Here is a 72,089-nt window from a genome sequence, read left to right as displayed (position 1 = left end):
ACTTTTATACGATGTATTATCAAGTGTCATGTGTTGTATGTAGTTAATTGTATGTGCCTTTTATGCAATTGGCAGCAGAGTGCATTTGTTGGCACCAGCATCACTACAAATAACATGAGAAATTCATGGTGCTGCGATGCACTGGAATACTATGATGGTCATGGTGTCACAAGGTGAAAGGAATTTTTCAGTCCCATTACAATCTTATGGGATGACCATCATCTATGTGGTCCATTGTTGACCAAAACATTATTATCCGATGCATGGCTATGCAAAATAAAGCTTCCTATACAACATCTAACTCAGCATTCCAATCATTTAGTCAATCATTTGACTTACTAGCCAAAATTAGTGAAGATTTGTATATTTGTTATTTACCCTCAAATTATCTAAACTTTGTATATTATTAAAGCAGCTTTTTTTGATTCCCCCAATTTTGGAAAATGTTCTATATTGATTTCATATATACTTACTTCATCCTAGCCTTTATAATAAAGATTTGATGTGTATTGAGTCATTTGAGCTAAGAACAACCATTACAGGTAGATATCATTTTATCTATATTTTCCAGAAGAAAAATTTGAAGCATGAAGAAGTTAAATGATATTGTCAAGGTTGTACAACTCACACCTGGTCAAGGTGCTTGGACTCTGGATGGAGGAAAACTGGAACTGCAGACCCTTCCCAGGCTAAGCATGAGTGAGAGGGTGTGCAAACTTCAGGGAAAGGAGGTAGTTGCTGGGAGGCATCCCCTTTCATATCTAGCTTAAGTCTGATCCTCACTCTCTCCTTTGATATACTGAGCCTGGGTCAGTTTTAGGATGTGTTTAAGCTTTCATATCTACTCCAGTATAAAATCTCTGAGTCCCATTTTACTTTCAGTTTCCTATACATTTTGGATATGCTATCTGATGTCTGAATGTTGTCACACATCAAAATACAACTTAATTGCTAAACTTTACAGTGTCACAAATGTCCAACTCAATAAACAAAGCCAAATTTATGACAAATACAACTCCTACATTTCAAAGTGGACGTAATCCCTGAAATATAGGTGCTTCAGGAAGGTCTTGGCAGCTTTCAAATATTCCTCAGCAACATTATCCTGTATCAACTTTCAAGGAAATGACACTGGACTGCTACCAAAGCTTTGTTATGTGTTACCTAGAAATATGACTCTCAGTGGCAAATTCTTGTAACTTTCTCTAAATGGATTATTCCCACCAGTAGAAGCATTATGTGTTAGAGGTGACTACTGATTGAGTTGGCAGGAGATAATTCTTTAGCAGAAAAAACAATTCGAGACATTATTTTAAAATGTAAGCCTGACTTTGTCCTGGGGAAAGTGACAGTACATGAAATTAAAATGTCTTAAAAAACAGAATTGTAAAAGGAATACAATGTCTGTTACACATTTCCTTTTATAGGTAAAACTAATATTTTCAAATAATGCTTCGAATTAAGCAGGTGTGATTTCTAGAATAGCATTTGTGATCAACAATGCCCTCATCATCAAACACACCTTTGGTGTAACTCCCTTTGAAAGGGGAAGAAGGCATTGCTATGAATGCATATAGGGGAAAGTGTGAATTTATCCTGTGGAGGCAGCAGGGTAATGAGAAGAAAGACAGGGCCCTCCAAGACAGGCACGAAGGTGGGTGTGCTACAGGGGTAAGACTGAGAGGTGCAACAGAACAGTAGAGAACAAAAAGTAATAAAAGGAAAAGTCAAGTTGCATCAGAGGTCTGGGGTGATGGGAGTTAGGTGATCAAATATTTTCTGGAAAATTCTGTAAGTGAGGATTAGAGAAACTTTTATTGATGGGTACTTGAGTTTTTCTACCATTGTCTTTTCATATTAAGCAAGCATGAATTTTTCCTTCTTTGGTTTCCAGACAATGATAATCTTCACATCATGAAAAACTTACATGGTGGCTTTTCTGTTTTTGAGGCAGGGTCTTGCTAAGTAGAGGATGCTAGCCTCAAACTTTTGATCTTCCTGCTTCAACTTTCTGAGTAGCTGACTAACCTCAGTTACTTAATTACTATAAACTTCTACTATACCAGAAACTTTTGCTACGGTTAAGATGTTGCTGCACAATTTTATTATTTTTAAAGAGAAAATGATTTCTTGGTTTCTCTCTGTGTCAGTGCTCAGGTTTTTTCTTGAGGACACCACCCTGACTGACCTTATGGGTCACTGGCATCCTGAAGAGAGTTCTTTTTTAGTCCTAGGGGTAAATCTTGATTAGCCTAAGCCAGTTATGATGATGAATTCCACCAATTATTGGTTTAAGCATGTGCTTATCATGCACTTTGGGCCAATGAGACATGAAGTCATCTTGTCAGCTCTTAATTTATTGTTTCAGCTCTGAACGCACCCGTCCATATATGTTCTATGATCAATCAGACTTTCTTCAGCCTTTTTCCCTTGATAGTGAGTATGATGTTATGCTTTCCCAGTAGAGGGCGCTGGGAAAACATTGCTAGAGGAGGTGGCTCCCTGCAAATGCAGCCTGAGCTGAGGATCTGCCTTGAGGTTGTGGGGATCTAGGGTAGTGGAATGAAACTTGTCTGAGTCACAGGCCCAGAACATGATATCTCTGCGACCTCGTAGCACAGCTTCAGCCTGGTGATAACCTGGCTGGTCTGGATGTGGCTGCCTGTAACCCATGGGTGGGTCGGGGAGGAAATTCACACAGAGTGTAGCTTCCTGTGCACACCCCTCCCCGTAGCCCATACTCTCAAGGCCTTTGCCTTGGGCTGGCTCAGGGTAGGGATGGTGGTGGTGGTGGGGTGGATGGAAGGCAGAGAATAAGTTTTTTTTTTTTTTTTTGCATGTGTGTTTGTGTGTGTGTGTGTGTGTGCACAAACTCCTGGTCAGTACAGGTCTGGTTAAACCTACCAAGTTTTGAGTCATCTAGGGGATGAGCCACATCTTTTCCAACAATGCTTGGGTTCCTAAGTTGGTCAGCATTTTACAGTTACTTTCATTTCTATGACCTGATTGTGAAGCCAGAATTAAGGACAGGTAGTTAGTGTAGAAATAGGGGATCGGGTCAAATTGAGGAAATGAAGCCATGAAGCCATCTGCCTCTGGAAGTTGGAGACTGCCCCTGGAAGACTGGAATGTCAAGGATCTCGGAGCTCATTGATTTCCAAATTTACCTGCTTTTATCAAAGACTGCAAGCAAGGAGCTGCTAATTAATGCCCCCTGGGCCCTTGCCTGGCTGAATCACCTTGGCCCTCCCCCTGCCCATCCCTCTCACTTTATGCAAAACTGGACCTAGTCACTGTAGGCAGGCAGGAGAAATAAGTGGGGAGAAAACTGGAGAACAAAAGAGACTTTAACCTATAAAATATGTAGGGTGCGTTCCTTCTTGGGACTTTAGACCATCAGCCATGGCCCCTTCTTCTTCCCGGGAGAAGTCTGTATTATTACCTTTAAATAAAACCTGCTTAATATGCTTACCTTGGCGTGCTTCTCTAGTGTTCAAACTTCAACATTAGAGGGAGCAGAACTCGTCACAGGTCAACGGTAGAACAAAAGAGAGAATGCTGACCTTTTTTGCCTTTGGATGTTAATATGTGGATCCCCAACAATGTCAGCAGTCAGTTTTGGCCAGTGGGAAGAGACATGGGTCCAACCTTGGTTTTGATGATATCTTAGGTGTACCATTCCTGGTATGGTCCTGCTGCAGTCTTCTCATGTGGAGTGGGGTTGGGGTGGAGGAATAATTTTATATGCAAACTATTTCTTCATAGGATATCACTTACAGTATAAATGTACACTATTCCCTTGTTTAAAGTCATCTTTATTCAAGAGCTGCTGCTTTTTTTTTTTATAAGTATTTGCATTGTCTTTTGGCAAGAGACTAAGTGATGATATCAATTGTTACTCTTTTGAGTCATCATGATGTGTTACCCATCTTACTTAATAAACTCACTGTTATAACCTGTAAGATCCTTTCTTTTACTTCACTGCTGCACATATTCAAATTCCTCATATCGTAAAATTACATAGGTATTTGTTTTATTTTTTTTTTTCAATTTAGTTTTCTGACTATATTGAATTTCCATTAGTTTTTATGGCAAAAATGTCATTGACATAAAAGTATTTTGGGTTATGTTTTTGGAGGACAAAATATTGGTCATTCCTCAGAAACCTAAAATGGTCCTTTCTTAGAAAGCAGACAATTCAGCCAAGTTCCAATTTCTCTACTTTTATGTAACTGGGTAAAATACTTCAATGTAAGACTGCAGTTATAGTTGACACTATACTCACACAAGAAAATGAAAGAGCATATTTGGCTCTCCGAAGCCCATTGTCTCATTCTGCCTGTGTCCTATAACAAGTACTTATAATTTTCATGCTGACTAAAAGGAAATCTTTCCAGAATGGGGTGGGACCTGGGAAGGATCTGCCACATGGCTCTTTGCAGGTGTGGTCTGCTCATCACACTGTCCTCGAGTGGCCACTTGGCTCCTTGTTTGCACCGTGTGGTTACTGTAGTTTCCTTTGCTTATTGTGACTTCCCTAAGGCTTCCTCCAGCAACATTTCCACCTTTCTAAATGACACCAGCCCTTCCTTTTTGGAGCCAGGGATTGTAACTCTTTCTGTGGAAAAGTGAATGTCTTAAAATAATTCTCCCCTTCCCACTCACCCAGTCCACTTCCTCAACCTCCCTCCCCTGCCTAGGGTAGCACAACTGATTATAGATCTATTGTCTTGTATTGCTGGGATCTTATCCACGAGCTGGCTGTTTTTTTCTTCTCTTCTTCAGAGTGGCTCACTCTGCCCTTCTATAAAACATTACTTCTATTCTGGGTTTTCAGGGAAAAGGTGTCCTGAATCCTTTCCCTGATATACCTGGTGCCCTGTATGAATATAGTTCCAACTTGCACACATCTTCTAGTGAATAACGATGTGCATACTTTCCCTGGAGCTACTGAAGCTGTCTGACTATTACAAAAGTTCATCACTACCTTTCTCACAGGAAAGGAAGACTCAGACTCTTCTCATATGGAAAATTAACTGGTGTTAGTGTCAGGAGAAATAGGATGCAGAACTTAGTTAAGGTTTGAAGGGCAGAAAAAAGGAGAAAAATAGGGCATTCTCTTATTGCCCATCCCCTACGATGCCTGAGATCATCTGTTACCCTAAGAAAATGGAGGTAGGACTGTGGATATCTACTGAAATGTGGGAGGAAGAAGTCCCTCAACATGGGGTGGCGAATCCCAGAAACTGAAACCTTTCAACAAGTCACCCAAGGCAAATAATGCCCTCTACATTTACAATTCCCCTGCAGCGCAAAATTCATTACTAATGACCTTCTGATCAGAAAATGTCTTCATATTTGATTTTTAACAATCAGAAAATAAAGGTCAGTGAGAAGCTATTCATTATGTGGTTGGGAATCTGAAAATGAAAAATCAGTGTAGTTTTCTTTTATGAATGTATGGAAGGACCTGTCTTCATTCTTGCAGAGTTCTGGCTTCTGTTCTTCTCCTTGCTGTCTTCTTAGGGAAATGGAGGACTCTGAAAAGCAATACTGGAGATTGGTCTCTTAGGTGGCATTCTACTTGTCCTGCCTCTTCCATTTAGAATGAAATGGGGATGAATTAAATGAGGAAACTGCTGTTGCCGGGGATCTGAACACATCACCAGTGATCTTCTCACACCTCAGCAGGGTCAGTCTGGATCTCTCTTTAGGAATTAGACCTCTAATTTTCAACCAACTAAGGTTAAGATAGGACAAGAGACTTCCTTCCTTCCCCTTTCTTTTTTACTCGGCCCAATATAACATTATCCTTGCTGGGCTTCTGGCCCTAAATAAAGTACTTATTAATGCATGCTTGACTTGTCAATGGTTGTCAGAAGTCTTAAAATTCTGCATAGCATTCCTATACTATTTTTATGTCTAAAAGATGATGGACATATGTAAAAATTAGCTGCAGGATATTTATTACAAAACTAAAAATATCAATGTATATGTACATATATGTTCAGACATATTTATCTATATGGAGTATATCTACATTAGCATGTAGTTAGCCTTTTTACTAATAACTAGTGCTTAATCATGTTGATTTTTGAAGCTTAATAACCTAAGAAAATATTTATTTTTTGAGCATCAAATCAAGTTAAAAAAAGTGAGAACAGTATGCTATACCTATACATCTTATATCATTTATGTCTAGGTACCATGTCTATAACCACATCTGAACTGCTCTATCATTTATTGCTTCACATCCCTACCATCTATCTCTTCTTCCTTCTAGCATTTCCTCTACTGTTAGTCTATCCTCCTCTCCTTTTCTACCTGCTAAAATCTTAAGTATGATGCTCTCTGGGGGTTAAGGTTATGGTTTATATTTTCTTCTTTCTGCTGGTCTGTATTTTGTAATTTTTCAGTTTGGCTTACTGCATGACTCCTATATGACTTCCTGTAATGACTCATAATTAGAACTTCAGAAGCCCCAGAAATATTTTGGCTATAAAGATTACAATAAAATAGGCCATTCTGCTTGAATTATTAGTGGTTTCATACGATTTGACTGGTTCTCAGTTTACCTAGACTCTGAGAGCTGGAAAACCTTAAAGGTTATCCAAACCAGTCCTTCATCTTACGGGGAGTAAACTGAAACCCAGAGAGGCTGACATTCAATCACCCCAATCACAAAGTTGGGGTTGAATCCAAGATTCTCACTATACAATGACTTTTATAATTCAAATATGAACTCATTTGAAATTCCATTGTTTTATTTCAGTGGCTGTTGAAAAACATACACACCTATTACATGGAAGTTTGATAATGACAATAGGGTTGGCCTTTCTAAATCAGGATAAAGTGAAAGAAAAAATAATTTCAGTTTGAATGTGCCTGTTTAAGTCATCCTTTTCATTGCTGTGACCAAAAGACCTGGCAAAAATAATCAGAGGAGGAAAAGTTTATTTGTGGACTCATGGTTTTAGAGGTCTTAGGTCATAGAAGGTCACTCCATTCATCAGGGCTCAAGATGAGGTACAACATCATGGTGGAGAGTGTGGCAGAAAGAAGTTGGTCAGAACATGGCCATCAAGAAGCAGAGAGAGAGAGAGCTGTGTTCAATAAGGATAAAATACATACCCCAAAGACATGCCCTCAGGGACCCAACTCCTCCAGTCACACCTTACCATCCAGTTAATCCCTACCAGGGGATGATCCACTGATTAGGCTAAGGCCTTCATAACCCAATCATTTCTCCTCTAAACCTTTTTGCATTGTCTCACACATGAGCTTTTAGGTGACACCGCTGTGCTCAAAATAGTTTCAATTTATGAGTTTAATGTTATTTCATTCTGAAAGGGGAACTCATCAAAAAAGGCCCATTATTAAAAGAATCTTCCTGAAGTTACCAGGCAAACAAAAGCCAAGCTGCAAAGTTTAACTCCTTAAGAACTGAATGTCAGCATCCCAGGAGATTCCTCAGTTATGGTTCTATTTTAGATCAATATTTGTTGTAAAAATCAAATACAAGATTAAAATAATTCTTATGCTTATTATATGGGTGTGTGGGTAAAAGTAATTGTTGCCATGGTTGAAATACAGTAGCGGCTTTATCTCATTCAGCTACATTTTATTTTTTTTGTCTTTGAAAAGGCAACCTGTCTGCAGCCTATCTCCTACCAGCCAACCCACACAAATTGACAATCAAGACCAGACCATGCTCTATGAAATTGCACCAGAAAAATTTGCAAAGACTCCTCCTTGAGCTCCTGGTTCCCTGCTTCCTTGTTATTTGATCTGGTTCAGTCTGGCATGTTGTTTGTATTTACCCAGTGTTATAGGACATCTGCTGTCCTCCAGAACTCACCATGATCTGTGGCAGTTTGCAGCTGACTGCATCCTATTTATATTAATTGAATGCACTGTATTCTGCCGAGTACCCTCATTTGTTTCAGTTCCTAAGGACCCAAGATTTCTCTACGTGCCCTTACTATATTGTTCTTCTCATTTGGCTCCAATTAGTTTCAGCTAACGAAAATACATTACAACAAACCTCTGGTTAGCCATTGCTGTTTCTAATGACATAATTTGTGAGTTTTTAGCCCTTGAAAGTAAAGACATTAGGAATTAAGTTATAGTATCTTCTGTGGGACTGAGAAATATTAATTGCAGGCATCTGGGATCACTTCCTTAAGGAAGATTTGTGATTTCTATTTAACTAATAAATGTTGACATAATTGAAGGGCTATAAACTCCATATGTTGGACTTCATGAGGAATTTCTGATTATATCCTTGTTCAGTTAAGAAAACGTTGTGGCATTAACACTAGATTGTGGTTTATTTGCACTTAATATTTTATAATTTTAATAAATGGTCAAAACACCCATCCAAGAGAATTTATTAAAACATGTAAATTTATTCCAAAACTATATAGATGGACCATTAGCAAGTAATTATGCATTTCTAACTTAAATTTTCTTCGCAATATACTGATTTTTGCATTTTAGTGTCCTGTTTTAACTCTAGAATATGGGAGCAGACTCTTAATCGTTTCTATTTTAAAGATAATTGTCTGTAATGATGTTTTGAAAAATGATGATTACTTTAAATAATCTTTTTGGATATAATATGGACACTTGAAACAAAATTAAGAATGGACCATAATAGATTCTATAACAAATTAAATTACCTTCCTCCTTAATTAGAAGTCTACAACTGAGTTCAGCAGTTTACCTGACTTTTAGTTAGGTGTTTGCATATTGCACAACTGTCCTTCATGGTATGAAATCTGGATCTTGATCTGTTTTGAAATATAATCAATTATCATAGCTTAAGTCTGAGGAAATTTCACTGTTAAATTATGACCCCAAGCAAAAACTCTTTCTACTTATCAGTCCTTTGAAAATTCTTAGTTTTAAAATGCTGTTCCATTGCATTTTGTATTTTTCTCCCTCTTATCCCAAACTTGAAAAGACAAGGCTGATCACAGTCAAATACCGTAAAAACTGTGCTCCCATGGTTTTTATGTAAAGTTAATAAAATAAATAAGAGGCAGCTGTGCATTTCAGGAAATCACTCCATTGAGGGGTTCTGGGAATACTCTACCCACAAGTGTGAAGCTGGAGTCACCAGAAACCCTCAATGGAATTGCAGCTCAATAAATCAAAATTTGCTTCTTTTTACCTTTACAGTATAACTGCGTTCTACGTGGTGCCTGTGCCTAACAACATTCCCGCTGCTATCTTTTTCATTATCATGGAACTCTTTGCTTCCTGTTCCAGCAGATTGGAACACTTTAGGAGAACTTTCACTGTATGCTTGGTTGCTGTGGGTCTTAAACACTTCAGGAACTAGTGATCAAGGCATGGAAATAAATCCCTTTCACTTGCCATCACCAAATGAGAAAGAAAGAAAGAGTAAATAAATATGAAGAATTGTAAGGCATTTTGATAGCATGTCATGTCATGGAGGTTTATGGTAAATACATCCATGCCAAATTGCAATGTCATTCATGATCATAGAACCATGAACTGGCAGGGGGACCACCTAGAAGCCCCTGCAGAATACTGAGTCTTTTAGTTGACTGATGGACTCTGAGTTGCTATTTCTGACAATTGTAATGCAATTGTCATTTTGCTCTAATTTAGTTGCTGGTGACAAAACTGATGGGTATTTTTTTTCCCATGATCTCTTATTCTCATTTATCTTCTTCACCCTCATTTTCTTTTAAAGAAAGAGCAAAATCTGTTTCCTTAATTGAGAAAACACAAAACTGATTATTATAGTGAAGCAGACTAAACACCAAAGAACATGCATTAATCTAGAAATTGGGTTCAAATCCTTGTCTCTGTCATTTGTTAGCTCTCTAACCATATCAAATTACTTAACTTTCATATGTCTGAACTTCCTCCCTAAAAAATTAGCTGTAGTATTGGTATCTTCTATAGTTTGGATTTTAAATGTCCTCCCAAGTCCCAGTGTTAAAGACTTGGTCCCCAGGGTGGTGCTATTGGTAGGTGCTGAAATCCTTAGGAGGTGGAATCTAGTGGAAAGAAGTTAGGTCATTGTGGTTGTGCCCTGGAAGGGGATTGCAGGACACTGATCTCTTTCTTTTTCTCTTTTGCTCCCTAACTGGTGATGTTAAAAAACGGTTTGCTTCTCCATGAACTCTTGCCATGATGTACTGCTTCACCACAGGTCCAAAACAGTGGGGCCAATCTATCATGGACTGAAACCTCTAAAACCGTTAGCCAACTTCTTTTATAAGTTAATTATCTCAAGTGTTTGTTCTACTGATGGAAAGCTGATTACTACAGTATCCATATCCTAGGATTGCAGTGAGATTTATCAGTAAGATATGTTATATCTTATATGATAAATTACCCCAAACTCACTTTCTTACAACAAAAAACATCTATTATTTTTCATAACTCTAATGATTGACTTGGAGGTATTTCTGATCTAGAGAGGCTTGCCTGGGCTGGAATGGATTATTTAGGATAGTTTCAATTACATGTCTGGAGGTTAGCAGGCTAGTGATCTAGGGAGGCCACACTCATATCTGCTAAGTATCACCTCTGGTAATGGCAATGTGCCTTTCACTGTCTAACAGACTAGCCCTGGTTTCTTCATATAGTGATCTCAAGGAAGCTATAGAGAGCAAGTTCATTTCCTAGACTCGTTTGAGCCATGTTGCTACGTTCCTCAATAATAGCAAATTCCATTGTTAAGCTCAGATTGAAGGGGTGGAGAGATAAATTCCACCTCTGATAGAGGGAATGGAAATCACATTGCAAGGAGCATTCAAAAATGGGTTAGAATTAACGCCTTTTGTAATTGCTATATGAGGGTGAGATGAGTAAGTGCTACTGAGTGGAAAGTCGTTAGAATCAGTAACTGGCCAATGACAAGAATTCAAACATGTTATCTGTTACTATGGTCTTCACCATATATATATATATATATATATATATATATATATATTTTTTTTTTAGCAGTGCTGGGTATTGAACCCAGGGCCTTGTGCTTGCAAGGCAAACACTCTACCCACTGAGCTATATTCCCAGCCCCCTTCACCATATTCTTAATTGGTACCACGCTCACACTTTTCCTTTGCTGTTAGAGGAGTGTTATGGTTGGTATCTGGTATGTCCCCCAAACTGCAAGTGTTAGAAGCATGATCCCCAATACAGCAAGGTTCAAAGGTGGGACTTTTATTAGGGCAATGACTAGGGCTGATGTCATCCAATGGATTAATCCACTTGCTTGATTTATCCATTGATAGCTGAATAGACGACTGGGAGATGGGGCCTAACTGGGGGATGTAGGTCAATGGGAGTGTGCTTTGGAAGAGTTCATCTAGTCCCTGGCCCCTTCCTAGCTCCATCTCTGCTTCCTGCTTGCCAAGTGGTGAGCAGCTTTTCTCTGCCATGCCCTCCTCTGTGATGTTCTTCCTCACCTTGGGCCCAGAGCAATAGAGTTGACTGACAATGGATTGGGATATCTGAAACCATGAGCCAAAGTAAACTTTTTCTCCTCTAAGGTGTTCTTTTTTGGGGGGGTGGTTTGGGTACCACGGATTGAACTCAGGGGCACTCAACCACTGAACCACATCTTTAGCCCTTTCTAAATTTTATTTAGAGACAGGTTTGCTGAGTTGCTTAGTGCCTTGCCATTGCTGAGATTAGCTTTGAACTTGCGAGTCTCCTATCTCAGCCTCCTGAGCAGCTAGGATTATAGGCAAGCACCATTGTGCCCAGCTTCTATACTGTTCTTGTCGAATATTTTGATCACAGAAGCACAAAGCTGACTAATACATGCAGCATTTGTCCAGTTACCTTTTTTATATGTAAAAGAGAAATTGCATCAATTTAGATGCTATTAAAATTCTAATCTTTAAATGGTTGAGGACACAACAAGAACCTCTTGGGTAGAAGCCTTTATGAAAGTAAGTAACATGGTCATTACAAAAAAAATAAAGAGAAAAAAACCATTTTTCTCCAGTCATCCTCCATACTCTTGCCAGAAAAATACACATTTTTTTTTTAAGTCTGGACTTCTGCCTTTTAAATTTCTAGCTTTCCAAGCCCCATTTTCCATAATACTCTCAGCCACTGCAGGACAGTCCCTCAAAACAAGAATTTCCTAGTACCCAATGTCAAGAGTGTTGTTGCCGTGACATACTGCTTTAGAGTATATCTAATATTATTCTGGCTCAATTTTGGGGTTTCCATTCCTTTATAGGTTTGTGCCTAAATAATGAAGCACAATTCTTTATTACTATGTTTTAGAATGACTCTTATTTTATTAAATATAACACTGACAATTTTTTTTCCTTGAAAGTAAAAAACCTTAAAATTTACTTTAAAACTTAAATGGTTCTGAAGAGATTTTATTCTAAATGCAGAAACTGAACAATTGATTTTAAAATGGCTTTTAAATAAACTAAGCTAACTTCCCTTAACTAGAATCTTTAACAGATAGTAATTGGATCTCAGTTAAAAGCAGTATTCGCAACCTGGACCTTCAGAATATGAAATGGAGCCCTTGAGGTTGATAGAGTAGATGAACTTGTCCTGGTTTGGATTTCATTATGCTTAATAACTATGATAAATGCCAGTCATGGATTTTTGCAAATTCAATCCTGGGAAAGTTTCCATAAAGACGTGACTCAGGTAAAACAAATGTGTTTTAAGTATCTAATCCATAATGAACAATTTGTCCTATCCCTGAGGAATGAAATAGTAATTTCAAACACGTGTTTGGGTACCTGGACAGTAGAGACAATATGAAGATTGCCATAGTAGATCATTTAAGAAAGCAGTATTCATTTGTTGTCTCATCAGCAAGATGCTACTCCGATAATAGAAATGACTCAGAGAAGAGCAGCATCCATTCCCTATCAAAGGTGCTTTTTTCTCCTATCACCACAGATAGACATCCTCCACCAAACTGAGAGCTTAGAGTGCCCTGTACCCATCTCCATCTCACAGAGCCCTGGGGATAGGGTGGGGGGCAACCACAGGAGTCTACCAGATTCACTAGAGAAGCTGGTTCCTTCAGTTAATTCTTTCTTCCTACCTCTTGTCCAGAAATTGGGAATCTTCTCTGTGTTCCCCTGAACTGTTTATGGGGAGATCCCAGTGGCTTTGACATTCAAACCATGTAATTGTTTGGCTTCTTTGTTGAAAATTAGTGTAAGAAAAACAGCACAGCTGGACACAGTAATTGCAGAAAGATTTAAAAAGTCCTAATCAATGTCAGGGGACATAAGACCCATTTTCCTTGTTAGTGTCTACCTGATTTAGAAGCAAAATATTGCTCTTGTATTCAAAGTTAAAATAACAACAACTGAAAACCTCAGATTCTTTCTTTTGGATACATAGGGCTTCTTTCTCTGGGTATAGGACAAGGAGGGACTCTCATGACTGAATTTGGGTGAATTTGGGTGGTGAGTGCAAGACCCCCAACCTTGACAAGGGGGTTCTGTGTACCAGCTCTGGCAGAGTTTAATGGTACCATTACTGGTTCCTTCGTGTGGTTGACTCTGGGTTGAGAAGATAAAATAATTTTATTTCCTTAAATGAAATAGCAGGAAGGTCTTCAGGAGCATATGTTTTGAGTAACCATAGGAGAAAGATGCTATGAATATAAATGGATTAACTACTTCAATTCATACAATAAGATTAAAACCTAGAGCAAGGGACTAATGCATAAGGGTTTGAATCTCAGACAGAAGGAGAAGTGAATTGAGGCTTGTATCACATTTGGCCTCAGTATGTTTGTCTTTAGGAACTTAAAGGCCCGACAGGATTCTCCATTCATATTTGTCAGGTTGGGAGACCTGACTTTAAGTTCTCTCAGCTTTTCTTGCTCATGTTGAACACTTTATCCTCCTTCCCTCTCTCACTTGCTATAATTTTTTCTTCATTTTTATTGGTATATTTTAATTATACATAATGGTGTTATTTGTTGTTAAATATTTGAATATGCACATGATATAAAAATAAAATTGTTCAATATCGATCAATATGCTATTGCTTAACATAATGCTCTCAAAGTCCACCTATCTTTCTGCAAAAGCATGGTTTCATTCTTCTTTATGGCTGAATAAAACTCCATTGTGTACATATACCACATTTTCTTTATTCATTCCTTCATCGGTGGACTCGTCGGTTGTTGCTAAAATTTGACTATTGTGCATTGTACTGCTATAAAGATGGGCACGTATGTGTAGCTATAGTAAAATGACTTTAATTCTTTAGAATAAATTCTGAGGAGTTGGGGAACTGGGTCATATGGTTTTTCCATTTTTAGTCTTTTCAGAAACCTCCATGCTGATTTCCACAGTATACTAATTTACAATACTACCAACAGTGTAAAAGTGTTCCTTTTTCTCCACATCCTCTCCTGCATTTATTATTGTTTGTATTCTTGACCATTACTATTCTAGCTGGAGTGAGATGAAATCTCAGTGTGGTTTTGATTTGTGTTTTCCTAATTGCTAAAGATATTGAACATTTTTCATATACTTGTTGGTCTTTTGTATTTCTTCTTTTGAGAAATGTTTGTTTAACTCATTTGCCCATTTATTAATTAGATTATTTGTTTTTTGTTTATTTATTTATTTTTTTGTTTTGCTTTTTGGTGTAAGTTTTTTGAGTTTTTGTTTGTTTTGGTACCTAGGATTGAACCCAGGGGTGCTTGACCACTGAACCACATCCCCAGTCTTTTTGATTTTATATTTTGAGATAGGGTCTTGCTAAGTTGTTTAGGACCTTGTTAAGTTGCTGAGGCTGGTTTTGTACTTGCCATTCTCCTACCTCAGCCTCCAGAGTCACTGAGAGGTGTGTGTGTGCCACCAAACTCAGCTGAGTTTTTCCAAATATATTCTGGATATTACTTCTCTGTTAAAAGAGTAGCTAGAAAATATTTTCTCCCAGTCTGTCTATTCTCTCTTCACATTCTTGTTTTCTTTTCTGTGCAGAAGTTTTTTTTTTTTCTTTTTTTTTAATTGTATTGATTAATTCTTGATATTATTTCCTGAGCTTTAGGAGTTCTATTTAAGAAGTCATTGTCTGGGCTTACGTGTTGGAGGATTGATCCTACATTTTCTTCTAGGAGTTGCTAAGTTCCTGGTCTAGCTTCTAGGTTTTGATTCGTTTTGAGTTGGCTTTTATGAAGTGTGAGAGAAATTACCTGCTATAACTTTGGTGGACCAGTTGGTGAGGAAAGGAATGGGCTTCTCCCTTCTAGGGAGAGTGCTGGCTTGAGGTGAAATCTGTGGTTTTGCCTGGAACCTGCCACTCAAGTCTACAGTTAGGAAGGTGGGGAAAGTCAGAGCTAAGACCTTTTTAACTGGGTTTCTTTGAGATGCTCCACCTTCACTGTACCCTAGGGAGTATTTTCTGTTTTCAAGGGGACAGTTCATTTTAGAAGGCAGGGCAGAATAGGATCTTTTCCTGGAAAGTGAACTGGCCTGGTATGTGGACTAGTTCAGGCCATAGTTGTAGTTCAAGTGATTCCAGTCACTCTCCACCCTTTAATGGACCTCACAGAAGCCCAGTTGCACTCTGTGTTAATCTACTTCTCAGCAAAATGATAGACATAAATTCAGTGGCAACTCCACTTGTGTAGGTTAGGTAAGAAGAAGTTTCCTTGTATTTTTCTTTAAAAAAATTTTTTTCTAGTTAGTTATACATGATAATAGAATGCATTTTGACACAGCATAGACATATGGAGTTTAACTTCTCATTTTTCTGGTTGTACATGATGTAGAATCACACTGGTTATATAGTCATATGTACACATAGGGTAATCATGTAAAATTCATTCTACTATCCTTCCTGCTCCCATAACCCTCTTTACTCCCCACTGACTAATCAAAGTACCTCTGTTCTCCCTTAGGGCCCCCCCTTATTTATTTATTTATTTTTTTATTGTAAACAAATGGGATACATGTTGTTTCTCTGTTTGTACTGTTTGTACTTGGCGTAAATTTACATAGGGTAATGTTGTTTGATTCATTCTGTTATTTTTTCCCTTCCCCCCCACCCCTCCCACCCCTCTTTTCCCTCTATACAGTCCTTCCTTCCTCCATTCTTGCCCCCCTCCCTAACCTTAACTCTAACCCTAACACTAACCCCTCCCACCCCCCATTATGTGTCATCATCCACTTATCTCACCCCTTATTTTGAATTAGCATCTGCATATCAGAGAAAACATTTGACCTTCGGTTCTTTGGGTTTGGCTTATTTCACTTAGCATGATATTCTCCAACTCCACCCATTTGCCAGCAAATGCCATAATTTTATTCTTCTGAGTAAATATTCCGTTTATGGAATAATGGCTGAGTAGAATTCCATTGTGTGTATATACCGCATTTTCTTTATCCATTCATCTGTTGAAAGTCCAATAGTTTGGTCCAACAGTTTAGCTATTCCTGAATTAAGCTGCTATAAACATTGATGTGTCTGCCTTACTGTAATATGCTGAGTTTAAGTCCTTTGGGTATAAACTGAAGAGTCTGGGTCAAATGGTGGTTCCCTTCCGAGTTTTCTAAGGAATCTCCATACTGCTTTCCAGAGTGGTTACACTGAATTGCAGTCCCGCCAGCAACATGTATGTGTGCCTTTTTCCCCATTCTGGCCAACAATTATTGTTGCTTATAGTCTTGATAATTGCCATTCTGGACTGGAGTTAGATGAAATCTTAAAGTAGTATTGATTTGCATTTCTCTAATTGCTAAGAGAAGTTGAACATTTTTTCATATATTTGTTGATTGATTGTATTGGAAGAAGTTTTCTTTTTCCAAAATAAAAGAAATAATACCAAAATTGCCCATAAGTATTTTTAAAGAATTTTAATTTATTTAAAGAGAGGGACACATTTTCTAGTGACCATGAGATTTTTAAAATTTCCTAAACATTTATTTTTTTCTTCCCCTCATAAATAAGTGTTACATACCCCTTCCCATAACACTCCCCTCCCTTTATTCCTCTCCCTTTAATCCCTTTGAAGATTTTATGACTGAATAGTATCCAATTCCACATTTTCTCTTTATTTTTAAATTAGATGCTTATTTTTGATTAATGAGTAGTAACTGCACGTTAATGGGGTTCAGTGTGATACTTCAACACAGTAAATGGCATGCACTGATTAAATTAGGGTAACTACCATTTTCCTGTCCTTATCATTTTTTTTATATATGAAACTTCAATCTCCTCTCTTCTGGATCTTCATAAAACATGTGATAGGTAATTCAGAACTATAGTCATATCAGTAGGCTGCAGAACATTAGAATTTATTCTTTCTATCTAACTGTGCTTTAGTACCTTTTTTTCTAAACTTCCTTTAGCTATTCTCCTTCCCCAACTTCCCAAACTCTAGTAATCATTCTTCTAATTCATGACAGCTTATTTTACCTTCTACACATGAAAGAGCATGTGGCCTTTTTTTGTGTGTTTGTGTGTGTGTGTGTGTGTATGTTTGGCTCATTTTACATAACATATTTCATTCTTTTAATTGCAAACCATAGGATTTCATTCCTCTCTATGACTGAGAAATATTCCATTGTGTATATACAATACCTAATGTATATACAATGCCTATTGTATATACACAATATGTAAAATTTTCTTTATCCATAAATTTGTTGATGGACACTTCTATATCTTGGCTATTGTAAATAATGTTGGAATAAACATGCAAGTGTGAATGTCTCTTCTGCATATTGACTTTATTTCCTTTGGATAAATGACCAGTAGTGATATTCCAGGATTGTATAGCGGGTGCATTTTGAATTTTTTTCAGAAAATTCCCTACTGTTTTCTGTAACAGTTGTACTAATTTACAGTCTGGACCTTGAACATGATATCCCAAATCAAAGAATCCAATAAAAGATGAGTAGATATGATAGCATTCCATTATATGAAATGGTGAAATTGTCAAATCTATGGAGGTAGAAAATAGATTAGTGTTTGCTTAGTGTTGTGGGAGATGGGTAGAGAATACCTGTTAATGGATATGCTTCTTTTGGGAGAATGGAATTTTTCTAAAATCAGATCATGTTGATGGTTGTACAATTCTGTGAATATAGTTTGCTATGTTTTTGATAAGTGTTCCCCAAAGATCCCTGTGTTAAGGCCTTAGTCCCCAAAGTGATGAGACTGGGAGGTGCTGGAACCTTTGGGAGGCAGGGCCTCCTAAACTATTTGACAATATAAACATTTTCTCTTTTTCTTTCTGGTTTGGAACTGGAATGTTCCCCCAAATCTCATGTGGTAGGCAGTGTAGCAATGTTCACAAGTGAAGCTTTTAAAAAATTACTTGATCATAAGGACTCTAACCTCATCTTTTGATGGTTTAATAATCTGAATGGACATTGCTGGTTTCTTTCTCTCCCTCTGCTTCTCAACTGCCATGAGCTTAGCAACTTTCCTCTTCCACACCCTTTCACCATGATTTTTCTTCTTTGGACTAGCTGACCATGGACTAAAACTCTCTGAAAATACAAGATAGACAACATAAATCTTTCTTCTTCTAAGTTGTTCTTCTCAGTTATTTTGGTCACAGTGCAGCAAAACTAACACACCTGTATAAGTAAATCATCTCAGGTATTTCATTAGAGGGTGGAAAGTTGACTGATACATACTTAAAAAACAACTGCATAGGAAACACACACACATGCACATGTGCGTGCGCGCGCACACACACACAAGCACACATAATCCCACCAAATCAAATGCATTTTCAGATTGTGCCATGAAGTTTGCTGATTCACAATTCTAATTGGGTATGGAAAAAAAGACAAAACAGATGGTCTCGCTATTAAACACCTTCAGATTTGGTGGAGAGATAAGAAGACAAACAGAGAACTCTAAAAGCAGAAAGCTCTGGCTGTAAGATTACTGAAAAGTATTATAAAGATGGTGGTCCTTGAAAATTTATTCTGTTTTAATAAGAAAAAAGAGTAAAATAGTCATACACACATAAATTGTCCTCAAAAAGACCAGTTACAGGGTGTTGACATGATTTAGAGATGTATCCTAAAATGTGATTTCTTTTCTTGCTAAATGCTCACTGGCAGAATAAGATCAATATTTTCTCAAAGTCAAAACCAAATTTAAATATCACTAAAACAGGGAACTTGTGAAATAAAATAATATTTAAAAATTTATACAAAAATTTAATATTATGATTATTCAAATTTTATATGAAAATTTAAAATTATGACTATTAAAATTGGGGGGAATCAAATTTTGAAGGAGTGACATTGTGGATTCAGAATAATAGTTTCTCTAACCTCACACCCTCTGGATGGCCATTGTTACTGTGGCCACATGACTAAATGCATGTGGACTTTCATCTGGCATAACTAGTAATATTAGTACTTTTTTTGTGTCCAATAGAATTTATATCGGGAAAATGGTTTTAGTTGTATGTTGTATAAAGTAAACTTTAAAAAACCTTTATCTTCAAAACATGTATAATAATCATTTAAGTTAGTTTTTGCTTAATTTTTAACCCCATAGACTCAAATATTTTCAGAGTATTCTTATGGAGTTATTATTGAGAAGTTGATTAGTGAGAACAAAGTAAAGAATTGAGAACTAGTTTTTTTTTAACACTTTCTTTTTTATTTGTACTTACATTCTTAAATACGTTTATTTTGAAAATGATTTATTATGGAAGTTGTTACATAGGATTTTTAATTTTTCCTCTTAGTGAAATGTCATCGTGGCAAAATTGACATTCCCATTTTATTTATTTATTTATTTAATTGTAAACAAATGGAATACATGTTATTTCTCTGTTTGTACATGGAGTAAAGGCGTACCATTTGTGTAATCATAAATTTACATAGGGTAATGTTGTTTGATTCATTCTGTTATTTTTCCCTTCCCCCCACTCCTCCCACCCCTCTTTTCCCTCTATACAGTCCTTCCTTCCTCCATTCTTGCCCCCCTCCCTAACCCTAACTCTAACCCTAACATTAACCCCTCCCACCCCCCATTATGTGTCATCATCCACTTATTAGTGATATCATTCTTCCTTTGGTTTTTTGAGATTGGCTTATCTCACTTAGCATGATATTCTCTAATTTCATCCATTTGCCTGCAAATGCCATAATTTTATCATTCTTTATGACTGAGTAATATTCCATTGTGTATATATATATATATATATATATATATATATATATATATATACCACAGTTTCTTTATCCATTCATCAACTGAAGGGCATGTAGTTTGGTTCCACAATCTGGCTATTGTGAACTGAGCAGCTATGAACATTGATGTGGCTGCATCTCTGTAGTATGCTGATTTTAAGTTCTTTGGGTATAGGCCAAGGAGTGGGATAGCTGGGTCAAACAGTGGTTCCATTCCAAGTTTTCTAAGAAATCTCCACACTGCTTTCCAGAGTGGCTGCACTAATTTGCAGCCCCACCAGCAATGTGTGAGTGTACCTTTTTCCCCACATCCTCGCCAACACCTGTTGTTACTTGTATTCTTGATAATCGCCATTCTAATTGGGGTGAGATGGAATCTTAGGGTGTTTTTGATTTGCATTTCTCTTATTACTAAAGATGTTGAACATTTTTCCATATGCTTGTTGATTGCTTGTAGATCTTCTTCTGTGAAGTGTCTGTTCATTTCCTTAGCCCATTTGTCGATTGAGTTATTTGTATTCTTGGTGTAGAGTTTTTCGAGTTCTTTATAGATTCTGGAAATTAGTGCTCTATCTGAAGTATGATTGGCAAAGATTTTCTCCCACTCTGTAGGCTCTTTCTTCCCATTGCTGATAGTTTCCTTTGCTGAGAGAAAGCTTTTTAGTTTGAATCTATCTCAGTTTGGGATAGTTTGAGTTCTTCTTTTCCAATTCGTATTCCTTTAATTTCTTTGGTCTGTCTAATTGATCTGGCTAGAGTTTCAAGGACGATATTGAATAGAAGTGGTGAAAGGGGGCATCCCTGCCTTGTTCCAGTTTTTAGGGGGAATGCTTTCAGTTTTTCACCATTTAGAATGATATTAGCCATGGGCTTAGCATAGATGGCCTTTACAATGTTAAGGAATGTTCCCACTATCCCTATTTTTCCTAGTGTTTTGAGCATGAAGGGGTGCTGTATTTTATCAAATACTTTTTCTGCATCTATTGAAATAGTCATGTGCTTCTTGACTTTAAGTCTATTAATATGGTGAATTACATTTATTGATTTCCTGATGTTGAACCAACCTTGCATCCCTGGGATAAAACCCACTTGATCATGGTGCACTATTTTTTCAATATGTTTTTGTATGCGATTTGCTAAAATTTTGTTGAGAATTTTTACGTCGATTTTCATTAAGGATATTGGTCTGGAATTTTTTTCTTTGATGTGTCTCTGTCTGGTTTAGGTATGAGGGTAATATTGGCTTCATAGAATGAGTTTGGGAGGGTTCCCTCCTCTTCTATTTCATGGAATACTTTGAGAAGTATTGGAATGAGCTCTTCTTTAAAGGTTTTGTAGAACTCGAATGAGAACCCATCAGGTCCTGGACTTTTCTTTGTTGGTAGGCTTTTGATGACTTCTTCTATTTCATTACTTGAAATTGGTCTATTTAAATTGTGTATGTCCTCCTTGTTCAGTTTAGGCAATTCATATGTCTCTAGAAACCTGTTGATGTCTTCAAAATTTTCTATTTTGTTGGAGTATAGATTTTCAAAATAGCTTCTAATTATGTTTTGTATTCCAATCGTGTCTGTTGTGATATTTCCTTGTTCATTCCGAATTTTAGTGATTTGAGTTTTCTCTTTGTTAGTGTGGCTAAGGGTTTATCAATTTTGTTTATTTTTTTGAAGAACCAACTATTTATTTTGTCAATTTTTTGTATTGATTCTTTTGTTTCAATTTCATTCATTTTAGCTCTGTGTTTAACTATTTCCTGTCTTCTACTACTTTTGTTTTTGGTCTGTTCTTCTTTTTCTAGGGCTTTGAGCTGTAGTGTTAGGTCGTTGATTTGTTGAGTTTTACTTCTTTTATTGAATGCGCTCCATGAAATAAATTTTCCTCTAAGTACTGCTTTCATAGTGTCCCAGAGATTTTGATATGATGTTTCTTTGTTCTCATTTACCTCTAAGAATTTTTTAATTTCCTTCCTAATATCTTCTGTTATCCATTCATCATATAATAGCATATTGTTTAATCTCCAGGTGTTGGAGTAGTTTCTGTTTTTTACTCTTTCATTTATTTCTAATTTCAATCCATTATGATCTGATAGAATACAAAGTAGTGTCTCTATCTTCTTGTATTTGCTAACATTAGCTTTGTGGCATAATATATGATCTATTTTAGAGAAGGATCCATGTGCTGCTGAGAAGAAAGTGTATTTGCTCTTGGTTGGATTGTATATTCTATAAATGTCTGTTAAGTCTAAATTATTGATTGTGTTAATGAGATCTATGGTTTCTTTGTTCAATTTTTGTTTGGAAGATCTGTCCAGTGGTGAGAGAGGCATGTTAAAATCACCTAGTATTATTGTGTTATAGTCTATTTTGTTTCTGAAATTGAGAAGGATTTGTTTGACATACATGAATGAGCCACTGTTTGGGGCATAGATATTTATGACTGTTATGTCTTGCTGATTTATGCTTCCCTTAAGCAATATGAAATGTCCTTCTTTATCCCTTCTGACTAACTTTGGCTTGAAGTCCACATTATCTGAAATGAGGATGGATACTCCAGCTTTTTTGCTGAGTCCATGTGCATGATATGTTTTTCCCCATCCTTTCACCTTTAGTCAATGGGTATCTCTTTCTATGAGGTGAGTCAATTGCAGGCAACATATTGTTGGATCTTTCTTTTTAATCCAATCTGCCAGTCTAAGTCTTTTGATTGATGAATTCAGGCCGTTAACATTCAGGGTTATTATTGAGATATGATTTGTATTCCTGGTCATTTGGTTCATTTTTTAAATTTTATTTATTTATTTATTTATTTATTTTTTTGACAAACCTTGGTTCCTCCTTTATTTGACAGTTCCTTTAGGATAGTTCCTCCCTTTGCTGATTTGCTTCTTTGTTTTTCATCTCTTCCTCATGGAATATTTTGCTGAGAATGTTCTGTAATGCTTTCTTTTTGTAAATTCTTTTAGCTTTTGTTTATCATGGAAGGATTTTATTTCATCATCAAATTTGAAGGTAAGTTTTGCTGGGTATAAGATTCTTGGTTGGCATCCATTTTCTTTCAGGGCTTGAAAAATGTTGTTCCAGGCCCTTCTAGCTTTTAGGGTCTGGATTGAAAAATCTGCTGATATCCGTATTGGTTTTCCCCTGAATGTAATTTGGTTCTTTTCTCTCACAGCCTTTAAAATTCTGTCTTTATTTTGTATGTTAGGTATTTTCATTATAATGTGCCTTGGTGTGGGTCTGTTGTAATTTTGTGTATTTGGAGTCCTATAAGCCTCTTGAACTTGATTTTCCATTTCATTCTTCAGATTTGGGAAATTTTCTGATATTATTTCATTGAATAGATTGTTCATCCTTTGGTTTATTTCTCTAAGCCTTCCTCAATCCCAAAAATTCTCAAATTTGGCCTTTTCATGATATCCCATAGTTCTTGCAGATTCTGTTCATGATTTCTTACCATCTTCTCTGTTTGGTCAACTTTATTTTCAAGGTTAAATATTTTGTCTTCAATATCTGAGGTTCTGTCTTCCAGGTGTTCTATCCTATTGGTTATGCTTTCTATGGAGTTCTTAATTTGGTTTATTGTTTCCTTCATTTCAAAGATTCCTGTTTGGCTTTTTTTCAATATCTCTAACTCTTTATTGAAATGATCTTTTGCTTCCTGTATTTGCTCTTTTAACTGTCGATTGGTGTGATCATTCAATGCCTGCATTTGCCCTTTCATCTCGTCATTCAATGCCTGCATTTGCTCTTTTATCTCATCGTTTGCTTCCCTGATCATTTTAATTATGTACATTCTGAACTCCCTTTCTGTCATTTCTTCTGCCATGCTGCCGTTGGATTTTATTGATGTAACATCTAGATTTGTTTGGGGCATTTTCTTCCCTTGTTTTCTCATATTGTTCAGGTATCAGTGAACCGCTGAGATATTGCAGATTTCCTGTATTGACTTATAATGTCCCTGAAGATTTCCAGTATATCCCCTCTTATCCTTCAGTAGCCTGAAGTCTTGGAGGAAGTTGATAATGTGGTGCTCTGCAAGGAAACTGTCTCTCTAGTGGTGGAGGCCTTCAGGTGGGGTATATTCCCTGCTAGTGGGCAGAGGTGCCTCCACTTGTTGACCAATGGTCATCCAAAGGGTTCTAGGCTGTGGGCTGAGGCAAGGCCTGTTTGGGCCTGTGTCTCTGGTTTTACCATCCTTGTGGGAAAACCTCACCTGGTGGGAAAGACTCACCCAGTGGGGAGATCTCGCAGGTCAGTTCCCCTCCTAGAGGTTCCCCTCAATCCACAACTACCGCCTGGGCTGGGCAGCCTTCCTCTGCAACATTCCCAGGGGCCTAGACCTACCTCCTGAGCCTGGGAGCCTTGCCCTTCACAGATGAGTCTCCTTAGGCTGCCCCTCCTCAGAGAAGCTGCCCTCCGTCCTGCAACCTTCACTCTGCTCTCAGCTTGTCTCTGTGTGGCTCATCCACCAAGAAGCTGCCTAGGTCCTGGGACCCTGCTCTGCACCTAATCGCCTGGCTATGCGGCCCCTCCTCTGAGCAGCCACCTGGAGGCCCATACAGTCGCTCTGAGTCCCAGCGACCCGCCGCATGCCTCTTCCTCTGGGCAGCCGTCTGGTGTTCCGTGCGGTCGCTCTGAGTCCCAGTGACCCGCCGCGCACCTCCTTCTCCTCCAGGAAGCCGCCCGGAGTTCCAGTGCGGTCGCTACGAGTCCAAGCAACTCACTACACACCTCCTCCTCCTGGCAGTCGCCCGTAACCCTGTTGCAGTCACTGCAAGTTCAAGCGACCTGCTGTGCTCCTCCTCCTCCTCTGGGTAGCCCCCTGGTGTTCAGGAGTGGTTGCTCTGAGTCCAAACAACTCGCCACGCACCTCCTCCTCCGGGCATCCGCCCATAGCCCTGGTGGGTTGCTCTGAGTCCCAGCGTCGTGCTGAGCGATCCTCCTCTCCAATGCTCCTGGTTGTCTGAGTTCACTGCTCCAGCGGGAGGAGGGGTGTCTCGCCAGGCAACTCTACTTCACAAAGTTCCCTGCGTCTGGGACTACCGCCCCATCTGCCACGCCTCCCCAATGAGAGAGACTCACCTGGTGACTTTGAGTTGGTCTCAAGTCTCTCAACATCTCCTCTTCTTGAATCCTGAGTCCTGGAGCAACATGAAATGCAGCCACCCTCTAGTCTGCCATCTTGAAACCCCCATTTTAATTTATACACATACACTTGGCAAATTCCTCAGGAGGATTTTCTTGAAAGTTTTTAATATTTCCATGGAATTAAGTAATTGATCATTAAATGCAGTTCTTAAAGATGATTTTCTTTCAAATATTAATTGCTAATGCAATAATCAGTTCTACTGTGTTTAGACTGATGGATAGTGATGGGTTGTTTATTACCTTGGCAACAAGATATCGCTCCTGTAAATGAGAACTATGCTTTTCATAGCTTTCTTTGCTGGATGGTTCTGGTTAGCATTCCCTGTTAGCCATTTTCATGACATTTGGAAAGTGGAAGTGCCCTGGCAGCCATATTCTTGAGAATTACTGTGGTCAGATGTGGAGACTTTCAGACAGCTTCCTTTTTGGGTTGGGGGTGGAGGGAGTACTGGGGATTGAACTCAGGGACACTCGACCACTGGGCCACATTCCTAGCTCTATTTTGTATTTTATTTAGAGACAGGGTCTCACTGAGTTGCTTAGTGCTTTTCTTTTGCTGAGGCTGGTTTTGAACTTGATATCCTCCTGCCTCAGCCTCCTGAGCTACTGGGATTAAAGACATGAACCACCTTGCCCCACTTAGACTGCTTCTTGAACTCTCTTTTCTGATCATGGTTGTAGTGGTTTCTCCATCTTCCCAGCAAGTAAGAGCTTGTCCATTGTCCAGTGCTTCAGGTTGAAGTTGTTAGTTAAATGTTTTCTGATGTCTTGCCAGATCTTTACTTCCCATCTCCTATCATGATTGTGGAAGCCATAATATCTATATAACATTCTCTGTTTTCATAATTCTAATCATGACTCTCTTTTTATGATCAAACTCAGACTGATAGTTTTATTCTAATTTCTGCTAATAAACCTAGTATTATTAATTTTTATACCCATTTCTTGTCTCCAAAACAATGTGGTTTTCCTAAAGTTATCAATAATGTACTATCTCCTAATACTAATAATTCAGTAATTTTTTAATTCAATCCTTGGAAAGTTCTTAACATTTTTTTGACCAGTTTGTCAGTTTTACTAACATTGATTATCTTGAAATTAATTCTGATAATAAATCTTACTTCAACTGAATGACAGAATTTCAACATACAAAGCATACAAGATTTTTCTGTCTAGGTTACATCTAGAATGCTTTTATCCATATTTGAATGTAAATTTTTAGAGCTTGACAATAAATCAGAATGACACATCTTATTTATATTGCATTACTATACTGATTAGATACATTGGTAACTTATCAACACTTGTCATTGGTTATGCACAACTTCCAAGATGCCGATGGTCCTGTAGCTCTGAGTTGCTCCAAATTCCAAGGTTGAAATTAAGGTCAAAGAAAAGATTTTGGCAGAATTCTGGGAAGAAGTTCAATATAAGTACGTTATAAGAGTGCTGTGTACAGAGATGAGATCAAGACATTCACTTTCTAACTAGTTGAGAATGTTAATTATGATTAAACAAAACAGGTGCAGTCTCAAAGTTACAGAGCATGTATTAGCAAACGTAAACATTAAAAAAATAAATAAGCCACATTGTTTAACCCTTGTCTGGTTTAGAGAAGGTTTGCTTTGTTTCCCTCTAAAATACATTCAAAGGAGCTCCTTGGAAACCTTTTTATCTGGTTTAGTGTTTTGTACCAATTAGCATATTAAGAAAGAACTAGTCATTTTAAGTGACAAGAAAAAGATACCTCTGAAAAAATAACAGTTCTCATAGTTTTGAGGACATCGATGTAAGTGGAAAATTACTTAGTATTAGTAAAATTTCACTTATAAGATGCCTGAAATGATTTGTTCTTATTCCAGTTTCTGAATCATCTCTATGTAACTGTGTGGTATACAGCTAGGGAACTGTATTGTAACCTTTTGGCACTGTGTTTATTTTCTTGGACACTCTAACATGTTGTTGTGAAACTTGAGAAATAAAAGTCTGAATTTAAAACATATAATCGTGCATACAGGAATATATCATAATTATAAAGGAGTTTTCTACATTTTAAGAGAAAAATCTATTCATCTGAGAGACTTCTAGGATGTATACAAGACAACAAGAATAACATTCTTTGACTTTGTTCTGCTGCAAATGGGCCTGAGACGGGAAAACTGATGTGCTGGGTAATGGAACAGAAAAGCAACGCGACTGTGTATGGAAATGATCACCTCCAGGCATTCTGGGGCCAGCAGGGCCCTCCTGCCAAGATTGTTTTCCTTAAGCACCTAAGTACTAATAAAAATTTGTACAGACACATTAATCAAAAAGAAAAGTTTCAAAGAGTTTATTTTTGAGGTTTATCGTCACTGTTCTTAGTGAATTGATAATCTTAATTGGATATATTTGGAATTGATCCAAATTCATGTTTGGGAATTGAATTGTAGTGATTAAACAAAGTAACTGAGGTCACCACCCTATTCAATAAGATATTTTTGGCATGTAATTAATTATAATCTCATTGTAAATCCTTTTGATTTATAGATTAATGTGTATTCTTTATTTCAATTATGCTTACCATTTTTAAAATTAAAATTAAAGCAAGTAGATCATTGCAGAACTTCTTCAAGATCTTTTATAAAGTTTATTCTTTGATCAAAAGCAGTAGTTTGGGAAAACTACATTTATTGTTATATTGTATAGGGAAGATGCATGGGTGTTATGAATTTTGGCACAATTCTTTTCATTTAGAAATGTTGATTGTATTGTTGCAATTTTCAAAAATAAAGTCAATTCCTCTAGGTTATTCTCTAATCCTTGTGAATCTTATACTCATTTTCCTGTTCACACTTTTTTTTTTGGCAGTACTGGGGATTGAACCCAGGGCCTTGTGCTTGTAAGGCAAGCACTCTACCAACTGAGCTATATCCCCAGCCCCATACTTTTTCTTTACACACACACACATACACAGAGTCTTAATAAGGTGTTTGACTTTATTCTTCCTCAAACACAGATTAAGTTATTATGGAAAGTTTTTCATGACCTTTCAAACCAACCGAAATGAATGATTTAAAAATTTTTCTTACAAAGTTACTATTCTATTTACCATCTTACAACTTTAATTCAATGTAAGTTTTTCCCACCTAAACGTTAGAGTGATTACCTTAGAAATTAGAGCTCTAAATTAGGACAGTATATTGTTTTGCTCTATATGAATATTATAGATTTTAATGTTTTATGAAGTTGTTAAAAAATCTTTAAGATAAACTACTAATTTAACATTTTTATATACAGAATGAATTCAATAAGTGACATATGATAAAACCATCCATTTATTTTTAATAGAAATCACAATGGTAAAATTCAAAGGAGATCTAGTTTTCTGAAGCATATTGATAGTATATCAAGTCAGCTATTAGTAATTTTGAAGTTATTTCAATATTACAGAGTCATAAGATTAACCCCTCGACCTGCCTCAGACAAAACTGTGTTGTGCTAATGATCAATTTCAAGCCATCTGTAGTTGAGGAGCCAGAGAACATTTGACCTCCAACCATTGGGATGACTATTGGAGTTCCACCAGCAAGTAAAGAGGAACGCATTCTAAGTGAATGCCAGAGACAAAGTTAGGTTAAAAAACTTAAAGCAAAGAGGTGCCAAACTATTGGTAGGAAGATGAATGCCAAACTTGGCTATTATTTGAGCCTTAGAGTCAGTGGCACCAGCGTTGAATTTTAGGATGAGGTGAATTCAGGCCAGAAGGAGTTTGAAGTCCAGGAAGCTCTAGGAGGCTCTGACCCTGACCTCTCTATCCTCTGCTAATGCTGTCTCTGCCCCTGGAGGTCACAGCAAAAGGACAACGGTTACCCTTGCTGCCCTCTCCAGATGGAGCTCTATACTCTTCTCTATTTCTCACAGGGTACCTGGGTCAAGCTGAAAGGTGAAATGTAAACTATAGCAGAGATAATACTTTTTTGTTATGTGATTCATGAGGGTGAATCTTAAATATAATTATTTCTCAATGAGGAAGACAGGATAATTTCAGGACCATTGTGAACTGTTTAGTCAACTTTCTAAACCTTAAAGATAGTCCCCTAGTGGGGCAAGGCCTGAGAAATTTTTTCTCTCCTGATGAGGATCTTTGGGTCTTGTGTGTATCTTCTGAAACAGCTTTGTCTAGCTTAGGGCCCTTGAATGTGTGTGGCGGTAGGGGGTGTCAAATAATTTATACAAATGTTGATTATGTGAAATAAACCACATTTCTGGTACTTCAAGAGCTTCCAAATAGCCTTAATGGGATTTGAGCTTGCCATATTTACAGAGTGTCTATTTCATTTCATCTATCCTGAGAACTTTCCCAAACCAGTGGCTTAGGTGGGAATTAGATCTTGAACATATTTTTAGAGCTCAGAACTAGCCATATGATTTATTTCCTGTTATGGTTTGGATGTGAGGCGTCCCCCAAAAGCTCATGTGTGAGACAATGGTTTAGATGAGGTTTAGAGGAGAAATGATTGGGTTGTGAGATCCTTAACCCAACTGGTGAATTAATCCCTTGATGGGATTAACTGAGTGGTAACTGAAGTCAGATTGGGTGTGGCTAGGGGAGGTGGGTCTTTGGGGGTTGTGCCTTTGTGGGTATAATGTTTTGTATCTGGTATGTCGAGCCTCTCTCTCTCTCTTTCTCTCTCTCTCTCTCTCTCCCCCTCTCTGCTTCCTGATCATCATGTGAACCATTTCCCTCTGCTACACTCTTCTGCCATAATGTCCTGCCTCACCTCCAGCCCTGAGGAATGGAGCTGACTGTCTCAATGGATTGAGACCTCTGAAACTGTGAGGTCCCAATTAAATTTTTCCTCCTTAATAATTGTTCTTGTCAGGTCTTTTAGTCAAAGTAGCATGAAAGCTGACTAAATCATTCCCTCAATCTTAATTACCCTTTTTTCAATCATATTTCCAAAATAAAACTTAGTCAAAAAGATTTAAATATATGAAAATATTATATGTTTTAATCCGTATTGCCCCTCCTAGAAAGTAAATGTCCTTGTAATCAGGTTGTATTTTTTGACATCAAAAGAAACTTGATTTTTAGCCTATTTTAATTGGGTTAAATTTCACAGTTGTCACTCAAGTAAGTTCCTGAAATCTTAACGAATATATTAAAATTAATAGCTTTCCATCTTGTTTCTACATCAATCGTCTACTTATCTACTATTCTGACCGCTTTATTATACTCCAAGGTTAGCACAGTGTTTACAAAGTCTCAGATTTAATGAAAACTTAGGAAGAAAAGAGAGTCACACTTACGACAAAGGTGTTTTCTTTGGTTACCAATGTTCTCAAGTTCTGTGAGAATCATCAGAGTCCTGGAAATGGCCTGAAAGAGTCTGTTTTACCAATTATCTGATATCTACCCGAAGTCTGGTCCCCTAGTGAACACTGAATTGCTTGTTTCTATCTATTCTTATGACAGCTGAAACCAACCAGAGAATGTCACTGTCTTTCTCAGATAGGATCGTTCCTTCTCCACAAAGGTAGGATATTTTGTGTTTACAGTTTTTACATCAGAAGTTGCTTCATGCACCACAGGGTTTTCTGTGGTATGGTATAGCTCATGTCTCTTGTTTAGTCAAGACTTTGACTGATAACCAACTAGGCTGATAATCAGTGAGGTAAGGTGTAAGGGGAATCTTGGACTCTGGACTCTGATAATGTTGACCTATATGAGTCATTGATTAGGACATTGAATCTTAATTTATTTGTGTCTAAATTGACTTGTGGAAAACTTGTCATTTTGATTATTTTCTACTGGTAATTGAGAAGTGCAATTAATTATAAGGCTAAAACATGATTCATCTAATTTTTTTTAATCCTTAGGGTCAAGGTTATTGTTATTTTTTGTACTGGGAACTGAACCCAGGGGCACTACTTTACCACTGAGCTACATTCCCAGTCTTTTTATTTTTTAATTTTGTGACTAGGTCCACTAAGTTTTTTAGGGCCTCTCTAAGTTGCTGAGACTGGTCTGCAATTCTGCCTCGGCCTCCCGAGTCGCTAGATTTACAGGTGTGAGCCACCATGCCCAGTTATCCTCAGGGTTTTGAAAAGCATTTTTACAGGGAAGCATATGATTAATCTCATAATTTCATTATCCATCTGTTCATCCATATACACTTGCATATGTACATAGTGTAAAACATGTTGGGCCTGTTGGTTTTGGAAATATGAAACTGAATAAGATAAGTACCTGCTCTCAGGTTGCTTATAGTTCATATTTAGAAAATGTTTGCGTAGCAGACATTATTTGATTTCCTTCCTAGCCTCCAAGTGTCTCTTCCTTTTTCTTAATGATGGTTTGGAAAACTATGATGTTTGGGGAGCTGAGGTTAAATTGACTACTACACTCCATCTGACTGGTTTGCTTGTCTGCTCTGGACTTAGTGTTTCAGAAGGAGTGAGTCTGTGGACCTGTGCTGGGGTTCAGTGAATGCTGCTGTCTTCCCCATTGCAATCCTCTACGACAGTGGATGGAATGGACAGGGTTGCATGGTGGAAAAGTGAGAGGAACAAAGGGGACACGTAGCCAAAAAGTGGACCTGATCTCTTAGTGTATTTGGTCACACTACTTGTGTTTCATGAAGCCGTTCCCAAAAAATGTATTAGACATTCTGGAACTTATTTACTTTGTTAAAACACAAGGACATGGAATTCGCCTTGTTTATTAAATTTGGAAAGAACCCATGAATTTTAAAAATCATGAAATGAAATTTCTCTATGTATCATTTTTTAATAAAATAAATTTTTAAATAAGAAATTAGGGCAACAATGAGATGTAAACTCACTGATTAAAGCAGATGGGAATTCAAGACTTTAAGAATTACCAGAAAGATTTAATAAAAATGAAAATTTCCTTTAATCCCACTGGGAGTTTTAACCACCTGGGAACAAAGCCAGAAACAGGAGAAGTCGAGGCAAATAATAAATAGAATAAATAGTTGGGTAGGTAAGTGAGAGTTATAAGGGCATACAACAGTTATTTAAAATAAAATGACCTTTTGCTGATTTTTTTCTTTTCAAGGACAGTTCCCTTAATCCTATTATTTTTGATGATGAATACTGCTTTTCAGAGTTAGAGTTATAACATTTCACCAAACTGTCCCTGTTGCTAGAACATAGGACTTGCAATGTAATATCATCCCCCTTAATGAAGAGAGATGACTTACCATGTGTTTGATGAGTCCTTCTGTAGGGGTAGGGGTCAGTCCCACTAACACTGATCACTCATTCTAAGGAGGGTTGCAGTGGTAACCAGGATTCTACTAATTCACAGCATCTAATGTTTGGAACTGGGTGTTCAGTAGAAGGTAGTCCATATGGGGCTGCACTCACCTATGGAAGGGATAAGGCTGAAGAAGGTTATCAGTAGATAGAAAAAAATGCTAATAACAATTAGACAGAATCATAAGGTCAGACTCTAGGTGTTTGATATATTAATAAAGTTAAAAATTATGCGAGTGCAGAGCTTATAAAACTACCTGTGGTAAAGGTTTAGGTCTTTCCTTTTTAAAAATATTTTTTATTTGTTCTTTTTAGTTATACATGACAGTAGAATGTATTCTGACATATCATACATTCATGGAGTCTAACTTTCCATTCTTGTGGTTGTACATGTTGTGTAGTTACAATTGTTGTGTATTCACATATGAACATAGTTAAGTGTGTCCAATTCATTCTACTGTCTTTCCCATTCCCATCACCCTCCCTTGTCCCCATTCTCCAAGTCCAATTCAGGGAACCTCCACTCCTCCCTCTCCTGAACCTAATGTGCATCAGCATCTGCCTATCAGACAAAACTTTCTGCCTTTGGTTTTTTGGGATTGGCTTATTTCACATAGCATGATAGTCTCCAGTTCCATCCATTTACCTGCAAATGCCATAATTTTATTGTTAATTTTATTCTTTTTCATTGTGTATATATACCACATTTTCATTATCCATTTGTTTGTTGAATGGCACACATAAGTTGGTTCCATAGCTTAGCTATTGTGATTTGAGCTTCTGTGAACATTGATGTGGATGTGTCAATATAGTAGACTAATTTTAAGTCCTTTGTGTATATGCTGAGGAGCGGGATCATTGGCTTAAATGGTGGTTCCATTCCAAGTTTTCTGAGGAATCTCCATACTGCTTTCCAGAGTGGTTGCACCAATTTGCAGTCACACAAGCAATGTGTCCGTGTGCCTTTTCCCCACATCCTTGCCAACATTATTTATATTCTTGATAACTGACATTTTGACGGGAGTGAGGTGAAATCTTAGTGTAGTTTTGATTTGCATTTCTCTAATTGCTAGAAATGCTGAACATTTTTCATATATTTGTTAATCATTTGTATTTCTTCTGTGAAGTGTCTGTTCAGTTCCTTTGTCCATTTATTGATTGGGTTATTTGTTTTGTAGGTGTTAAGTTTTTTGAGTTCTTTATATATACTAGAGATTAATCTGAGGTGCAGGTGGCAAAGATTTTCTACCATTCTGTAGTTTCTCTCTTCATAATATTGATTGTTTCCTTTGCTTTGAAGAAACTTTTTAGTTTGAATCCCATTTATCGATGCTTGATTTTACCTCTTGTGCTTTCAGAGTCTTGTTGAGGAATTTGGTTCCTAAGCCAACGTGATGGAGATTTGGGTTTACATTTTCTTCTAGTAGAGTAGGGTCTTGGTCTAATACCTTTAATACCTTGGTCCTTGATCCACTTCGAGTTGAGTTTTGAGTTGAGTTTTGTGTAGGGTGAGAGAGGTCTAATTTTATTTTATTACATATGGATTTTGAGTTTTCCCACCACCATTTGTTGAAGAGGCTATCTTTTCTCCAATACATGTTTATGCAGCTTTTTCTAATATGAGATAACCGTTTTTATGTGGGTTTTTCTCTGTATCTTCTATTCTGTACCATTGGTCTTCATGTCTGTTTTGGTGCCAATACCATGCCGTTTTTGTTACTATAGCTCTGTAGTATGATTTAAGGTCTGGTATTGTAATACCTCCTGCTTCAGTTTTCTCACTGAGGAATGCTTGGGTTATTATGAGCCTCTTATTTTTCCAAATGAATTCCATAGTTGCTTTTTCTATTTCTATGAAGAACATCGTCGGAACCTTAATAGGAATTGCATTGAATCTGTGTAGTGCTTCTGGTAGTTTGGCCATTTTAACAATATTAATTCTGCCTATCCAAGAACATGGGAGATCTTTCCATCTTCTAAGGTCTTCAATTTCTTGTTTTCATTTTCATCGTAGAGGTCTTTCACCTCTTTTTTTAGATTGATTCTCAAATATTTCATTTTCTTTGAGGCTATTGTGACTGGTATAGTTTTCCTAATTTCTCTTTCAGTTAATTCATCACTGATATCATATGGGAATGCAATTGATTTATGGGTGTTAATTTTATATCCTGCTACTTTGCTGAATTCATTTATTAGTTCCAGAAGTTTTCTGGTGGAGTATTTTGGGTCTTCTAAATGCAAAATCATGTCATGAGCAAGTAGGGATAGTTTGAGTTCTTCTATTCCTATTTGTATCCCTTTAATTTCTTTCTTTTGTCTAATTGCTCTGGCTAGAGTTTCAAGGACTATGTTGAATGTAAGTGGTGAAAAAGGGCATCCCTGCCTTGTTCCAGTTCTTAGAGGGAATGCTTTCAATTTTTCTCCATTTAGAATGATGTTGGCCTTGGGTTTAGCATATATAGCTTTTATAATATTGAGGTATATTTCTAGTATCCCTAGTTTTTCTAGTGATTTGAACATGAACAGATGATATATTTTGTCAAATGCTTTCTCTTCATCTATTGAGATAATCATGTGATTCTTGTCTTTACGTCTATTGCTGTGATGAATAATGTCTTTTGATTTCTGTATGCTGAACCAACCTTGCATCCCTGGGATGAACCCCACTTGATCATGGTGCACTATCTTTTAAATATGCTTTTGTATGTGATTTGCCAGTATTTTATTAAGAATTTTTGCATCTGTGAACATTGGTCATGAGGAATATTGGTCTGAATTTTTCTTCCCTTGAAGTGTCTGTCTGGTTTGGGTATCAGGGTAATATTTGCTTCATATAATGGTTTTGGAAGTGTTTCCTCCTTTTCTGTTTCATGGAATAATTTGAGGAGTATTCATGTTGATCTCCTTTGAAGGTCTGGTAGAACTTAGCTAAATCTGTCTGGTCCTAGGTTTTTCTTTCTTGGTAAGTTTTTGATGGAGTCTTTAATTTCATTGCTTGAAATTGATCTGTTTAAATTGTGTCGGTCCTCCTGATTCAATTTGGGTAGGTCTTATGTCTCTAGAAATTTGTTGATATCTTCAAAATTTTCTATTTTATTAGAGTATGAATTTTCAAAATAGGTTCTGATTATTGTCTGTTTTTCAGTGGTGTCCATTGTGATATTTCCTTTTTCATCATGAATTTTAGTAATTTGAGTTTTTTTTCTTTCTTTGTTAGAGTGGCTAAGGGCTTATCAATTTTATGGATTTTTGTCAAAGAACCAGCTTTTTGTTTTGTTTCTTTTTTGGATTGTTTTCTTTGTTTTAATTTCATTGATTTCAGCTCTGATTTTAATTATTTTCTGTCTTCTACTGCTTTTGGTGTTGATTTGTTCTTCTTTTTCTAGGGTTTTTATATGTAATTTTAGGTTATTTATTTGTTGACTTTCTATTCTTTTACTGAGTGAACTCAGTGCAATGAACTTTCCTCTTAGCAGTGCCATCATAGTGTCCCAGAGATTTTGGTATGTCTTATTGCTATTTTCATTTACCTCTAAGTATTTTTTTTTAATTTCATCCCTGATTTCTTCTGCTACCCATTCATCATTTAATAGCAAATTATTCAGACTCCAGGTGTTGGAGTAGCTTCTATTTTTTATTTTATCATTGATTTCTAATTTTTTCCATTATGATCTGATTGGATGCAAGGTATTATCTCTATTTTTTTTGTATTTGCTAAGTGTTCTTTGTGACCAACAACATGGTATTTTAGAGAAGATTTCATGTGCTGCTGAGAAGAAAGTGTATTCAGTCATTGATAGATGAAATATTCTATATATATCTGTTAAGTCTATATTATTAATTGTATTTTATAGTTCTGTAACTTCTTTGTTTAGTTTTTGTTTTGGGGATCTAATCAGTGGTGAGAGAGGTGTGTTACAGTCACCCAGTATTATGGTGTTGTGGTCTGTTTTCTTCTTGAAATTGAGAAGGGTTTGTTTGATGTATGTACATCATCATTGTTGGGGCATAAATATTTATGATTTTTATGTCTTGTTGATGTATAATTCTGTTAAGCAGTATGAGATGTTCTTCTTTGTTCCTTCTGATTAACTTTGACTTGAAGTCCACCTTATCTCATATGAGGATAGAAACCCCTGCTCTTTTACGAGATCCACATGAATGATATTTTTTTCCCTATCATTTTAGTTTGTGAATGTCTTTACCTATGAGGTGAGTCTCTTATAGACAGCATATTGTTGGGTCTTGTTTTTAAATTCATTTGCCAGTCTATGTCTTTTGACTGATGAGTTTAGGCCATTTACATTCAATCTTATTGAGATATGATTTTTATTCCCTATAATTTTGATTTGTTTCTGGCTTTTATTTTGAATTAATTTCTCCATTGATTCACTGTTCTTTCAGTGCATTTCCTTCCTTTGCTGGTTTTCATTTTTATTTTTATTTTTCATTCTTCTTAATAAAATATATTATTGAGTATGTTTTGTAGTTCAGGCTTTCTAGTTGTGAATTCATTTAACTTTTGTTTATTATGGAATGTTTTTATTTCATCCTCAATTATGAAACTGAATTTTGCTGGGTATAGTATTCTTGGCTGGCATCCATTTTATCTCAGAGCATTGCATATATTATTCTAAGACTTCCTAGTTTTGAGGGTCTAGGTTGAAGGTCAGCTGAGATCCAGTTTGGTTTCCCTCTAAAAGTCACCTGTCATTTTTCTCTGGCAACCTTTAAAATCCTATCCTTACTCTGTATGTTAGACATTTTCATAATAATGCGCTTTGGTGTGGGTCTGTTGTAATTTTGTATATTTGGGGTCCAATAAGACTCTTGTATTTTATTTTCCATTTCATTCTTTAGGTTCAGGAAATTTTCTGACATTATTTCATTGAAAATGTTATGCTTTCCTTTTGTTTGTATCTCTGAGTCTTAATCTTTCCTACTAATTCTTAAATTTGGTCTTTTCAGGTTATTCCATATTTCTTGTAAGTTCTGTTTATGGTCTCTTAACATCTTTTCTCCATGGTCAAATTTGTTTTCAAGATTATATATTTTGTCTTAATTTCCTGAAACTTTGTCTTCCCAGTGATCTAGTCTGATGGTTGTGCTTTGAATTTAATTTTTAATTTTGTTTATTGATTCCTTCATTTTGAGAATTTCTGCTTGATTTTCAGAATCTCTGTCTTTTTATTGAAGTGATCTTTCACTTACTGTATTTTCTCTCTGATTTCACTCTTTATACTGTCATTTATTTCAGAAATCTATTTAACTATATACTTTCTAAACTCCCTGACATTTCTTCCACCCTGGTGTTGATAGATTCTGTTATAGGAGCATCTTGGTTTGGGCAATTTGTTTTCTTGCTTTTTCATGTTGTTTGTGTGTCTACTTATGTAATACTATGGATCCGAAGAAGTAGAGTTTCTACCCTGTGGACTATAGTGTCCCTGAAGGTTTCCGGTACCTCACTGTTTAGGGGGAGACAAGTAATAACAACCACCAAACAATATACAGCATTAAACCAAATAGTTCTTAGTATGAGGTCTACAGTGTTAATTATCAATCACAATAAACAGAAATGATATGATCAGTTATTGCCTACAATAAAAACTGCAAATTTGTAAAAGGGTTTACAATTTCAAATGGTGGACAGGGAGAGAACAGAAATGGCATAGGACTTGATGATTATGAGGGAAGAGGAGAGAAGATAGACACAAAAAATTAAAGAGAGAATAACAGAAATTGGTTTTTAGTGAAAGAAAAGAGAGAAAGAGCATCAAAGGAAACAGGTAAGGGAAAAATACATATAAAGTAAAAATTTTAAAATGTTAAAAATAAAAATGAAGCAATACAAAACAAAACTAAAATATACTAATCAAATATCCTAGTCCTCAAAAAACTAATCCATGAAAAATAACTGACTTAAAAAATGCTAGAGATGAGAAAAAAAACAAATATGAATATGTATAAATATCCATGTACCATTAAAGTCACAATTAAACACAGAAAAGTATATAACAAAAGGAAGAAAGAAAAAAGAAAAAAAACTTGATGAAAAGTTGAAGTATTCTTTCTGTTGGAGTTCAAAGATTCTCAGCAGTGTTAGTGGAGTTGTCTGGAGTGTGATGCTCCACCCTCTGGATTGCTGTAGGTGAAGTTCCTGGAGGCAGGGTTTAGGCTTGGGTGGGTGCCAGGCTCCTTGCTGAATGCCAAGTGGTCTGGGATTTTAAAATCAGCACCCTTCAGGGCCCAGTAATTCCTGGCCCATGCTGTAAGACTGTCCCCCAGGATTCTCCCTTGGGTTCTGCTCCTTGTGGAGAAGCTGTCTGTCTGTTTTCTTGGTTTCATGCCAGAGAGCAGCCAGGAAAGTGATCTCATCTATTCTGCCATCTTGAAAACCTTAGGTCTTTCTTTTTTTTTTTAAACTCTATGTCCATATGTCTGTTCTGTCTTGGGCTGATGGTTTTATAAAATACAATGCAAATGAATTACTAGAAAACTTGAATAGAAATCTTCATTTTTATTGTATTTAATACACATAAAATACTCTGTAATCTTTTTATAAAAATTTCTAGATGTCAGCACTAATTATGGACTGACACATTTTGAAGGAGTATTTTAGTAGAACTCATCTTGTCATTATTATGTGTAAATTAACTATTTTTATTAACAAGATGAAATAGTCCCAAGAGACTCCTCTGAGAGAGCCTTAAGGGAGGTCTTTTTCACAGTTTAGTTCTGGGGTAATAAATCTTTTTTTTTTTTTTTTTTTTTTTTTTTTTTTCCCTTTTTGGTCCAGGGAATGAACTTAGAGACACTTGGCCACTGAGCCACATCCCTGGTCCTATTTTGTATTTTATTTAGAGACAGGGTCTCACTAAGTTGCTTAGCACCTCAATTTTGCTGAGGTTGACTTTGAACTCTCGATCCTCCTGTCTCAGCTTCCTGAGCCACTGGGTTTGCAGGCATGTGCCACAACATCTGGCTGCAATAAACCTCAAGAGAACTGAAATACTACATGCAGAAAAGAATATTAATTCAAGAACTTTGGGGAGGCAAAGCCCAAGTGAATAATATTTTTATCAAACCCAAGAGAATACAAGAGGGATAGGTAGCTTCACTTTTCAACTTTAGAAACAATTTTAGGAAAGAAACATTATACTGAGTAGCCTGAGAAATGAGTAATATCAAACCTAAATATTATCAAGCCTATCTTCAATAGAAAATGAAAGTTTCTTGGTTGGCAGTTTGGTGTGGATGAGGCTCCCATGGGTTTACATGTTGAAAGTTCAGTCCCCAGTGTGGTGGTGTTAGGAGGAGGTACAATCTTTAGGAGGTGGGATCTCATGGTAATTATTTCAATTATGTTTTTGGGGATGATACTCGTACAACAGATTAAAGATGGTCTCAGGCCATGAATTAGTTCCCATGAGAGTGAGTTGTTAAAAAAGAACAAGGCTGACTCCTGGATCCCTCCGCCTTTTGTTTTACCATGTATTCTCTTCTTCCTCATGCAATCATGCCACCACCATGTTGTGACAGAGTTCCTTACCAGACACCAAACAAATGGGGCCACACGAACTTGTACTTTCAGCCTCCAAAACTGTGGGATAAATAAACCTCTTTTCTTTATAAGTACTCAACTTCAGGTATTTTGTTGTTGCAACAGAAAATGGGCTCAACACAGTTAGCAAAGCATTTTTTTTTACTACGTGCACATTTTTGTTTTTGCTTATGAAAAGGATCAGCTGATTATATAGGAGCCTGGAATTATAAAGGAGTTGCTCCTTTGGCACATATTTCCCTATAACAATAGACTGAGAATAGGAATGGATACTAATGAGTGTTGAGACTGAAGATGTTACAGGGGCAAAGTCACGAGGGAGTTTCTCCCTATACTAAGAAACTTAGACTGCATCCTTTAGAAAATTAAGAATACTTAAAAATGTAAAACAATTGCATTATCTGACTGTATTGTTTATTTTTTGTTTGTTTTTGAGATTTTCAAAAGCATTGTCTTGGTCGTGGCAAGGATGATGAATTTGGAATGGGATGGGAAACGTGCATAAGTATTAGAATAGGGAGGCCAGGTGTATGGTGTTAAAACACAGGCAAAAGAAAATGCAGACCTGATCTAAGAAAGTAAGTCAGATCAGAGTAAGAGAGGACATATTTAGACTCCTCAAGTAGCATAATCAACACTTACTGGTGAGAGGTGGCATCCAGGGCAATTTTCAGCTTCCTCTTGTCAAATGTGAGTGATATGGCACATTTCATGGAAATAGGAACATAGGGAAAAGTAAAAATACTGGGGGAGGAGACGAGGAATCGATTTAATTCTAGTCATGTTGAATTTGAGACTGTTGTGGATCCTGTATCTAATTATGAATAATTGGCAAGGGGATGTTTCTTTGGACTCTCAGGGCACAGTAACCAGGAAAATCATAATTGCACTAACAGTTTTTAATGGACTCGAGATATTTGCTGTATACAAATTGCAGACTTCATTTTTTTTCAAAATATCTATGCAATAAATGTGTTTTAAAATCAGAAATAACTTGGGGACTGGCTAGTACAATCTGATGTCAGATTCAACTGATATCTAAAATGCAAAAAAAGAAAGAAATAGACTTAATCGTTCAAACCTTAGTTTTTTTCTGATGTTTTCATATTAGAATTAAAGAAACATGCAATCAGTATTTATTATGATGAACTCTGCCTAGTCTAGATTTGTTCTCTGTGTTTAGGAGAAATTTGAAAAGTGGGAATTCTTAAACAATGAAAATGAATATAGGGGAATGGAAATGAGATTTTTAATGACTTCTGAAGAAGTTAGGATCCTCTATGGTAGTTAAATGACTTAAGAGATGAGTTCTGTACCAGGCTTGGATTGTCACTTATTGGTCCTGAGATTTTGTTTTTCTACCTGGTTATATTTAATTATTCAGCAAACATCATTGAGCAACTATGATATGCAAGCCATGAGAAAACCAAGATAAATCAGGTATTGTGGGTTAAGTGAGGGAGGAAGACAGGGTATAAAATTATAACTTAGTGCAATTAATGTGACCAATAGTCGTATAAATAGCTGTGGAAAGATGGCTCAATTATATTCGGAACAGGAATGAATTTGGAAGAACTTTTCTGCTCTGTCAGAAAGGAAACACTGAAAACCTTGTTTTGTTCTTCAAATACAATTAGCAAAAGCATGGAATAGTTTTATCTTGTATTGTGGACATGATGAGTAGTTCATTACTGGGTTATATGATGGTTAATTTTATGTGCCAACTTGATTAGGCCACAAGGTACCCCCACATTTAGTTAAACTATTCTGGGTGTGTCTGTAAGGTTGATTTTGGATTAGATTAACATTTAAATCAGTAGACTGAGTGATAAAGATTGTCCTCCCTAATATAAGGGAGCCTCATCCAATCAGTTGAAGACCTGAAAAAAAAAAAAAAAAAAAGCTGACATTACTCCAGCAAATGAGAATTCTTGTTGGAGGGCCTTCAAACTAACTGGCACATCAGCATTTTTCATTCCTTTGGATTCAGTCATCTTCTCTTTTTGGGTCTCCAGTCTGCAGGTTTTAGACTGGAATTATATCATTGGCTCTTCTGATTTCTCAGGCCTTTGGACAAAAACTGGAACTAAAGTATGGTTCTCCTGAGTCTCCAACTTGCCAATTCACTTGCAGATCTTGGGACTTGCCCACCTCTATAAATGTGCCAGCCAATTCTTATCATTTCTGTCTCTTTGTCTCTGTCTCTGTCTCTCTCTCTCTCTCTCTCCATCTGTCTTTCTCTTTGCATGTGTGTGTATAATATATAATATACACACACATATACATACATACATACATACATATATGTTCATATATAAATATATATAGACACATATATACCTCCTATAGGTTCTGTTTCTCTGAAGAACTTGACTAATATAGGTCATTTAATAAAAATGCCAAGATTTATCCTGAAAATATTGTTTTTGAAAAAAAAAGTAAGATACATTTGCATCTAAAACCTTGGAAATCCCAAGAAATTCAAACACAGATTAAACAGTGATTGATATTGGTTAAATTTTTAGGAGATCAATTTCTGAAAAGAAATAGTTCTGTTTCACTTGAATAAAATTAGTGGTTAATATTTAAGATTTTTGCTATTATCAAAGTTTCACCATTTAACAAATACATTGAGCAGTAATATATATATATATATATATATATATATATATATATATATATATATATAAATCACCAATATTTCAATGAAGCTATTGGTAAAAGTAAGTAGCCATAAAATGGTTGGTTGAGTCAATATGTGGAATATCATATAGCCATTAAAATGACATTGTTCTGTAATTACAACAGGAGATGATGCTAAACCTATCTACATATTAAATTGACTCGTAATAAGTTGCACTAGTTTTCCTGTTTGGAAAGAACTGTCTTTGTGAAAACACTTAGGTTGATGTTGAAAACCTGGAGACATGAGTGGAGCAAACTAAAGAATCAAAAGACCTATTCCATCTGCTCTGCATAGTGGGAGCAGAGGAGAGTGAAGGGAGTCAAAAGACAGAGGTCCAGTTAAATATTGTGTGAAAGGGATTGCTTAAAATTCAAGGCCAGTGCAAATTCCCTAGTAGGGGTTTTCCCAAAGGACCTTTGGGAACATGAATGGGTAAGGTTTCAATTTAAATGTTGGTGTTGCTGAGATAAACACAAACAATAATAAAACAAAACCAAAAAGAATCTGCTTCTATCTTTCCAGTAAATCTTTAGTAAAGTCTATTACGCTTCCAGATATTTTGTGTAATGCAGACTTTTTTGTAGAAAAAAATAGAAACAGCTGAATTTCATATCAGATGAAGAAAATGTATAAAGTTTAGAGTCTGGAGTTAGGGTGAGGAGCTGAGGGAAACAACTGGAAAATTGGAAGTTCATCCATAGGGTATGGATTTAGGGTTTGAGCTAATGTTATTGGGATCTGAAAGGATAAAGAGGCATTGGCTGACACTACCAGGCATGGATACATAGATTACCCCAAATCTACAACTTGAGGCTACACACAATTACATGCACGCACAAAGATTAAAATACTGTATACCCATATGTAAACAATGTTTGTTTTTAGGAAGTTGGATTCAATTTTCTTCTTTATTTTTTTCTATGTCTCTTGAATTGTTTTTACACTAAGCATCTCTTGCTTTTCAAATCAGAGAACAAAAGATATTTATGTTTTGGGGAAAAAAGAAGTTTGCTTTAATTTCAGAACAAAATTTAATCATACAGAGGCTGAGTTTTGCATGCTTTTGAAAGAATGAAGCAACATCATGGAGTTACCTTATGCATTCTTTATAAATTCTGCACAATATTTGATATGTATTTTTAAAAAATGGTGTTATGGTTTGTATATGAAGTGTTCTCTAGAGATTCATGTGTTGAAGACTTGGTCCCCACTACAGCAATATTCAAAGGTGAAGCTTTTGGGAAGTGAGTGACTCATGATGGCCCTAACCTCATCTGTCAATTAGATCACTGATGACTGAATGGACTACTGGGAGGCTGTAGAAAGCATAGGTGGTGGGACCTGGTGGAAGGCAGTAGGTCACTGAGAATGTACACTGCAAGGGTATTTCTCATACCTGGTCCCTTTCTCTGTTTGCTGACTGCCATGAGCTGAGCAGCTTTTCTCCCCTATGCTCTTCCACCATGTTGTTCTGCCTCACTCAGGCCCAAAGCACAATGGAATTGGCTGACCATGGATGAAACATTTGAAAGCATTAGCCAAAACAAATCATTTCTCGTCTAAGTCATTTTTTTCAGGTGCTTCAGTGAGAAAAATCTGACTAACACAAGTAGCAGGTACACTTAATCTAGTTTACCCCCTAAGATTGGCAAGTTATAGCTTTGGAAAGTTTTATGAAGTAGACTATATCATGCTCTTTCAAGTCATGCTTTCACTTATGGTGTCTGTCCCCTTTCTCCAAGGTGTATTTCTCCTTTCTCATCCTTCTAGAGACTTGGAATATTACTTCCTTCTTGACAAAGTTGTGTCCAGTTCCAGAAGCCCTTAGTTGCTTTATCTCTTCCATTATGGTGTCTTATATAGACCTGCAACAAGATTCTTATCACATTATTGTGTGCTTTTTCCTGCGTATGGCTTTCTCCACTGGAAAACTGGTTTTATGTATTTCCATTTCACAATTTGTGGAAAGATTATTGGCATGTCCTAGATTTCTGTGAATTCTCAAGTTCACTTCTGGTCCCAATTTCCTGGAGGGAGGGAATTTGGTGAGAGATGACCTTGCCCCCTCATGTGTACTCTTCTGACTTACACAAGACAGAGCTTTGTCTTTGTATCCCTGTGCTTCACACAGTGACTGGCTTAGAAGCATTTCTCAATTTGTGTTGCAAGGATAATAAGCAGTGGAGTCAAAATCTGAGAATATGGAGTCTGGTCTTATTCAGTCGAGTCAGAGCTGTTTGTAGCATGAACCCACAAACAGATTTGGAGTAGGTATTTAAGTACAAGTAGTATAAGCATATCAACAGGAAACGTTAAGTACAAATACATTACGGATGCTTTAATAATTCATACTTATTAAAAACAAGGATATATGTATAGCATACCCCAACTCTGATATTTGCACACACACAAAAAGATACTTTCTCCTATCTCCCTAGTGTGAAATTTATTTTGCATCACATCTAGGTTTGTCCCATCTGTATTAAGTTTAAGTTAGAAAATATTTGAGATCTGTTCTGTATCCAACTCCAAGAGAAAACTGCTCTGTCCTTCTATGCTCATCTATTATTATTATGTTTTCTGTAATGCATTATACCATGTGTAACTAATATTTTAGAATTATGGAGAAGCATCTGCTTCTGTTTTAATGTCTTGATAAAAGTGTTGTAAATATTATAGCTGTGTAAGATTCCTTTCCTTAAAGGGTCTGTTTCATTTCACCTGGAAACTATCTTAATTCTTAAATCCTTCTCCCAGATGCTGTATCTAGTAGATGAAGAACATGCCTTTTAATCAGCTTCTTTGTTAATTAGTAATGGAAACTACGCATGTTTATATTTTCAAGAAGTGATGTTAAAATTCCAAGATAAACAAAGAGCCAATGATATAACATTTATGTCTGTACTGTAAGTTAACCTTTGAGAACATAGTGTTCATATTCATTTAATTACTTAAGGCTTGGAAAGTGTACTTACAATGCAGAAATGAATGGTTAGGAGCAGCAGAGTTCTGTCACATGGCAATGTGACTTCTTTTGAAGATCCCCATCTCTTGGAAAGCCACTCTCGATGAGATTGCCTCCTGATGGCCTTTTCACAGTGCTAATCACTTTAAACAAGCTTATGGGGGCAGCTGGAGAGTTGCCCTTTATCCATTAAGGCATATATCCCAGTGGGAACAGGGAATGGTTAAGGATGTAGCAATAAACTCAAGTTGGGTTATATTCACTTTGTCACTTTTAGGTTGGGAATGAGGGGTCAAAGGTTAATTTCCTGTGGGTTTTTCTTTTATTTTTTTCCCTAGAAATACTTTCAGGATGTTAGAACTGAAATTGAACTTAGATAGCTTCTAGTTGAATAACCTTCATTTTGTGGGTAAACAGAATTGTATAAATGTGAAACATGTAACCTTAGGGGAAAATAATGTCATTTTGGTGTTAAGATCTACTTAAGATTGTTGCAAACCACCATTTCACTCTTTGTATAAGGACTGTTGATATGCTCAAGGGTTTTGTAAGTTATCAAGTCCGCTTTGTGCTCTAGCTTTCTGCTCATACTAAACTAGATGACAAATCACTTTGCCATCTCACATGTGTGTTCCTGGATCAGGAACTTAATTATTTTTCTGATTTTCTCCACAAAGCAATACTTCTGCCATTCAGTTGAATTTTGTTCTTTTCTTCATCTTCAAATTTCTACTTCATGTAAAAAGAGAACACTTTATTTCTTGTTGAACTTGTGTACTTTTTCTCTTTCTTTCTTTCTACATTTCTATTATTGATCTATCTATCATCTATCTGTCTGTGATGAGAATTGGTGTAAGCCAATAAATACACATAAATACAAATGTCAATGAATTGAATTTAGGATACATTTATCTAAGGAGCACTTCTGCCACACATGGGCTATTTATCCCTTGCTCTGTCTGTGTTACCTGTCAGATCAAAACCAAATTCTGGTTAAATCTGACCATCTGATCTTGTGCCTTCCATTGAGCAGCTGAGTGCGACTCAAGGAAAGTACCAAACAGTGCCGGGTGACGCCTCATCAGTTCACGCCTGCGTGGACCCTTCGCACCGTGTGCGGTCAGGCGCCGTGCCACCATCACATTCGCTTCCTCAGAGATGGCCATTCCACACCTTCCTGCTCTCTGCAGATGGCCAATATCTTCTCCCCATTTGCCCTCTGAAGTAAATATAGATGTTTTCCCTCTCTACTTGTCCGGTTGCCTTTACTTGCAGCCTGTTTATTTTGTCTGATGAGTATTTCTTTTCACAATGTCTTTATTACCTGAATCCCAACCCCTGCAGCTGCTTTCCGACTGCACGCTATCCCATGATGTGTAATTAAGCTGCCCATTTTCCTGTAATTAAAAAAGGTTAAAGAATTGATTATAATCATCACTCTCTGAGGAAAAACAGCAGGAATAAAATTACAGATGATAGTTTTCTTTAAACCAAATGTGTTTAATGTATGTTTATTTCAAGCTGATTTTAGGACTTATAGAATAGACTCTATTTCCCAAATCTAGACTTTTAGGCAGAGCTGCAAACTATCTGTTCAGTTAGAGAATCCAACTCTTCAATAGTTCTAAAAGAGGGAAATTATTCCCTCTTCCTTTTTTGATTTTATGTTATATACATTTATATCTTTATAAAATTTTTATCTCTTACCTGGCTGTTTTCTGCAGAAACTTAAATGCAGTTGTTGTGAAATGTAACTTCAGTTATTTCATTCATCTGACTTCTTTTCTTCAGCCTAAATGATCTCATTTCTCTGAAACTTTCCTTTGAAGGCTTTTTCTCACAGCTGTTTTTTGAGTCACTTTGTTGTAAACATAACTCATAAAATTATATATATAGCAAAATATATAAATTACAATACAAAATTTTTACTTGGGCCAGATATAAAAAGTAAATTATTCCCTTACTTTAAAAGTAAGGTTTACTTGCTTGCCTAGCATATTCAAGGCCTTGGGTCAAATCTCAGCCAACACACACACACACACACACACACACACACACACACACACAGAGTTTATTAAATGACTGTATTAGTATAAGACATTCTGTCTGTATTAAAAGTCTTATAATTGCATGAGAAATGTGAACTGAACCATAGAAATGCAATCAGAAGACAGACTTTGTAGTCAATATTCTGCTGAATTGTGAGGTAAGGATTCTTCACCTGAACTTTCATTCTTGTGACAAGATAATACACATGCAAAATCATAGATTATCAGTATTCATGTGCTGGAATGAGTGTTATGGTATGGAAGCCTTCACAGCATGAAAGGATTAGGGTGGGCTTTAGACATTGGAAGAGTAATCATGCCAAAGGTGGGAGTTTAGATCTAAAAAAGGGCCAGGAGTTGCCTGGGGAGAGGAGAGGGCAATATTGCAGGGAAGGAAATTCTTGAATGGAGAGAAGGGGTTCTGGCATAAACAAACCATATGAAGATATCCAGAATTTTGAATAATAACTTTGGAGAAGGGCATGGTTATTCTTAGGAAAAAAAAAATGTTTAGATGATTTATCCAAAAACAAAGTCTCTGCTGATTATTATAGAGAAAATTTGTGTTTTCAGAGAGTAAAACCCTTGAGTATTATGTTTTTACTTACTTTGTTCATTTGTAGCTTTTTTCTATTCATGTGTTTGTGCTCAGTCTCTAATAGGTGTATTCGAATATATACTTTCCTGAGAATATAATAATAATGACAATAGAAAGATAGCATCTAGAATTATTTAATCACTGTATGGTAGGGACTGCTCTAAGTGCTTTACAGTATTAACTTGCTCAATTCCTTGGAAAATTTTATAGCATAAGTACTGCTGCTGGTTTCATTTTACACATGGGGCAAGTAAGGCACAGAGAGGTTACATGAGAGGTTGTTCGACATTACAGAGATTTTGGCGGAGCCAAAATCTGATCCAGAGCTTGTGCTCTGATGCTTAGAGCCTTTATAAGCATCAGTAAAAGTATGGGACACCATTTGGTCTAGAAATATATCAGCTATGACTCTGCCTTTGAAAAATTCACAGTGCAAAGCTAAATTAGAAGGAATGGATGTAGGCTTTTGTTGTTGAAAAGAGAGATGACTAATGAGACCAGAAGGAGTCAGAGGTCTACCCTGACAGGAGTTGGATGATTCTGCTGAGATAGAAGAGCATTTAGGATACCAAGGAAGTGAGTATTCAGAGATGATGTATTAGTTTTCTAGGGCTACTATAACAAAATACCACAAATTTTGTGACTTAAAACAACAGGAATTTGTTCTCTTACAGTTGTGGAAGTGAGAAGTAAACTAAGGTGTGCTTCTTCTGCAGTGTCTAGGAGAGACTCCCTTGCCTCTTCTTAGCTTCTGGTGGCTCCTGGCAATCTGGGGCAATCCTCAGCTGGTAGCTGCTTCATTACAATCTCTCTCTTTAAGAGACCTTCTTTCTTGTGCCTGTTTGTCTTCTCTTATAAGGATACCAATCATTGGATTTTGAACACACTCAATCCAGTATGGCCTCATCTTAATTTGACTCAGTACATCTGCAAAACCTCTATTTCCTAGTGAAGTCGTATTTTAAGATGGTCATGAATAATTTTTCATGGGATGTGGGGGGAACTATTGAGCCCACTGTAGTGAGCAAGGGGTTTGTGGGATGGCGTAGATACCATGCTCTTTGAGAAAAAGGAGTAGTGGACATCTTTCAGAAAAGAAATTATAAATTGTGCTTTAAACCACAAGAGTTTAAAATACCATTTTTGTGTATTTCAGTGACAATATGGAACAGCTTTATAGTTCACCTTTGAACAACAGTAGTTTGAATTGTGTGGACCCACCTATATGTATCTTTTTTTTCTTTTTTTTAGTTTTGTGACAATTTGATAAAACTGGTAGACCAATTGCACTAGAAATATTGAAAAATGTATGTCAAGAATGCATTATAGGCCAGGCACGGTGGCGCACACCTGTAATCCCAGTGGCTCAGGAGGCTGAGACAGGAGGATTGTGAGTTCAAAGCTAGCATCAGCAATGGTGAGGTGCTAAGCAACTTGGTGAGACCCTATATCTAAATAAAATACAAAATAGGGCTGGGGATGTGGCTCAGTGGTAAAGTGCCCCTGAGTTCAATCCCCAGTACCAAAAAAAAAAAATAATGCATTATATATATGTATATATGGATAATAGTTTATTGCATCATTTACTCTCATAAAATCTAAAAATATATGCTATAAAAATTAACACTTGGGGCTGGGATTGTAGCTTAGAGGTAGAGCATTTGCCTAACAAGTGTGAGGCACTGGTTTGATCCTTGGCACCACATAAAAAAATAAAATAAAGGTATTATGTCCATCTACAACTAAAAAAGTTAACCCTCATCAAAAGTTATGCACATATATAGACCATAAATGGTATTGGATCAGAAAGAAATAAAAACAGATCTAAAGATGCAGTGTTAAATTATAATTGCATAAAATAAACTGTGGTACATACTGTACTGCTGTAATAATTTTGGAACCACCTTCTGTTGCTATTTGGGTGAGATCAAGTGTTTGAAATATCTGCTTAAAACCAACACTAATTATCTGATGAGCAGCTTGTCTTTCCACTAAATAACCTGTTCTAGTCAGCTTTTTCACTGCTGTAACTAAATGATCTGAGCAGCAGAGGAGGAAAAGTTTATTTAGGGCTCACAGTTTCAGAGGTCTTAGTCCATAGAAGGTAGGCTCCATTCTATGGGGATTATGGTGAGGCTGGAACATCAAGGTGGAAAAGTGTGGCAGAGGGAAGCAGTTAACATGGTGATCAGGAAGCAGAGAGAGAGAGAGGGACTCCACTCTCCAGATACAAAATATATACCCCATAGCCACGCCCCCAATAAACCACTCCCTTCAGTCACACCCTACCTGCCTCCAGTTACCACTCAGTTAATCCCATCAGGTCAGGGGTTAATTCACTGATTAGGTTAATACTCTCACAACCCAATTATTTCTCCTCTGAACCTTCTTGCATTGTCTCACATGTGAACTTTTGGGGGACACCTCACATCCAAACCATGACATAATTTTTTTGTGACAAAAGTGATATCTTTACTTTTTCTCATGTACTGTTCACCCTGTATTATATGTGTAACATACAAATTACATGATATTTGACTGCTTGTAAATAAGGCTTACGGTTGCAGTGGGCTCTATGTTGGTGTTTTAGGTGTCACAAATTAATATTTCAATTGGACTGGAAACAGAGAGTGGGCCTTTGTGTGCCCTGAGAGGCTCTGCAGAGGCCACTGGACTAGTTACCACCCAGAGCTCTCGCAGCTGGAGCATCAGGTGCAGCATGGCTGGGACCCATACCTGCTCAATGCCCTCCTCTTGGCACTGTGGACACCAAGCCTGGCACCAAGCCAGTCACCAGGGACAGTAATCCTACAGGACAATACACCAGGGCAGCCCTACAGGGCAGAGCCTGCTGGCAAGGGAGAGAGAATAATTGCAAGGAAGGTTTTGGAAACCAAAATGATTCAATGCTAAGACACAAATGTAGTCTACCTAAGGAGATGCATTTGTGCACAGGATTGCCATAAAGAGTAACTGCAAGAATACTTTCCCAGTGGAAGAGTTGGAGACTGGACTTTGATGCTGTTGAAGGAGAAAAGAATGCTGGGGTCACAATGTTACTGCTCTGGTGGTTTCAGTTTGGCAGTGGATACACAGCCTAATGTAACCATTATAGACACTGTCCATGTAGTAAGGTTCTCCAAGAAATTACCAGCAGAATGATCAGAAGACTGGAGAAAAGAAGGAGGAATTGGAGAGTTCTCCTTTGAGACATTCAACAGTGGTTTTTGGAACTACACTGGCTCTACCACATGCTCACACTCCCACCTTACCACATGCAGAGCTCCCTCAATGGGCTTGACCCCAGTGTGCCAACCCTCCTATGCAAGAAGAAGTGATAGAGGGTGTTGACAACCAGGATGCAGGAGAACCAGGTGGACCATGGAGACAGAATATGTACTGGGGTTGTGTATCATTATTCCACAGGTGTCCTTCATAGCTTAGAGAGGATGGTGATGAAGAGGATAAGAAACATCAAGGAGATGAGACCCGAGGTTAGCAGCCTCCTGAATGTGGGTACTGATGCAACTTCAGTTACAGAGACTGGAAGACACTAAACCACAAGATGACACGGTGACAAAAACAGCTGATCCACCAGCTGAGAATCGTTCCAGACTGAAGGATGAGCAGAGTGGGGCTGAGCAAATGACCATTTATAATCTTTATCATCATCCAGCTATGCAGCAGGAATAAATATGTATGAAATTTCAGCAAAAAAAAATGAAAAAAAGATTAGAGCTGAGGATCTTAGTTTTGCCCATTGACCAGGTAACTAGAATTATCTGCATTGTCTATGCAGCATGGAAGTCTGATTATTTTACTCAAGATGGCTTTTTAAAAATAACAAATAACATGGTTTATTTTGTCAATTTTATTTTTATCACTGTAGCTTTAAAGATTTTAAATTTGTTTTGTATCTCAAGTGGATATTTCTAAGAACTTCACTTTTAAATTGTAATAAAAATTCACGACTTGTCCCCCACCATCAACAAATTGTATTCACCTGTTAACAAATCTCTTAAATAAATTTTTTTTTTTTTAAAAAGGAAAAGATGATATACTGATTTTTGATTACATGGGTGGGGGGGAGGGTCGGCACCCCTTGCCCCTTTATCTTCATTATTCAAGGGTCAACCATTTCCAATGATCATCTAGGGACCATGAAGTCCTTGGTGATTGCCACACAAAAAATTAAGCAGTTAAGTCCTTTGTTGAAATATACTTATTAATCTTTCATAAATTATCCCTTAACTGTTTTTTTTTTGTTTTGTTTTGTTTTTGTATTCTTCTGCATTCAACTCCTCTTCTTCATGGTTAGAATTGTTCCAGACAGCAAACATTTATGGGGTACCTGTTATGAACCCATTACTCTTCTGCCTCTTGACACTTAATTTTTATAATGACTTTCAAATGACTGTCCTATAGCATTTTTATAGGTGAGGAAACAGGTGGTGTTTGCCTCAATGCTGCATTTTAATAAAAATGAAATATTCAGATAATTTTTTACCTCATAATTAGTAATGCAAATTTTAGCTAAAATATAACTACATGTGCTACTAAGGCAATCATTAGATGGATAGATGCCTCTTACACTAAATAAGTTCTCACATGCTCAAGAAGTAATGTGCCTGAAAAGGGAAAGATTTCTTTGGCATTAATTGTATAACGAAATTAAATTTCAGAAAAAGACGTTGAAATATATATTTGGAATCGAGGATAGTTTTTCAATGCATGTATCTTTTTGGTGACATAAAATTACTGGAGACTTGAACTTCTGACTGATACAAATAAATATTCAGAAAGTGTTACTTTGTTAGTCAGCATTTCAATACTGTGATCAAGAGACCTGAGAACAGCTTAGAAGATGAACATTTTATTTTGGCTCATGGTTCTAGAGCTGTGGTTTAGTCCATGGTTGGCTGACTTCATTGCTTTGGGCCCAAAATGAAGCAGAACATCTTGGTGCAAGGGAGTGGTGGAGGAGCTCTACTCTATTCATGCAGCCAGGAAGCAAAGAGAGGGAAAGGGGAGGATAAATTCCTCCAGGGAATACCCTCAGTGGGGGCTGGAGGGCCCCCACAATCCAATCACCTGTAAACATTCCTGCATTAACTCAGGAGCTTTGGGGGTACATCTCATATGCAAATGCAAACCATAACAGTTATCTTTCAAACTACTATAAATCTTAGTGGGGAATTATGGGGGTATGACTAAGAACATAAATACTGGAGTTAGTCACTCGATTTCCCACCTTGGCTTGCTACATGAATGTGGGAAAGTGGCCTAAACTTTCTGAGCCTTAATATCCTCATCTGTAAGTGAAGGGTAATTAACATATGGGACTATTTTAAAAAACTAAATAATTTAAAAAAAAATTATATGTATTAAATTTAATAACTAAACTTTAGTAAATAACAGGGAATACACTTTTATTTACTATTTATGACATTATAAAATCTCTTTTCATGTAAGAGTTTGTGGTTTTAATTCCATTACTTGGCAGATGCAATTTTATTTTATCATTAAAAATTTATATCAACATATAAAAATTATTTTTACTTATGGAATATTCTGTATTTGAATACATGTATCCATTGCATAATGTTCAAATCTAAGTAAGTACATCTATCTCCTCATATAGTTATCATTTCTTTTTGGTGAAATCATTTACAATTCTACCTTCTAGCAACGCATTTGAGTTTACTTTCTTTCAAGTTACAAAATTAAATGTAAAACTCAAGTTTTAAATATAGACACTAGAGTTAGAAAATATTAAAGATTTGATTCATATGATTGTTAAATTGTTTGCAATATATACATAATTCTAAGTGATAGGTAGTTAGTTCTTTAAAGACAGTGCATATTATAATTTGATGAACTCAGGTGATTTGGCTTTTCTAAATTCTTTAAAAAAGATGTAAAGATAATTATGATACCATTGGTATAATATCCATTTTAGATAGTCCTTTGAACACTTGCTGAATTACTTGTTGATAATCATCCTATGATTTCCTAAATCTCAAGATAATTTATTAATAATAATAAGTATTATTAGATATTAATAATAAAAATGTTGAGTAATAATAAATGTTATTATTGAGTAATAATAATAAATATTAGATAATTCTTTTTTTTTATTTTATTTTATTTTTTTATTTATTTTTTTACGTTTACATAGGGTAATGATGTTTCTTTTTTTTCCCTTCCCCCCCACCCCTCCCACCCTTTTCCCTTTATACAGTCCTTCTTTCCTTCATTCTTACCGCTCTCCTTAGCCTAACTCTAAACCTAACCCTAAACCTAATGCTAACCCCTCCCACCCCCATTATACGTCCTCATCCGCTTATCAGCGAGATCATTCGTCCTTTAGTTTTTTGAGATTGGCTTATCTCACTTAGCATGATATTCTCCAATTTCGACCATTTGCCTACAAATGCCATAATTTTATCATTCTTCATTGTGGAGTAATATTCCATTGTATAAATATGCCACAGTTTCTTTATCCATTCATCAACTGAAGGGCATCTAGGTTGGTTCCACAATCTGGCTATGGTGAATTGAGCAGCAATGAACATTGATGTGGCTGTATCTCTGTAGTATGCTGATTTTAAGTCCTTTGGGTATAGACCAAGGAGTGGGATAGCTGGGTCAAATGGTGTTTCCATTCCAAGCTTTCTGAGGAATCTCCACACTGCTTTCCAGAGTGGCTACACTAATTTGCAACCCCACCAGCAGTGTATGAGTGTTCCTTTTTCACCACATCCTCGCCAACACCTATTGTTGCTTGTGTTCTTGATAATCGCCATTCTAATTGGGGTGAGATGAAATCTTAGGGTAGTTTCGATTTGCATTTCTCTTATTACTAGGGATGTTGAACACTTTTTCATATATCTGTTGATTACTTGTACATCTTCTTCTGTGAAGTGTCTGTTCATTTCCTTAGCCCATTTGTTGATTGGATTATTTGTATTCTTCGTGTAGAGTTTTTTGAGTTCTTTATAGATTCTGGAAATTAGCGCTCTATCTGAGGTATGGTTGGCAAAAATATTCTCCCACTCTGTACGCTCTCTCTTCACATTTCTGATAGTTTCCTTTGCTGAGAGAAAGCTTTTTAGTTTGAATCTATCCCAGTTGTTGATTCTTGCTTTTATTTCTTGTGCTATGGGAGTCCTGTTAAGGAAGTCTGATCCTAAGCCAACAAGTTGAAGATTTGTACCTACTTTTTCTTCTATAAGATGCAGGGTCTCTGGTCTGATTCCAAGGTCCTTGATCCATTTTGAGTTGAGTTTTGTGTAGGGTGAGAGATAGGGGTTTAATTTCATTCTATTGCATATGGTTTTCCAGTTTTCCCAGCACCATTTGTTGAAGAGGCTATCTTTTCTCCATTGCATATTGTTGGAACCTTTGTCTAGTATGAGAAAATTGTATTTATTTGGGTTTGTGTCCATGTCCTCTATTCTGTACCATTGATCTACCTGTCTATTTTGGTACCAATACCATGCCGTTTTTGTTACTATTGCTTTGTAGTAGAGTTGAAGATCTGGTATTGCAATACCCCCTGCTTTGCTCTTGCTACTGAGGATTGCTTTAGCTATTCTAGGTTTTTTATTCTTCCAGATGAATTTCATAATTGCTTGCTCTATTTCTGCAAGGTACATCATTGGGATTTTAATTGGAATTGCATTGAATCTGTATAGCACTTTAGGTAGTATAGCCATTTTGACGATATTAATTCTGCCTATCCAGGAACATGGGAGATCTTTCCATCTTCTAAGGTTTTCTTGAATTTCTTTCTTTAGTGTTCTGTAGTTCTCATTGTAGAGGTCTTTCACCTCTTTTGTGAGATTGATTCCCAAGTATTTTATTTTTTTCGATGCTATTGTGAATGGGGTAGTTTTCCTAATTTCTCTTTCTGAAGATTCATCACTTATGTATAAAAATGCATTGGATTTATGAGCATTGATCTTGTAACCTGCTACTTTACTGAATTCACTTATGAGTTCTAAAAGTTTTCTGGTGGAATTTCCAGGTTCCTCTAAATATATAATCATGTCATCAGCGAACAGGGATAGTTTGAGTTCTTCTTTTCCTATTCGTATCCCTTTAATTTCTTTGGTTTGTCTGATTGCTCTGGCTAGAGTCTCAAGGACGATGTTGAATAGAAGTGGTGAAAGAGGGCATCCCTGCCTTGTTCCAGTTTTTAGGGGGAACGCTTTCAGTTTTTCACCATTTAGAATGATATTAGCCATGGGCTTAGCGTAGATTGCCTTTATAATGTTTAGGAATGTTCCCACTACCCCAATTTTTTCTAGTGTTTTGAGCATGAAGGGATGCTGTATTTTATCAAATGCTTTTTCTGCATCTATTGAAATAATCATGTGATTCTTAACTTTAAGTCTGTTGATATGGTGAATGACATTTATTGATTTCCGAATGTTGAACCAACCTTGCATCCCTGGGATAAAACCCACTTGATCGTGGTGCACTATCTTTTTAATATATATTTGTATGCGATTTGCTAAGATTTTGTTGAGAATTTTTGCATCGATGTTCATTAAGGATATTGGTCTGAAATTTTCCTTCCTCGATGTGTCTCTGTCTGGTTTAGGTATCAGGGTGATATTGGCTTCATAGAACGAGTTTGGGAGGGTTCCCTCCTCTTCTATTTCATGAAATAGTTTGAGGAGTATTGGAATGAGCTCTTCTTTAAAGGTTTTGTAGAACTCGGCTGAGAACCCATCTGGTCCTGGACTTTTCTTTGTTGGTAGGCTTTTGATGACCTCTTCTATTTCATTGCTTGAAATTGGTTTATTTAGGTTGTGTATGTCCTCCTCGTTCAGTTTAGGTAATTCATATGTCTCTAGAAATTTGTTGATGTCTTCGAGGTTTTCTGTTTTGTTGGAGTATAGATTTTCGAAATAGCTTCTAATTATGTTTTGTATTTCACTCGTGTCTGTTGTGATGTTTCCTTGTTCGTTCCGAATTTTAGTAATTTGAGTTTTCTCCCTCTTTCTCTTTGTTAGTGTGGCTAAGGGTTTATCAATTTTATTTATTTTTTCAAAGAACCAACTATTTAATTTGTTAATTTTTCCAATTGTTTCTTTTGTTTCGATTTCGTTGATTTCGGCTCTGATTTTAACTATTTCCTGTCTTCTACTACTTTTGGTATTGGTCTGCTCTTCTTTTTCTAGCGCTTTGAGCTGTAGTGTTAAGTCGTTTATTTGTTGATTTCTACTTCTTTTTTTGAATGCACCCCATGAAATAAATCTTCCTCTAAGTACTGCTTTCATAGTGTCCCAGAGATTTTGATATGATGTGTCTTTGTTCTCATTTACTTCTAAGAATTTTTTTATTTCCCTCCTGATGTCTTCTGTTATCCATTCATCGTATAATAGTGTATTATTTAGTCTCCAAGTATTGGAGAAGTTTCTGTTTTTTATTCTGTCATTTATTTCTAATTTCAATCCATTATGATCTGATAGAGTACAAGGTAGTATCTCTATCTTCTTGTATTTGCTAACGGTAGCTTTGTGGCATAAAATATGGTCTATTTTAGAGAAGGATCCATGTGCTGTTGAGAAGAAAGTGTATTCGTTCTTTGTTGGATGGTATATTCTATATATGTCCGTTAAGTCTAAATTGCTGATTGTGTTGTTGAGATCTATAGTTTCTTTATTCAATTTTTGTTTGGACGATCTATCCAGTGGTGAGAGAGGTGTGTTAAAATCGCCTAGTATGATTGTGTTGTGGTCTATTTGATTTCTGTAATTGAGAAGGATTTGTTTGACGTACGTGGATGAGCCAATGTTCGGGGCATAGATATTTATGATTGTTATGTCTTGCTGATTTATGCTTCCCTTAAGCAGCATGTAATGTCCTTCTTTATCCCTTCTGACTAGTTTTGGTTTGAAGTCCACATTATCTGAGATGAGGATGGATACTCCAGCTTTTTTGCTGTGTCCGTGTGCATGGTATGTTTTTCCCCATCCTTTCACCTTTAGTCTATGGGTGTCTCTTTCTATGAGGTGAGTCTCTTGCAGGCAGCATATTGTTGGATTTTTCTTTTTAATCCAATCTGCCAGTCTGTGTCTTTTGATTGATGAATTCAGGCCATTAACATTCAGAGTTATTATTGTGATATGATTTGTATTCCCAGTCAATTGACTCATATTTGTTTTTGGCATGATTTGGTTTCTCCTTTATTTGGCTATTCCTTTAGGCTAGCGCCTCCTGTTGCTGATTTGCATCGTTGTTTTTCATCTCTTCCTCATGGAATATTTTGCTGAGAATGTTCTGTAATGCTGGCTTTCTTTTTGTAAATTCCTTTAGCTTTTGTTTATCATGGAAGGATCTTATTTCATCGTCAAATTTGAAGGTAAGTTTTGCTGGGTATAAGATTCTTGGTTGGCATCCGTTTTCTTTCAGGGCTTGGTAAATGTTGTTCCAGGCCCTTCTAGCTTTTAGGGTCTGGATTGAAAAATCTGCTGATATTCTTATTGGTTTCCCTCTGAATGTAATTTGATTCTTTTCTCTCGCGACCTTTAATATTCTGTCTTTATTTTGTATGTTGGGTATTTTCATAATAATGTGCCTTGGTGTGGGTCTGTTGTAATTTTGTATGTTTGGAGTTCTATAAGCCTCTTGTACTTGGTTTTCCATTTCATTCTTCAGATTTGGGAAATTTTCTGATATTATTTCATTGAATAGGTTGTTCATTCCTTTGGTTTGTTTCTCTAAGCCTTCCTCAATCCCAATAATTCTTAAATTTGGCCTTTTCATGATATCCCATAATTCTTGTAGATTCTGTTCATGATTTCTTACCATCTTTTCTGTTTGGCCAACTTTCCTTTCAAGATTAAATAATTTGTCTTCAATGTCTGAGGTTCTGTCTTCCAGGTGCTCCATTCTATTGGTTATGCTTTCTATGGAGTTTTTAACTTGGTTTATTGTTTCCTTCATTTCAAGTATTTCAGTTTGGTTTTTTTTTCAGTATCTCTAACTCTTTATTGAAATGATCTCTTGCTTCCCGTATTTGGTCTTTTAACTGTTGATTGGTGCGATCATTTAATGCCTGCATTTGCTCTTTCATCTCCTCCTTCAATGCCCGCATTTGCTCTTTCATCTCCTCATTTGCTTCCCTGATCGTTTTAATTACGTACATTCTGAACTCCCTTTCTGACATTTCTTCTGCTGTGCTGTCATTGGGTTTTATTGATGTAGTATCTAGGTTTGTTTGGGACATTTTCTTCCCTTGTTTTCTCATATTGGTCAGTTGTCAGTGGGACCCTGAGATATTGCAGTTTTCCGCTATTGGCTTATAGTGTCCCGGTAGATTTCCAGTGTATCACCTCCCAGCATTCAGTAGCCTGATGTCTTGGAGGAATCTGATAAAGCAGCGTATCCGAAGAAAACTGCCCCTAGCCCCCTACTGGTTCCACGATTTGGAACTGGCTCTGTGCTGAAATGCTCTCACTGTGGGCCTGCACCGTGCAGCTGGCCGTGTGGGAGGAGCTCACTGCCGGAGTGTGGAAGGCTACCTTGGGAAGACTCTAGCTGCCCTGCCTGGCTCCGATAAGCCACCTCTATCTGGGCCTGCCACCCGGGCCGAGCTTTACCCAGTGGGCAGACTCACCTGTGGCTCTATTTCAGTCCCAGTCTCTCAATGCCTCCCCTTCTTAACTCCTGGGTTCTGGAGCGACAGGGGGTGCAGTCTCCCTCTAGGCCGCCATCTTGGATCGCCCCGAGAAGAGAGCCTGCAGCCGGAGTGGGCAGAGCCGCCTGAAGAGGTGTCTGGCTGCCCTGCCCTGATCCCAGAGGCTGTTTGCGGATCGAGGCTCTCCGTTGGTTCGGGGGCTTGTGGCTGGTTCTATGTAGAAAGTCTCTCACTGGGCGGTCAGCTCCGAGAGGCTAGCCTTGAACGGCACCTCCCACCGCAGGGGTCCAGACTACTTGGGGAAGTCTCTGGCTGCCCTGTCTGGACCCTGAATCTGCTTGCGTGCCAGAGTATGCTGAGCTGCACTGGCTCCGGGACTCGGAGCTTGTTCTGGTCAGAAAGGCTCTCACCAGCGGGCCAGTTCCGTTCCGAGAACCTGGAGAAGCTGGCTGTGTGGGCGGGGCCCACCGCCGGAGTGCGCAGGGCTGCCTGTGGATGACTCTAGCTGCCCTGCCCGGCTCCGATAAGCCACCTCTATCTGGGCCTGCCCCCCGGGCCGAGCTTTACCCAGTGGGCAGACTCACCCGTGGCTCTATTTCAGTCCCAGTCTCTCAATGCCTCCCCTTCTTAACTCCTGGGTTCTGGAGCGACAGGGGGTGCAGTCTCCCTCTAGGCCGCCATCTTGGATCGCCTAGATAATTCTAATATGTAGTTCTTCAGAATTCAAAAATAAGACTTAGCTGCTTTTACACATAGTAATTTTGGATATTGCAAATTGGTGCAGCCACTTTGAATAGTATTTGCTGAAGAACATCTCCCCATTCTAAAACTTCTTTCTATTTTTTTATTTTAAATAAAAAAGTTTTATTTTTGCCTTCTATGCTTTTGTGGAAAAGTGACTAATTCACAATTGGATGATGGAAGTACCACCTGTCCCAAGATGACATATTTTCCAAGTGATTGATTTAGTTTTCTGATCTTAGGAATAAGAGGAAATGAAATTCTATTAGGAGATTTGTTTTCATTTCTCTCATAAAGTAAGATGAAACCTATGGACATGTCTTGGATCAGAAAGCATAAGGCACATGCAGACACACTAGAAACCCACAGAGACAAGTGTTTGTCTAATTCTCACTTGACTAATGATTTTTAAATTCTATCAGGGTTAGGACTTGTAGGGTTATTTATAAAGTTACTTGCTTCTACATAATCAAAGTAACAAACTTGATGTAGACTGTGAACATGTCATACATAGTTTAGATTTTGAAGTGTCCATAGATCTCCATCCTCAGGTTACTAAGAGTTATTTCAATTTGACATCTCACTTACAGGAAAAGGACTGAGTTATTTTATGAAAATTGATGTAGAAAAATCACTTGTTTTATTCTAATTTTGATGTTTAAAATTCCTCTGACTCTAGACATTATACTTTATTTTTTATTTTGTTTAGATTTGTTTCCAAGTGATGCAATTGTTGACTTCCATTATGCTTTAAATGAACAAAACTATAAACTGTAACACTTGGATTTTAAGTTGTTAAACATTTGATCTATTTAAGCTAGTAATATTAGTTATTCTAAAAATAGATCTGTCAATGCTTGATTTCTAAGGATGCTTCTACAAGTCATATCATGGGTACGTGAAGTCACTGTATTTTTCATTTTTTCCTGAAAACATACATAGGGAGTAAAAGAGTGAGTTCAGCTTATTAATGTGCCTTTGGACCTGTAAAAGATGTTGGTTTGTTGAATTGAATCTAGAGACTGGAGATAGCTGAGTGACTGTGTAAGATAGAAGAATGTTTTTCTTTCTTACAGAATGGGCTAAGAGATAAGGGAAGAGTGGAGAGTAAACAGTGGACAAGACTGAGCCACATCACAGGTGTGTGAAGGGCTCTTAGAGAGAGGGATCCAATAGTGAATGTTAATTTTTTGACACGTCATAACTTTTTTTCTCTCTCCGAGCCTTCATTAAAGTCCATAGCACCAAAGTTCTTTCGTGTGCATGTGCATAAATCAAGAAGGGCTGGAGGTGATTATTTGAATTTAATATTAGTGTCCCCATTCTTTTTTATGAATTGAAATTAAAATATTTGTCTCATTTTTTATCTCTTAAATTTTAAAAGAATTACTAATTCTATAACTATTCCCTATAGAACACTGTAATCTTACATTATCTTGGAATGACACAAGGGTCTTCCTAAGGTCTCCAAGGAATGTGTGGCAATGGCAGTGTTCACGTGGCTGATCATCAGCACCCTGCATGGTGTGTGTCAAAGCAAAGAGTGGTGTTAACAGCCCTGAGTGCACATTTGCACAATACCATAATGCTGAGAAAGTATGATCTATTGGCAATTCACAGACGGAATTTGTGTTACCAAGGAGTCACTGACTGATTTATAGTGGACACTATTGTTATTCTGTGTCACAGAATGTAGAAGTCACTCATCCATCTGCATGTAGTGTGACTAAGCAACCATTTGATACCCTACTGAGCATTTGAAAGGAAAAGAGGATTTTTAGTGATATTAATGGTATTAGTGGTAATACTAAAGTGCACAAACTGTTCTTTTAATACATTAATACATTAAAAACTAGATTTTTAATGCATTAACTAACAATCAAAAAATCTCTTGAAACTGGGACTTAGTTGTAGAGAGGTCAGAGTGGGTCCTTCAGAAAATGTGGTGCAGAGTTCATCTCAATTGCTACAGTGTAGTGAAGTTGTAATGGGATTATTTTTCTCGTGCAGAATCCCTGGATTTCTCCTCTATTTCAAAATGCAAATCTCAAGAGATTACAGTTAAAAACTGTGTTACTGACCTAATTTCTCTGATGGTTTTTAATTCATTCATATTTTATTCTGTAGAATTTTATGCTTATAATTCTAATCTCAAGCAATGTGCCCTATATTGTAGTTAATGACACCTCAGCTCTACACAAAACCATGAGATGACCTAGTGGGCTGTTTGAATAATTGGAGAGTTAGTTATATGAGTGCCTGCACACATATTTAAAAATTGAATAAACATGTGCTGGGGCTGTAGTTCAGTGGTAGAGAATTTGCTTAGCATGTGTGAGGCACTGGGTTCTATCTTTAGCACCACATAAAAATAAACAAAATAAGGGCATTCTGTCTATCTATAACTACAAAAAGAAATTTTAAAAAATTGAATAAGCATAAATGAGTGTTTTAATTTATATTATATTTAATAATTTCATGACAGATTCGTTTTCTATAATTAAATGACATATGCAATGCTATGTCATAGTTTAAGAAGTGTTTTTATGATTTTTGTGAGAAGAGACAACAGATAGAAGAAATGTTTTAGAATAACATACCTGAATTTACCATAATATTTATTATCTGTACAGTCTTATAGCGGGATTTAAACTATCTACAGTATAAATTATTGGATAATTTATTCCCATTCTTTGTTAATCAAATTCTTATGTTTATTTTTGAGAGCTGCATTTTATATTATTTCTGAAGTTAATTTTTTTCTTTCTATTAAGATTGTTCTAACAAAAATGTATTACTTTAGATCGATTTATTGCTATAATTTAGATTTAGAAAGAGATGACTAGGAAGAATAATAAACATTAAGAGACGCATATACACATTGTGATATATTAAAATGAACACTGAAAGTAAGTGTTTTAGTTCAGCATATGGTGCTATAACAGAATACCTGAGACTGGAAAATTTTTAAAGAAGAGAGATTATTATTTCTTAAAGTTTTGAGAACTGGGATATCCAAGGCTGAAGGACTGCATCTAGCGAAGATTGTCTTGCTGCTTCAAATGGTGGCAGAAGGCATTGCGTGTGTGAGAGACAGAGAAGGGAAGGGAGCCAAATTCCTTCCTTTAGTAGAAACCCACTGCCTTGCAATAGCATTAATCACCTCTTAATGGTCACACCTCTCAATACCATTGCATTGGGAATTAATTTTGGAAGCCAGACTTTGGGGATACATTCAAACCAGAGCATTAGTTCAATAAGAATGTGTAGAAAAAGTGTTGTATTTTGTGTCCAAAAGTGTTCTTGCACATTCATAAAGAGGATTCATCAGGGAACTATCTGTGGGGAAACTAACCTTGGTATTTATGTATCGCAAGAACTACTGTTCCTTTATATTCTCCATTCCTGATTGCTATCATCTGGACAAGTGTCTCTTAGTGAGTCATGTTTTTAAAAAATTGGTCATCAGCCTGTGATGCTATTGGAAGATGATGGAAACCTTAGGAAGTGGGACATAGTAGAAGGAAGTTAGTTTATTAGGATCAAAGAGATATTGGGATCCCAGTCCCTCTTCTTCATTTCTCTTTGCTTCCTGGTCTTGATGAGGTGATCAGATTTTTCTACCAGTTCCCACTGTGAAGTAGGACTGCCTTGACATAGCCCCCAAAGCAATGGGCCAACAAACCATGAACTAAAACCTCCAAACTATGAACCAAAACAATTTTCTTCCTTATTTGTTGTTTATTTCAGCTATTTTTCCTCCTGTTGATTGTCTCAGGTATTTTGTCACAGTAATAGAAAGTTAACACACTGATATTCTATTGCCCTCTCTTTTTACAAATAGGTTATCTGGTGAATGGCATAAGTGAGCTAGATACTATTCTGAAAGAAAACCCAATTTATTATTTAGTTAAATACTATATATTTTATAATATGAAGAAGAACACATTTTACTATTCCTGGAATTTTTATTAGTTTTAAATATGTTTTTCATTTTACTTTTAAATCATGCCTGGGGAAGTTCTAGTTAGTTGGCAAACACATGTCTGTACCCAACCTCCTTCTTGTTATGTAGCCAAAAGAAATGAGAAAAATCTAACTTCTGATTTTCCAGCTTCTGCTCTAATTAAGAGTCATTATGGGACACAGAATACAGATACAAGTTGAAAATTCTGGTGAAGATTTTTATGGTGATGCTTTACTACTGTTGTGCTATTTTGTACTTTTTACTACTTTCTGTTTACTAGGACTTTAAAAAAATATAAATATAAAAAGACAGTAAATCAAGATAGATCTGGGTATATACCTAGACCCAACTCCTCAATGTTTGTGGACATTAAGTAAATTATTTAACATCTCTAGCTTCAATTTGCTTAGTTTTAAAACAAACAAGGTCATGCTTGACTTGTAAGATTGTTTTAGGATTAAGTGCCACAGCTTAAAGGATGTTAGAAACTTATGCTTGGTATACATAGGAAGTTCTCTCATTAAGAATCCATGGTGGTCAGTTTCCCATTAATAATGAAATACCTGAAATAACATAAGTTATGAAGATAGAAGGTATATTTTGTCTCATGGTTCCAAGGGTTTCAAACTCTGATTGCCCTTTTTGCTTTGTACCTGTGGTGAGGCAGCACATCATGGCAGGGAGCATGTGGCTGAATAAGCCACTCAACACATGGCTGGGAATTAAGACAGAGAGAGAGAGGATAAGGAAGGAGGGGTAGGGTCCTATTATCCCCTTTAAGGGCACATGCACAATGACCGAAAGACTTCCCATACGTCCCACCTCTGAAGGTTTCTGCCACTACCCAACAGCACCAAGCAGGGGATTTGGGGGACTATTTCAGATCCAACTATAGAGTTTCATAGCTTTTATTATATAGCTTAGAGTCATGCAGAAAAAGCATTTAATAAAATACAGTACCCTTTCATGCTCAAAACACTAGAAAAAATAGAAATAGTAGGAACATACCTCAACTTGTAAAGGCTATTTATGCTAAGTCCATGACCAACATCATTCTAAATGGAGAAAAACTGAAAACATTCCCACTAAAAACTGGAACAAGGCAGGGATGCCCTCTTTCACCACTTTTATTCCACATCGTCCTTGAAACTCTAGCTAGAGCAATTAGACAGACCAAAGAAATTAAAGGGATATGAAAGGAAAAGAACTCAAACTATTCCTATTTGCAGATGACATGATTCTGTATTTAGAGGAGCCAAAAAATTTCACCAGAAAACTTCTAGAACTCATAAATGAGTTCATTAATGTAGCAGGATATAAAATCAACACTCATAAATTTAAGTCATTTTTATTCATAAGTGACGAATTCCTCTGAAAGAGAAATTAGGAAAACTATGCCATTCACAATAGCCTCAAAAAAAAAATAAATAAAATAAAATACTTGGGAATCAATCTAACAAAAGAGGTGAAAGACCTGTACAATGAGAACTACAGAATATCTTAGAGTTTCTAGTCGTATGTAGGTCAGTAAAGGAGTTAGAGAGAGAGTTGTTAAGAAAATGTGGTAGTCCATTGTTGTATATAGTGATAAAACCCAAAGTGAAGGCTCAGGAGGGTTCTGGGTAGGAGATGGGGCTTGATCCTCCACCAGGGGTCCTGCTGGAAGCCCTTCTCACAGCTTGGGTGCCACTCTTTCCATTTTGTTTTTTCTTCCCAAGGTTAATGAAAGATTGAGATCTGGGATGGATAAAATTAGGGAATAGAAGGAAGCACGAGTGAGAAAAGGAAGAACAGTGTGATTATGACCTTACAGAAAATGAGCTTGTTTGATTGAAGGAATTGGCAGAACTTGACTTGTTTTTTTAATTGTTTTTCTGATTTGTGCTGGCAGAAATGTTTAGGAAGCTTGTCTTGCTATTATCTTGAATGTTTTTAAAGAAAAAAAGGAAAGATCTGGGTCATAAGAAGGAGAATTGATGCTGATCTGGCAGTCTCTCTTGGAAGGAAAAGGGAATCCACAGAAATTATATCCATAATCATATAAATACATCCTCCCTTCACAAGTGGCCCCCAAACAACCCAAATGGGTAGCAGTAACATTGCTGGGATACATGATTTAATAAGAGAGTTAGTGCTATTGCAGTCAATATTTCAAATGCGACATTCTAAGAGGAGCACAATTGGGAGAGAGAAAGGCTTAAAATGGATTAAAATTTAAACAATTCCCAATCAAATGGAAATGTTCTGGGAATAGTGCCAGAGAGTATTGTTGAGTTGGTTTTAATATAAGCATTCTAAATTTAACCAGCTGGAATTATTTGCAATTTTTTAAAAAAAATTATCTATGTGGATATGTTATAGGGATATTTAAAATACAAACATTTATTCTTTTTAAAATATCAGACCTTGTTCTTGTTGGCTGAGGTGTCAGAGTATCCATTTTATGTTCAGAAAATAGAATTACTGAATTTTAAGATGAGCTGGAATCTTAGAGGTCAGTGGGTACAATTCTATTTCTTATTAATAAGGAAACAGATCTGAGGAAACTGAGGCTTATAATCAGTAAGCAATAAGCTGAGACAGGATCAGGAACCTGCTCTGCTTACTCTCAAGTGAGGACTTCTTTTCCAGACACCCAGCTGCATTCTCAATAAATGTTGTGACAGGCTGCCCCAGGCCTGCTCTCTGGGCAGATAGGCTCTTCTGCTAACCTTTCTGGGTAACAGATGTGCTTTTTAACAAGGGCCTAGGGGTAAAAGCTTAATCTAAAGCAATGACAAATGTGGACAGCACCAAAGGCACTGTCCTAGGATGGCGAGGTCTCTTGGTGTTATCTATAATGTAGGGATTGTCTCAGTGGAAATAGATTGAAGGTTGTACAAGTGTCGAGTCTGCTGCCTGTGTGGTCTTAGAAAATATCTGATTGGAGTTGGAAAAAAAAAATAATCCGCTTCTTAAGACCTTGAGAATTGTCTCCCTATTGTGGCTGAATCATAAAAACAACAACAACAACAACAACAACATACTAGCCCTGCCTCTGCTTTTTTGTATAAATAAAAGTTGGATTACAAAGAAAGAGACACACAGCACAACAGAAAATGATTGATTTAGCTCTGGTTAAAGACGTCCGTGTTCGATCCCCAGTACTGAAAAAAAAAAAAAAAAAAAAAAAAAAAAAAAAAAGACATCCGTGTCTGACTGGCATTGCTGGTTTCTCAAACAGACCTTTTCAGCCCATTCCAGTCATCCCGAGTTGGTGAGCATCCAGACTGCAACGAGGAAAGGAAATCCAATGAAGCTGTCTGCCGTGATCTCGGGCCACCCATTGGCTTACTCCATAGAAAAGTTGAGAAGTTCTACTTCAGAATGCTGGGAAATGTCTCTTCTGGACCAGAGAACAGCTCTGGGTACTGAGTTGCTCTTCTGCTGATGAGTGGGGCGGCAGAGGGCAACTTGTTGTTGGAAGTGCCCAGAGCAGGGAAGAACTGATTCTGGTTACTGCTGAAAACTCAGTGAAAGCACTGGGGAAAAATTACAAACTGGAAAACGGCATTAAAAAGGTAGGGTAGAAAAACATTGGAGGGTACTACTGGTTAAATAGTCTTAGAAGTAAACATTTGAAAGTCTAGCAAAATACAGAAGCAGATAAGAAAAAAAGTGTAAATTGCAGACCTCATTTCTTATCTCATGTGGTAAGATTCTTTTCTCTGGAAATTAGCGTGATTAGGGAACGATTGTATCTTTAATCAGTTATGTTTTACTGAAATAGATCCCTAAAATATAAAGTCTGAGTCAGATGCATGAGTATATTTAAAACTATTGATACATATTGGCACTTTTGTAAATTCTTTTTTTTAATTTTTAATTTTTTGGGGGTGCTGGGGGTTGAACTCAGGGGCACCCAACCAGTGAGCTACACCCCCAGCCCCTTTTTTGTATTTTATTTAGAGACAGGGTCTCACTGAATTGCTTAGCTCCTCACTGTTGCTGAGACTGGCTTTGAGCTCCCGTTCCTCCTGCCTCAGCCTCCAAAGCCACTGGGATTACAGGCATGTGCAATCGTACCTGGCAAAAATTCTTACTTAAGTTGGTAAAATTTTTTTATTTATTTTATTTTTTTATTTTATTGTAAACAATTGGGATACATGTTGTTTCTCTGTACATGGTGTAAAGGCATACCATTTGTGTAATCATAAATTTACATAGGGTATGCTGTTTGATTCATTCTGTTATTTTTTCCCTTCCCCCCCACCCCTGGTAAAATTTTTATGTTTTTAATGAAATTTAAAATTTCCTTACTGCTTTTTAGTAAAGTATAGCTGAGGAATAGTAATTGTGCCTTCTGTTAGCCATGTTTTATAGAAATAGATGACAAAAATGTAAAGCCTCAGTCAAACATATGACTGTATTTAAAAGTATTAATACATACTGGCATTTTAGAAATATTTATTTATTTTGTAACAGGTTTTTTTTCTTGAGGTATAATTGAAATACAAATGATACATATTTTGTAGTATACAATTTCATAATTTTTGAAATATGTAAAAATATTCGTATAGTTGAAACATACAAGTGTATTATCTCCAAAGTAGTTCTTGTATACCTAGAGCATCTTATATATTAATGAATTTGGAAAGACTTATCACCTTAATAATACTGAGTCATTTGGTCCATAGATATTATATTTTAGATCTTTAGTTTCTTTTGGAAACATTTTGGAGTTTGTAGTACACAGGCCTTGGATCTTTCTTTGTCAGATTTACCCCTAAGTATATCATATTTGCTGAGACTATTACAAGTGATAATTTTTAAATTCCAATTTTCTATTGTTCATTTTTATTATACAGAAATACAATTGATTTTTCTATATTGATGTATGATGATCACTACTAAGGATGACTCCTATTGATATCTAGTGAGCTGAGACCAAGAATGTTGTCACATAAAGTATTACTTGGATCAAAATGTCAATAAAACTGAGATTGAGAAATTCTGTTTTGAATATTCCTTGGAAAAGTCATTGTGGGAAGGAAAGATCAGGAGATTTTCACTGAGGAGCTGTTTTTCCACCAACCTCTAGCATGGTCACATGTAGAGGACCACAGCATAAACAAGATTATGGAGAAGGGAATCAGCATTGTTTATGTGGGGAGCAATGAGAAACCCAGTGCAGCTGGAGTGGAGGGCTCACATATCAGCTAGAGAGTTATATTGGCGCTGTATTGTGGAGAACCTCAAATGCCAGGATGAAGACTTCTTACTTTATTTATTAGACAATGGGGAGCCATTCAATGAGTGTACTTTAGAGCAAGCAGTGTTTTAATTAGATTAGTCTGGCAGTGGTCTGAGGATCTATTGTAGTGGGGAGGCTGGAAGACAATCAGGAGGTTATTATAACAATCTGACCTTGAGGTACCGAGTATTAATTCAAGCAGAACTTTACTTAGCCATGAGGCCTGTACCACATATCCTTGTCTAAATGCAATTACAGATTAGGGTAAAGCCATCCAGCAGCAGTAGCACCAAATCATGTCATATGTACATAAACAACGAGTTCTAGTTTATAAGTGACGTGGGTTAGTGGAGCCATACAGTTTTGTTCATGTGTTTACGTCCAATGTGTTTGGTAATTTTTTTAGAAATTGGGATTTCTATTTCACAAGCAGAAGAAATGAAAAACTCTCATTCCAGACATGTTATCTTTTATCACTTTAAGGTTAGATGCTTTTTACCCCTGGTTCCTGGGTTCTCAGAAGCAATGCTTTTTAAATACTGGGTTCCATGAATCACAGTGGCAAATTCAGTGTATTGTTTTGTCAGTCTGCCACCATGCTTATTTCCACTTGTCTAGGAAAAACAACCACCAAAGCAATCACCCTTCAGGCTCTCAGTGGGAGGTGAGGTGAAAAAATATTGGGAAGTTTCTTCAATGCTTGTAAGTGTCACCATTGACTTTGAATCAGTAAGATCAGTACAAGCAACCATTTTTCTTCTTTTCTTCTTTCATTTCTCATGGCTCTGATTGAATAACTAACCCTGTTATATCAGTGTAATTAAAGCACTTGGACAGAGAATTGATCCTGTGAAGTTTGCAAGAAGCAATCTTGTGACTATCACGACAGAAATAAATTGTTTCACCTAGTTGTCATAATTACCTTGTTATGACCTGTTTGTGGCAGGACCTCAATAAATGTAAAAGATAATGGATGAACAAATGAATGGATGAAAGGGGCTCATTATAGCATGGTAAAGATTCTGAAATGGATTTGTGGTTTCATCAAAAATTAGCTTTTAGCGATAGTAGAATATTTTTTAATGGAATTAAAAAGTAAATGTTATACGTTTTGGCATCAGAAAGGAAATTCTAGGAAATTTTTAATTTAGAAAATTAGCTGCTTTCAAACACTACTGTTTGGGGGATATTCATGACTGAGATAGATCCCAGAAAAGAAAATTGATAATAACTGACTTAGCCTTTTGAATTGAAATTTTTCTTTCATGATGAATGTAACTTTGGGGTAATTACAAAAACTATGAATTAACTTTTCTACAAAGAAAGTATTGAGATGGTTTATATAACTAAACAGCACATACTTGATCTTTAAACTAGTTCGAGTAAAACTGCCTCCCAGTGATCATTAGGAACAAAGTCCAATTTGGGAGATCATTCTATTGATGTGAACACAATCTGATTCTGTGAATGTCATGGTACCCGTGAGTGAGGAGACAATCTTTACAGACAACAAAAGAAGGGATGCAACGTCAATGTACATGTGCATGGAAACATCGTCACAAGAACTAGGTCATCTTACAATGCTGTGCAAAATATTCCCTTGTTTGGTTTCCATGTGCATGTGATGCTCCAAATTACTTTAAAACCTGTTCATCAAAGAGAAAACCTGAACAGGCAGATAATCCCCTTCACAATAAGAAGTACTGGAGGTGAAAACACGTGAGAGAGCCATTCCTTGGCTATAGTCACTCACTACAGCATTAAAGTTGCCAACAAGTTGGAGTTCTTTTTTTATTTTCTTGGTACCAGGGATTGAATCCAGGGTGCATAACCACTGAGCTACATCTCCAGCCTGTTCTTAATTTTTATTTTGAGATAGGGTCTGGCTAAGTTTCTTAGAGCCTCGCTAAGTTGCTGAGGCTGACCTTGAACTTGCTATCCTCCTGCCACAGCCTCCACAGCCCCTGGGATTACAGCTGTGTGCCACTGCACCTCACAGGAAGTTGGATTCTTGATGATGAGGACAAGATTTCCTTAGCTTATTATTGCTGCAGGTAAC

The 72,089-nt window shown here is 36.7% G+C and overlaps 1 non-coding gene across 1 annotated transcript; it reads right to left on the bottom strand.

Moving 5' to 3' along the window:
- Positions 1–28,156: 28,156 nt before the first annotated feature.
- On the bottom strand, positions 28,157–28,229 carry Trnav-uac (transfer RNA valine (anticodon UAC)). Its single transcript has one exon. It is a non-coding gene; the product is annotated as a tRNA-Val (tRNA).
- Between the last annotated feature and the right edge of the window lie 43,860 nt (positions 28,230–72,089).

This window comes from Sciurus carolinensis, chromosome 9 (assembly GCF_902686445.1).
Source record: "Sciurus carolinensis chromosome 9, mSciCar1.2, whole genome shotgun sequence".
Lineage (NCBI taxonomy): Eukaryota > Metazoa > Chordata > Mammalia > Rodentia > Sciuridae > Sciurus > Sciurus carolinensis.
This window is presented reverse-complemented; position numbering and strand designations above follow the sequence as displayed.